We start from the raw sequence: 72,089 nt of genomic DNA on the forward strand, positions 1-72,089 counted from the left end.
TATGTTAACAAATTCCACGTCTCTGACCCATCAAGAATCTAAGGAACTTTAGGAATTTTATAGGTTAACAAATTCCATGTCTCTAGCCCATCAAGAATCCAAGGAACTTTAGAAAGGCTAGAGGCTAATTGACTTCTCTCCTCTATCCATTCTCTATAATAGTCATTACCAAAATGGAAAAATATAAAGAACAGATCCCAAATTTAAGCATTAGAAAATCGGACCCTTCTCTAGCCCTGGAATCTCACTTATATAATGTGAGATGCAACAAGCTACAGGCTAAGAGAAACTGATAGGTGTCCTTTTAGGGAGATAATTACATACACCTATCACAAAATTACAAAAATATGGATAACAGAAGATGCCTAGATCAAACATTCCTTTTAGTGGGTCTGCTTCTGTTACATTCTCTATTATTGTTGATTTGGTAACTATTCTAATCCCTGTTTGTATGCAACTGCCAAGCTAACTAATGATGAAGTTTGTTATGATGATTGCAAGTTAGTCTCCACCTATGGGCTTTCACCATCTTTATCCTACACGGTGGGAATAACTTCTACTTTTCCCTCTTCTTTGGTTGTATCCGTGTCCTATGGGCCTAGGTCTGCAACTAAAAGTGACTGATCATTCTTGTCTTATTCTCCCTTTTGGCCTTGTGTAGTGATGGTGTCAATGATTTGGATCTCATCACCCTGCACCTCATCACTATTAGTTTCTATTTCCTCAAATTGTTCACCAGGAGCTATTTCTACCATCCACTTGTCAAATAGTGTGTCATCTAGCCAATTGAATTGCAAAATATCACTCTGCCTCTTGAGCAAATACTTAGCCTCATTATCAATGGTAACAAAATTCTGTTTCAAAGAATCAAAGAATATTTGGGCTTTCACTATTTCTTCAGTTGTTGTGGCCCACCATGCATGCCCTATTTCATTGATAACTTGATTCATTCTTAAAAAAAATAAATCATCAAGCTCCTTAGCTCATTCATCTTTGCTTTTCAAATTATTTTTCTTATCTAGGGCACAAGGAAACAAACTAAACTTTTGGCTCTTGTACTTATCTAAGTAGCCAACTATTATTCTTTGCAAATGAATTCTCTTATTGTCAAAGTCAGTAAGATCAGAAACAATATCAAAAGTTTTCTTGATTTGATCACAATTTTTTTTTATAATAGAATAACACAAAAATGTCACCTCTTTCCTCCTTCTTACTCACTTATTTACAATAGGCTTCAAAGCCCCATCACTTTCTTTCATTTCGTCCTAGATACTGATCACCCTAGCCAACTGATCATAAACTAGTGGCCATTCAATTTTATCCCCCAAATATGTAAAGGCATTTCTTAATATTTCTTCATATTTCACATTAAATTCCACATGTAAGGCCCATAGTTTATTCTTTTATTCTTCAAAGTCCTCAGCAGTATAATATTCTTTCCTTTGGGGTGTATCTGGTACCTCTATGAAGGGAGTGGATTTAAAAGGTTCAACTGGGGGGTGAGGGTATGTTATTCTTGGTCTTGTGGACATCCCCATTAGCTTATTCTCAAGCTCAATTCTCCTTTTTACCTCTTTATTGTAGGCATCCACAACTGCCTCATACTTGCTCTATAGCTGAATCATTTCCTTTTCCTCCCTCTCTATAGTAGCCAAGGCAAATTGAGAGTAATCTACATTCATGTGAGCTACTTGGACATGTGAGGTATTGACAACTCTCCTCACAATAATACTCCCTATTAGTCTTGAATCATCATGCTATGATGGAGTAGCCCCAGATCCTCTTCTCAATGACCACATGACAAGAGCAACTTGGTCATTACTAAATGCAGTTCCCAAGAATTCTTTTTTATTTGGATCTTGCAATCCCAAATTATTTGACATAGAATTGAAAATCAAGGCATCAACAATGTCCCAATTGGGCAATAATAAAATATTTATAGCCTTTACCATCTGTCTCCCTTCTTCAAGGGTTATATTCTAGAGCTCTTGAATCATTTATTCCTTTATTTGATTTTGAATGGAGGCTTCATCCATTTCTGGATGGTCTATTTTCATATTCTTACATCTTTTCTCAAAATTGTGCATGTTTGCCCTCCAAGAAAACTGATGGAAAGCCCTAGACTTTACAAAACTATCATTAGACAAAAATTGTTGACTAGCTTGTTCCAAAATAGGATCCAATTCCATTCCCTTGAAATCTGCTACAGTCAACTCAAAACTTGGCATAGGAGGCTCCTAGGGGTTCCCTTCATCAATCTCTGCTTGGGTAACAAAAACTCCCACTTGTGATCCAATTTGTTCAATCTGCTCATTAGTGAGCCGCTCCTCCTCAATTCTCATAGGGGTTTGGGAAGGTGAGAAACCCTCATCTTGAGATTCCCGTTCCCTTATTATCCTTCTACTCTTAGGAGAAGGTTTAGGAGGCCTTTCCTCAAAAACAACACTAGTAGATGCAACTATCTATTTTCCTTTATTCACCATGAGCCTTTGATTATGAATGATAGTATATCTTGGCTTCCTTTGAACAATTAATGGACCTATCCCTATATTAGGAGTGAAGCCCAATCTCCTCATTATTTCCTTGGCTTTATCTGGAAAAGAATTAATGAAATATTTCTTTTTCTCATTCATTACCTCCATTATTTTAGGGAATGTATTCATAAGATTATTAACTTTATCTGTAGTAGTTACAACATTACTAAGAGGACTGTAATCTTCATCAAAACAATTAATAAAATTCAAAACTTTTGATTAGACTATCCATTTTTCTTTCTTTTTCTCTTGCTCTTGCAGAGAGTACTCATTCCTTATTACATCTTTAGGGAAATAAAACTCATGCTCAATTGGATGAAGCTTGATCCTATGCCTAAGTGCTAGATTAAAGAAACCCTTTGCATCACAAAAATGAGGGTGAGATACAACCATCTTATACTGGTCCAAAAATTTGTAAAGAGAAACCCATCCTTCCTTGGTTATCAAAAATTGGTGGACTACTATGCAAGTGGGAAAAATTGATCCCGTCCCTCTTTTGTGCAAAAAAGCTTCTTCTACTCCTCCCAACTTTCACAAGAATTCAGCTACTCCTACTTTTAAGGGTACCTGGTAAGGTAGTACATGGGGTGTCCCTTTGAATCCATAAATTCTGATAACAATTGAAACTAAATATGGGATGACATCTCCCCAATTATGTGAAACCTTCAAATTATGGGGTTTATCCATAGGCCTAACAAGATGCATTAGTGCCTTAGGGATCCTGGGATTGTTACTTAATATGAGGCTCCTCAATTTGGAGGAAAATTACCTGTCAAATCTAACAAAACTAGCATTTTCTGGTTCCCCAGTCATATTTGCACGCCATAACTAAACTGGCAATGCTTCTCCTTCTTGTTCTCTATTTGAAACCATTTCTTTACCAAAGCACGTAACCCCCTTAAATAGAAACATGTGCATTAGTAGAGAGAAATGGCCCCAAGCCTTTTCCACCTTTCCCTTAGCAATCCCAACCAATCCACTGTGAATCTCATCGGCCAAGTAAGAAGAAAAATAAAAAATTATTTCCATGCTGAAAGAGGATATTTAAGTAATCATATACATGAAACTCACAAGAATAAAATCTTCTTCACCCTCTCCAAAAACTCTGCACAGGGTCCTATATATCTCTACTGCCTTGGCATTGAAGCATGTTTTCTTGAAAGGTTCTTTAGAGGATGATGTTATTGCTGGTAGGGTTCCAATTTTGCCAATGTGGGCCTTCAGTGCACCTTGTCTAACTATATCCTTCTTAGACATATACTCTTTTTCTAAATCTGTCAAATTAATGGGCACATGATACCTAGTGAGAGGTCCCAAAAAAAAAACTTCCCTAATCTCTTCTAGACTGATGGTGATTAGAATTTCACCATATACTCTTCTCACTACCCTAGTGGCTTGATCAAAATTCTTTGCTAGGGCCTCAAGGAGATCATAATCCATAAAAACACTGGGGACTACTAGCTTTCCTAGATCGAAATTCCATATATTGGCATGTTGAGCAAACCGTTTTCTCTTTGCAAACCATTTCTTAAACAAATTTAAACCAGTTTGTGAGGTATGAACATCCCAAACCCAATTACCCTTATCAAACAATCCATTTTCTATCCTCAACTTAGGGTTTAATGAGGCCAACTTCTTAACTTGTACTGTTTCAACAATAGACTCAAGAAGTAACTCAAGCAGATCATCATGTACATTTCTATCCAAATAATTTTCCTAACCTAAAAATCCCTTCTTCGAAGGCATCTTGGATTATGCTTTGTAGTACTGAAAAAACTTACAGAGATGACAGTGTAACTACTTACTTGAATTCAACTCTCATTCTCTCTGTATTTCTGCAATTTCTACATGAACTAGTTGTTTGACAATCTTGCCAATTTCAACACGGTCTTCTTAGTAATTACTTCTACTAAGAAAGGCTCAAAATCTTTGTTCACGTAAGGTGGAAATGAGAAAATCTTTTGTATTATACTCTATTTTTCCTCACACACGAAGATTTCATGTCTAATTAATACACAGAGTGGCACCACCTTTTGTGTTTAAATCTGTGCCGTCAATCTTTGAAAATCTTATGATCAAGGGAAACAAAAAAAAGACAACTTGGCATTCCACTTGACAAGTTGGCCAGTCAATCCAATGAAAACTGACCACATACATAGCTCTGTCCTAGATGGAATTTTTGTCTGGACGCACTGGCAATTGAGGATACATGTCGACAGGTTGCTACTTCGCTATACATAAAGAACGAGCACCTTGCCATAGCGAAGTACTGACAGCCATTGATTTGATCTTTGATCTTGTGGATGACATATTACAACATTGCTTTGAAGAATAGTGGTGGGCCCTTATTCTCTACCTCGCTATACATATCCTCTGATCTATTCTTAATGGTGAGATAACGACGACCATTGATTTGAGACCAAACCAAAGGTAGAGAAATTGCATAAAGTACCTTGAAGAGGGGTGGGTCCCATACTCGCTATGTCACATTGAGTAAACAACTTGCAACTTTCCATAGAAAGATAGGGAGGTCTGTTGATTCTAGTTTGATTTGACAATCAGAATCCCTAATATGCTTTATGAATGGGGTGTGGGTCCGGGGCACTGGTGATGTAGGAAAATCTGCACAGCTGGAAACAAGCCAAACCTTTCTTAAATCTTAGTCACCTTTCCACATTTCTTGAGGTCCCACCATGTGTTCATTTCATGGCGTCTCACTATGTCGCTAATGACGAGATGCTAAATTTTTTTGATAGCGAGGTAGCGAGCTTTGATGATTTAAACAAAACTTGATGTCGGAAGAATAAAAACCAATCAATCACCATTGCCTTTATTAACTGCTTCTGACAATAGCAGTTATTAGTCATCATGCCACTTGGACAAAGTATGGTTATTGGGAAACTTTAAGGTCACCGTGCTCTTTGATTTCATGACTACTTGTTATTTCGCTAATGGTGGAATGCTTTTTTTTTTTTGATAGCAAGGTAGCAAGGCATCCAATTTTTTTTGTTCTTGTGTCGTTTGATGGCTATCTTTTACTGGGTCCCTTTTCCTGCCTAATAGTATTAACATGGTGCATGCAACTAAATTTTTGGTTGCAACACAAATTCTTGACCACCGTCCCTTTATTTTACAGTCCCGTTGTTTTAGAATTTTTGGTGCTTGCTACTTCACTATGCATAAAAAGTGCACATCTTTTTATAGCGAGATAGCGATAACTATGGATCTTTTCAAATGGAACGGTGGGGAACATGAGAGAAAAGGCTACCCGAGGGGTGCAAAATAAAAGGAAAATAGAATATTCACCCAAGTTCCCTTTTCAAAAGATTTTGTGCCCAAAATTTTTAAAAGGACTAAGACATAGGGTTTTAACAAAAATTTTCAAAGGCTAACAAATGGATGATTAAATCAAAAACCCTAGTCACCACTAATGGATTCCAACTTGCTTTTTATACCTGGACAAAGGAAATTTTGTCATGCAAAAAATCATATTAACACAAGTATAATGTTATTTTGTGTCTAGGCACAACATGCCCTTTTCCTTAAAGAGACTCATCCTCAAAGCTAGTAAAAGTCAAAATGCTGAGTAACACTTTTAATATACAACTTCACAAATGTATAAAATGGGGCTTTTTTCTTAAAATATTGGCTCACATGAATGTTTTGCCACAATTTTTGAAGTCTTTGCAAATACTTCATAATTGAGTACTAGATCATCTATTGCAATCACTTTTACTTCACCTTCCAAAATCAAATTGTTATCTTTAGCATCAATTTTGCCTCTTCGGTAGCAATCCTTCCAAGTTTTAATATTACTATACATTATACATTTGTTATTCAGTTTCGCTTCTAATTTACTATTTTCCAACCTCTTGCAGACTTGCCTAGGAAGACACCACAGATCCTTTGTACTACCCCACCAAGGAACACTCAAAACATAGGGTCAAACATGCATGAAAAACTGAAATGTCCCTTTTTTGATTTTACATGATATTTCCAACCTTTAATCAGATCTTTAAGATCAAACAACTAATATCACAAAGATCCTCCAAATTTCTCAAGAAACCCCAAATCGGGTATGCCAGAAATTGTGCCAAAAGCTTCACAGCTTCACCAATTATTAATAAATCTGAAAGTGGAAATTTTTACAAAAATTTCAGCAGCATAACAACCTACAAAATGAAATTTCTAGATCCGTATAACCTTTACACAACAGTTCTCAAATGTAGGACAAAAACTATGCTCATCGGGCTCCCGAAATTAACACAAAAATGCCCGGAAACACCACACAACACTAATAAACTATCTCAGAAGTTTAATCATGTCCCAATACATATATTCAGCTCTATTTAAATAGCTTAAAGTCTGAAATACAGCAGCAACCAAAACTGATATGAAATGCTCAACTGAAAACACCAAACTCATGCAAAAAACACACCCAAAAACCCACAAATCTACACTGTTCAGCACAAAGGCAAACTCTGTATGAGCATGCACATGGAATGGCTTCAAACTCCCATCCTTAGCCTTCCTGGAAACCTATAAACTCCCATTCTTGGGTCTCCCTGGAAACCTGCAAACTCCCGTTCTTGGGTCTCCTTCTCCACAGGTTTGGCAGCCTCTGAAGAATAACAAAGAATGAGCAAAAATCAAGTTCTCCCATCAGCCCAAAATGCCTCCAAACCCCTTAAAAGAGGGCATAACTGTAACTCATGTCCAAGAGAGGTTAATGAAACATATTTTAATAATAATTTTCATTTATTAGTCCAACGGTTTTCAAAGATTAACCCCCTTTTTCCGAAACTTCACTTTCTTGGGCCTGCCTGCCTTAGCAAAGATTATTATTTTTTAATTATTTGAAAAGGGGACATGACAAGTCCTCCCCTCCCAAAAATTGCTTGTCCTCAAGCAATGGTTGAACAATAAACCAATCAATCCACCTGGATCCCAAATGTAGTCATGAACTATACTACTACCAATTAACACAGGCTCCTGCAATATCCTCTGCAATATGACCAAGAGGAATCCATAATCAAACTGACAATTATAGCTCAACCAAACTCTGAAATCACCACTACCACAATCAAAAACCCATGAGGCACAAACTCTTAGAACATCAGAACCCAAGCAAAGTGGACAAATCAAACTACCAACACAGTAAATACCATCAACGCATCCCACTGGCCTATACGGAATGCACAATCCAACTCTGCAACAATGGTGAATGCTCTCGAATGAAACTATACCAAGTATGGAGAATCCACACACTGTACAACTCCTACAGTCAACACAACTTTGCAAATCACCGGCCACTATCTCATAACCATAACTACCATGCACCCCTGATGGTGAAAATCCATCACAAGATAAATAGCAAGAATTGGAACCCAAACCAAATCTTCCTGCCATCAACTCCTCAACACAAGGATCAAATGCTAACTAATGTACATACCTTGCAATATAATGTTGATAAAAAAAACCAACCTTAGTCAACAACTTACCATGAACAAGTGATACAACCCACTGTGACTGATCACTAGTTAAGTTAGGAGATGTCATAGCCAAAGGAGTAGAATCGATAACAACACCCGCTGAAGCATCACTCTGAAACTCCTGCTCTAAGTCATGTATTATCAAGCTGTCAACTGTAGAACCTATTGCCATGTCATGCCCATCACAACTCTCATCTTGAGGCATCAAATTGTCCCATAACTGATGATAAGCACTAGGAACCAAAGTACATCTCTGTATCATTATCTCATCAACATGGTCATCAAAGGTAAATTGATGAGCATACCTCACAGTATAATGCCGATAGAATGCACCAATCTTAGTCAGTGGCTCAGACTGTAATCTAGATGAAACTAACTGCAATTGATCATTAACCATGTTGGAACTAACTACTACCTCCGAAGATATCACCAAGGGAGTAGTGTTACTAGTAGGAACCATGCCAACTGCCGACTCACCAACATCACACATGATCTTTGATAAATCTCTAGTCTCTGTGCCATCAATACTAGAGGCCACCACCATGTCAGGCATACATCAATCTGCTACAACACCCAACTCAACTGAACCTAACTCTAGTGGGAATGAACCTGATATTCCAATGTTAGTATCAAGAATGGGTGCATCCCCATCTCCACTATCTCTGACAATCTCGGCCATGGACATCCTCGGATCACCAAACACCACTGCTTGTGACTGTATAGAATCAGGTGAAGACTGTAGTCGCTCTAACTCCATGGTCACCTTAGCCAAATGAAACTGTGACTCCTTGAAAGCCAACTGTGTACTCTCAAGAATCTCAAAAGTCACCACAAGCTACTCAGTAAGCTCACTCACCTCATCTTCCTTGGCCAACAATGCATCATATGCTGTACTGCCCCACTTCATAAGATAATCTCTGTCGGCTACCAACTGCATATAATCCTGTCTCAGAATCTGGATAGCCTCCCATAAAGAGTGGAACTCTGTCAAGGAAAGATAACTGCCTCCCTGCTCATCACTAGTAGGAGAACCCCATCCATAAACTGCTAACAACTGACGAGCAGCATCGAAATGCTGGCAAGTGATAGCAATGTCTTGGTCACTAACTCTCAACTGATTAGACACATGATGGCACTGGCTTGACTGTCTCCTACAAACCTCCTCTGATGCACTGTCTAAAGGAGTATCCTCAAAGTTACTAGTCTCTAGAGTATTACCATCCATATCCTGTGAATCAAATCTAAAACTCATATCAACATACGAAGTATCAAAAACATTAGCATTGCTGTCCAACTCCTCTATACCCAAGGAAACTAAGTCTTCAAAATTGCCCACTGCATCCTCCTGGATGTCATCAATGCCAATATGATCCTGGGACTCATCTATACACACTGCCAAATATGAAATATCATCAACACATTCTAGCAAGTATGGTCGATTGGATATATGAACAAAGCCCAACATCGGTGTATAAAAACTAATACCAACATTGGACAAGCTGCTAGCACAAGAAAAGACAACACTGTGCAATCTGCTAATCAAATCCATGATAGCACCCAAACAAACACTGCTACCAAAAAGTGTTAAAGATCTCCTGTCAACTGAATCCCAAATGCCAATATAACAATCTTGAGTCCATATCTGTAAACTAGAATCAGCTGGTAACTCAAGCAAAATCCTCACTTGAGTAATATGACCAATACCAACTAACTCCACATACCTATCATGATGAGATAATGAATTCAAAATACTATCTTCACTCACCTTCAGCTGGCGGGATAAATCATGTGAAGTACTACCTGCCTCAACCTCATGTGATGAAGCATCTAGCTGTGCCTGGTACTCTTTCTCAGAAAAGTCATGAATGCTCAATGTTTTCTCATCTCTACCAGGTATCTCACCATCCTGCACAACAACATCCTCATAATCATCATCTGAACCCACTACACTGTAGTCACTACCTGTTGTAACTATACCATCCTGAATACCTGTGGCATCACCCTTTGACAACCTGTAAACAATTGTCTCAATTTGAGTATCAAGTTGACTATTACTATCAATCTGTGTAATATCCTTTCCCACCACCTCCTATGGCAGAGTAGAATCTGAGACCTCTACCTGGCTATCAGCTAGTTTCTCAAACTTCTCATGCAAGTTCTTGGGAATTGTGTCATCTGTCCTGTGAGAAAATTTGCCAAATAGAAATCCAGTCAACTTATCCACCTTAGCTGGATCAGATAACATGTCATTCATTATATGATGGTGCTCAACCAACTGTTTAGACATGTCATGGCTTATTTTCATAAGTTTATCTCGAATGTCTAAATAACCATCCTTTCTACTATTTTGACTCTGGCTATCAATTGTCCAAGATTGTTCCCTCTGAGACTCTGTACTATACCTGTCCATTCTGGATAAAGTAGAGTGTAACCCCAATAGGATATAACTTCTTCAAACACCAAGAAATAACATGCAAATGATTAGAAGTAGCATGAAACCATAGATTTGGACATGCAACTGATTAGAAGCAACATGCAACCACCAAATTATGACATGCAAGATCTGGGTAGTTGTCAAAACTAACATGCAAGATCTGGGTACTTGTCAAAACTGAAGTGCAAACTTCTACAACCACCAAATTCACCAAGAACTAACATGAAAATGATTAGAAGTAGCATGCAACCATAAATTTTGACATGCATCTGATTAGAAGCAACGTGCAATCATAAATTATGACATGCAAGATTTGGGTAGTTCTCAAAACTGAAATGCAAGATCTGGGTAGTTGTCAAAACTGACCTGCAAACTTCTACAAACCCTCAGGCTGGCAAGATCATGGCTTTGATACCAATGAAATGTCCATTTTTTGATTTTACATGATATTTCCAACCTTTAATCAGATCTTTAAGATCAAACAACTAATATCACAAAGATCCTCCAAATTTCTCAAGAAACCCCAAATCGGGTATGCCAGAAATTGTGCCAAAAGCTTCACAGCTTCACCAATTATTAATAAATCTGAAAGTGGAAATTTTTACAGAAATTTCAGCAGCATAACAGCCTACAAAATGAAATTTCCATATCCGTATAACCTTTACACAACAGTTCTTAAATGTAGGACAAAAACTATGCTCATCGGGCTCCCGAAATTAACACAAAAATGCCCGGAAACACCACACAACACTAATAAACTATCTCAAAAGTTTAATCACGTCCCAATACATATATTCAGCTCTATTTTAACAGCTTAAAGTCTGAAATACAGCAGCAACCAAAACTGATATGAAATGCTCAACTGAAAACACCAAACTCATGCAAAAAACACACCCAAAAACCCACAAATCTACACTGTTCAGCACAAAGGCAAACTCTGTATGACCATGCACATGGAATGGCTTCAAACTCCCATCCTTAGCCTTCCTAGAAACCTGCAAACTCCCATTCTTGGGTCTCCCTGGAAACCTGCAAACTCCCGTTCTTGGGTCTCCTTCTCCACAGGTTTGGCAGCCTCTGAAGAATAACAAAGAATGAGCAAAAATCAAGTTCTCCCATCAGCCCAAAATGCCTCCAAACCCCTTAAAAGAGGGCATAACTGTAACTCATGTCCAAGAGAGGTTAATGAAACATATTTTAATAATAATTTTCATTTATTAGTCCAACGGTTTCCAAAGATTAACCCCCTTTTTCCGAAACTTCACTTTCTTGGGCCTGCCTGCCTTAGCAAAGATTATTATTTTTTAATTATTTGAAAAGGGGACATGACAAAAACTATTTTCTTTTCTTTTAAATGGGAGATTTTTTTTTTTCTTTAATTAGGATTGTTGTTTGGAGATTGCAGTGTGGAAGAGTGTGCTCATTACTTGGAGACAATCAAAACATAAAAGAACAAGCTAGCTGACAATATTCTGGAGCATACTGACAATGACTATCTATGATGAATATTCTTCATATCTCTGTTGAATAAAAGTTGTGCACTGTTCATGTAGATTCAAAACTTAGAAATATTCATTTCTTTTAGCTAGGAATAATAAAGATAAAATGATTGAAAGAAGAAATAGATTTTGAAGAACCTCTTTAAATGAATATAAGACATTTGTGTTAAATTGTTTTGTGTTTTGAATAATTTGTATTGTATTTTTGAATGATCAATGGAAAAGCTTTCTTATATCTGCATCCTTGAGTGAGGAGTGCCATTGTATGGGACATGTCTTGTGTCCCTTCATTTCCTTTGCTAATCACACCTTTCCGTTACAAGTCTTCTAACAATAAGATCAATTAGTATAAAATTTTTTAATAATGAAGATTGTATCCCTTCATGATCATTTCTAGATGCACCTTTTCCTTATTAGATTTGCATCCTTTCATTCAATAATTAATCAGCCTTTAGTTATTGATTATAATATTCTCCTTATTGGATGCCAATAGTAATAATCTCACTAGTCAGTGTGCATGAGCTAGTATAATAATATGGTTTATTGGTTCAATAAATCTCAAAGTTTGTCATTTTTTTACTTAATCATTATCATAACATATTGTTGTTCCTCCATATCAGTATCGGTTATGAGTGCTGTATGCTTATTATTGCTTAGTCATATGTTGATTGATGTCCTCTTGATTATTTATGTTTATTGATACAACTTCTCCTAATTTGTGTATCATCCTGTTACATAGTAATCATGGACCATCATTGGATATACATATGATCATTGATCAATTATCACTTGGTTTTTGGTCTTCATAGTAGCTATCATACTTATCGGCACTTGGGAACCAAAATACCCATTATAGATTCCTCATTTTCTATTCTGTATCACTCCATATTTATTTAGTAATCAGTTCATTAACCAAATCACTTCTTCTCATTATGTTGATGTGTATTGACTGCTCTTTAACTTCTTCCATGTATGATGCAAATTGATAGCTTAGCTACTAGTGAAAATGGTTCTAAATTATGATTTATCCATAGTTGTGATTCTCTAATATGATGATTTATCCATAGTTGTGATTTATTTTGATGGTATCCATAGACCATTCTGTTGGTTTGATTTTTTACATATTTATTTTTCTTAGAATCATGGTGAAAAAATTAGATGTGAGTTCTTTTGTTAGGTCCTAGGGTTTTAGATTTTGGTCTCGAATTTTTGATATCTTTTAAAATATATGTAAAACCCTAGGTCTTTCCTTTTAAATATTATTTTGGGAAAAATTCTTAACAACAACTAAATATTCTTTCCCACCTATGTCAAGGTCATTGTTGAGTCCTTTTGAAAAATCTTATCCCACCGTTGGATCTTGTTAGAATTAATAGATGTCGCGTACTTGTTATAAAAAGTTGCGAGGTTGATTCCTATAGCGATGTAGCGACCATCAGAGAACTATGTCCTGGTGCTAAAAAATGAAGTCTGGCGCTGAAAAAGGTGTGTTAATATCAAGACATTATGATCATGTGCTATGTCCCAGGATTGTCAGTATTAAAGAAGGCTTTAGTGAATTGGCCTAGGATTGTCAATATCAAAAAAGGATGCATGAGGAGGAATTTGCAAATGGTGTCACCAGAATTGAAGTTTCTCTAGTGACTCACTAAGTCACTATTGAAAAATCTATGTGACCTGCCGGTAGCGACATGGCGAGTGCTCAAATTTTAAAGGAAGCGGCAATTTGTTTTAAAAACTAATGTGATCATGAAAATTCCCATGCAAGTTCATAAATATGTGTGACCACCTTCTCTAACACTAGTATTAATTTATGAATTTTTAATCAATGTGTTTTTGTTCTCCATCACCAGAGTTTTGACACTGCTAGAAGTTGCTATCTCGCTTGCTGGGAAGTTCGTGTTTTCATCGATAGCAAGGTAGCAACTAGTCGCAGGGTTGTGATGTAATGGAAATTTTAAAAGAGATGGGCCCTGAAAAAGTGATTCATTAAAAATGAGTTGTGTAGATTAAATGACATGGTGGCATCCTACTTAGCATTTAGAGGCTAGAAGTTTTGACTCCGCCGGAGCTCGCTATGTCACTACCGAGAAGTTTATGTTTTTTGCCGGTATCGAGGTAGTGAAATGCCTAAAAATGAGAAACACAGTAGAGTCAAGGAAAAATGATGTCATTTGAAATTAAATAATATATATGTGTGCCAACATGTTAAGCTAGCTCAACAAAAAAAGTATCTTGGACCCACTCCCCATGCATAGAATATGTAAATGATTCTAAATCATCAGATCAAGCATAAATCGAAGATACTCACTAACTTTCTATGGAAAGATATGTAAAAGTTATGTATAGTGAGGTAGTGAGTGAGGGAGCCACCATTGTTCTCTTAAGGGTTGTATCAAATGTCTTCCACAGGATCAAAGTAAAATCAATAGTTATCACTAGCTCGCTGTAGAAAGGTGCTTGAAAGTTATGTATAGCGAGGTAGCGAGTTGATGACACGTGTCCTTAGTCATCCATGGGCCCATTTTGAAATGCCAGCATTAGAGGAAAGGTACAAATGGAGTTATTTTATTGGGTTGACCGCCAACGTGTTAAGAGGAAATGTGAGTAAGTCCAATTTTCATTTCGTGATTGTAGGAGTTTTCGAAGATCAACGACACAAATTTAAAAGGAAGTATGGTGCCACTCTATTTCTCTATTTTGTGCATTTATGATGAATGAAAGCTTCACATGTGAGAAAAATAGAGTACAATACATGAGATTTCATCACTTCCAGTTTCACTCAAACAAAGATTTCATATTTTCTGAGCACAAGATCCTGTTGATTGTATTGTGTTAAGCCTGGTAAAGATGTGAGGCAATTTCTTATCTGTTCAAAGAACAATTACAGAGGTTCAGAGAAGAAAAAGTCTGGCAAGTTAGGTAATTATTCACATACAATCTCTGTAGAATTCTAGTTCCTATTATTACGATCAAGATGCCTCCTAAGAAAGCATTTTCTGGGAAAATTAATTATATGGATAGAAATGTCCATGATGATTTGCTAGAATTACTCCCAGAATCCACCATCGAGCCTGCACAAATCAAAAGGTTAATTTCCTTAAACCTTAGGCTTAAGATTGCTGATGGCCTATATGACAAGGGGAACTGGGTTAGGGATGCAACAACTATGCAAACTGGTCTTGTCTTGTTTAAAAAGTGGTTTTTAGAGAGGAATTTGTTTGCCTCACATGTTAACGTCTATAATTTTGATTTGGGAGAGCTAGTAGTCCCAAGTGTTTTCATGGATTATGATTTTCTTGAAGCCATTGCCAAGAATTATGACCAAGCTGTTAGGGTGGTAAGAAGAAATGATGGTGTGCCTCTGATCTCGATTAGTCCTGAAGAAATTAGAGAGGTTTTTCACCTAGAACCATTGTCAGATTACCATGTGCCAATAAATTTTCCAGAACTAGAAAATGAATACAAAGCAAAGAAGGATGTGATTAGGGGAGGTGCACTAAGGGCACACATTGGTACAATAGGAAATCTATCGGTAATTACCGCAACCTCTATGGAACCTTTTAAGAAGAGTCTTTTCACTTCTCGGGCTGTAGAAATATACAGAACCCTGTGCCGTATTTTTGGTGAGGATGAGTAGGATTTCATGCCCATTGGCATTATGTGTATGATGGTTTAGATTGCTTCTTTCACTGTACATGTTATCTTTGATTTTTCCTCCTTTTTGGCTGAGGAAATTCATATTGGTTTAGTTGGAATTGCTAAGGGCAAAGTGGAGAAAACTTTTGGCCACTATTCTCTATTGATGCATATGTTCTTGTTCAAGGGGGTGACATATTTTGGTAATGAGATGGAATTGAACATATAAGAGAATGGGGAAGCACTGCCAGTCTAGTTCTAGAGTGCAAATATGACCTGGGATGCAAATAATGCCAATTTTGTTAGATTTGATAGGTATTTTGCTTCTATTTTGAGATGTCTCATATTAAGAGACAATCCCAGAATCCCTAAGGTATTAATGGACCTCCTTATACCTATGGAAAAACCCCATAACTTGAAAGTTTCACATAATTGGGGAGTTATCATTCCTTACCCAGTTTCTATAGTTTTTAGAATCTATGGTTTTAAAGGGAGTCCTCATGTCTTGCCTTACCAAGTACCTTTGGAGGTAGGAATGGCTGAAGTTTTGTGGTAGTTAGGAGGAGTAGAAGAAATGTTTCTATTGAAAAGGCAACTAGGGTCAATTTTCTCTACTTGTACAATGGCCCATCAGTTTGTGATTACTAAAGGGGGTTGGCTCTTTTTGCATAAAATTTTGGATCAGTATATGATGGTTGTCTCCCATCCCTATTTTTGTGATTCTGAGGAATTTTTTAATCAGAGCTTGAGGCATAGAATTAAGCTGGGATAGGTCAAGCATGATTCATATTATCCAGAGGACATTATAAGGAATGAATTCTCATTGCAGGAGTAGGAAACTAAAAAAGAAAAATGGAGAGTTTATTCCCGGGTCCTAGAATTCATTCATTATTTTGATTAGAGATATAGTCCTTTAGATAATGTTAATACAAAGGCTGACAGAATAAATAAGCTCATGAATAACTTCCCTGAAATAATGGAAGCTATGAATGAGAAGAATTTTTTTTTTATTGATTCTTATCCTGATAAGGCCAGAGAAGTCATGAGGTGGTTAGCTTTCACTCCTAATATAGGAGCTGGTCAAATAATTGTACAAAAGAAGCCTGGTTACACTATAATTCAAAATAAAAGGGCTCCTATAGATAAGGGCAAGCAGATAATGGGATCCACAAGTACAACCCAAGAGGAGAGACCTGATGAACCTAGTCCCAAGAGGTAGAAGGTAATGAAAGAAGAGAGGCCTAAAATTGAGGAATATTCACCCACTCAATCCCCTTTGAGGATTGGAGAAGAACAACTCACTGGTGAGCAGATTGAACAGATGGGATCACAGGGAGGTATTTTTATTACTCAAGTGGAATTAGATAAGGGCAACCCTCCAGAACCTCCCCTCCCAAGTTTGGATCTAATAGTAGTAGATTATAGAGGTAGGGAATTGGACCCTATGTTAGAATAGGCAAGTCATCAATTTTTGGTTGATGATAGTTTCGTGAGATCTCGGGCTTTACAACAGTTTGCATGGAGGGTAAACATGGATATTTTGGAAGAGAGATGCAAAAGATTAAAAATAGAGCATCCAAAAATTGATGAAGATTCCATCCAGAAACAAACTAAAGAAGAAATGATGAAAGAATTTCAAAAGATAAGCCCTGAGGAGGGGAGGAAAATGGTGAAGGAATCTAACATTTTATTGTTACCAAATTGGGATATTGTTGATGCCTTAGTTTTCAGTTTTGTTTCAAATAAATTGAATTTGCAAGATCACAATGAAAAGGATTTTAGGGGCATTGCATTTGTTGAGGATCAAGCTGCATTGGTCAGTTGGTCATTAACAAGAGGATCTAGAGCCACACCATCAAAATTAGATGAGTCTGGATTGATGGGAAACACAATTGTAAGGGTTGTTGATACTTCACATGTGCAGGCAGCACACTGGAATGTGGATTCATCCAAATTTCTTTTGGCTACTGCTAGGAAGGAGGAACAGGCTATGTTCAAATTATAGATATGAAACAATTCTTGAGGCCTATAATAAGGAGGTAAAAAGGAGAATTGAGCTTGAAGACAAGCTAATGAGGAAGTCTAACAAGCCAAGAATAACATACCCCCATCCTCCAGTGGAACCTTTTAAATCCACCCACCTTGTAGAAATACCAAACACACCTCAAAGGCCAGAATATTACACAGCTGAAGATTTTGAAGAAGAGAAAAGCAAGCTACGGGCCTTACATGTAGAGTTAAATATGCAATATGAGGATAAGCTTAGAAAGGCCCTAATGTATTTAGTAGATAAAATAGAATGGTCATTGTTTGATGATTAGTTGGCAAGAGTAACAAGTATATGGGAGGAACTAAAAACCCATGATGAAAACCTCAAGCCTATTGTTAATAAGTGGGGAAAAAGGGAGAAAGAAATCACCCTTTTATGTTATTCAATTATAAGGTCTTCTCACGACCATATTGAAAAAATGTATGATGTTGCTAATGACCTGTCAGATTTTGATAACAGGAGAACTACTCTGCAACTAAAAATTGTTTCTTATTTAAGCAAGTACAAGAATCAGAAATTTGATTTGTTTCCTTGTGCCTTGGATAGAAAAAGTAAATTGAAAAATAAAGATGCATGGAGTAAAGAACTAGATGTCCTATTCTGCATAAGGATAAATAAAGTTCTAAATGAAAAGGGACATGCCTGGTGGGCCATCACGATAGAGGAATTGGTTAAAGTCCAGTTATTTTTTGATTCTTTGAGACAAGAATTTATTGGTCTCGAAAATGAGGCTAACTATATATTAAAGAAGCAAGATGATATCCTACAATTTAGCTGGCCCGATGATGCACAGTTTAACATGTGGATGGCATATATTACTTCTGATGAGTAGTTAGAAGAAGGTGGTACAGATGATGATGAAGAACTAAAAGCTGAGGTGCAGATCATTGACACATCAACACTAGATCTAATAGAAGAAGGTGAAAAAGTAATATTTCCTGTTCAAGGTGAAAGCAGTGAAAATCCACAAGAAAAAAATGATTTGAGGCACCATAGGATAACCCTTTGTTGGATAGTTTGGTAGCCACGTATTCTAAAGATCCAGAATAGCAGGGGACAAATCAAAAGTTGACGATTTGCAATAGTAATAGAAACTGGCCTACCCAAAGAATTTTTGATGTGCTATGCATTCTGTTATGCTTGTTTTTGTCTCTTATGATGTTTTGTTTCTTGCTTGGAAGGACCTTTTGTCAATCACAATTTCCCTTTGCTTGTTGCAACTCATGTCTATAATTTTCAAGGCAATGTGATGGTCTGAAAACTTGTATAATTTTTGTGTTTCTCAAGAAAAGTACAGATAGTTGGTCCAATAGTATGTAATTGTTTTGAGTTTGCTTCCACTTGTACTCTCTGGTAATATTGAAATGATAGAATCAACAAGATATTTTGGGCTTTTCTTTGAATTCTATTGGTTATTGTATTAGTCATTTAAAAGGATAATACAAAGGGGTATTAACACTATATTTGTGTCACCAATTTTTGTCTCCATTTTATGAGTTTGTTTACTTTGAAGTCACTTAAATAAGGTTTAATTGGCTGAATGCAGTGTGGATGGGTTGTATGCTAGTTTTATTGTTGCTTATAATTCAAGGAATTATGGAAATGCTTCAGTGAATCAGTAGGGTTTGTGAGCTTATAAAAGGGATATTTCATAAGAAGGGAAATGGGTGATTACAATTGATTTATTCATTTGTAAGTTATTTGAATTAGATCTCTCGCTAATAGTCAATTTTCTGCCCAATGGATAAGGCACTGGTCACATGAGTTAGAAATGGGCAAGGGTGAATTTTACTGCTACATATCAAATCACTTTTAAAAAATTCAAAATTATTTCATTCCATTTTGTTTAAAGTTACAAATGCTAGTTACCACTCATTTGCATATAGTTTTCAGAGTCTTAGATAGCCACTAATTCTAGGAATACTTGTAAACTAATAGGAGATTTATAACCAGATCTGCTTATAGGGGATGCATATAGATTTGAGAAGCTTTTAGTGAAAAATAATAAACTATGTATGTGCCTAAGGATAAAACATGAGAATCAGAATGAAACTAAGATAATTTCATACCACAGTTTGCATTAGAATCATCCCTAGGTATACCCACCTTGGTTTAGCAGAGCCTAAAGAGTAGAAAACCATTTTTGGTTTTGCTGAAGTTGGGTCAAAGTGGTTTATTCATGTAATTGCTACTAGGAATTGGCTAATCCTTAGATTGTGTGAGTAATTTCACTGTGATATTGAGCATTTTGTTGCTCAGTAGTTTCAAACACCAACACATTCAATTGAACTATGTATTTGTTGTAGCCTTCCTCTAGGAGGAGGATTCAATTGAACTATTCATCTAGGATTCCACATTTTGCATGCATGTCTACTAGGGTAGTTGCAACTTAAAATTTTTTTTTATCTCAATATATCTATTTTGTGAATATCCAACAACCATGGCTTTTGATGACCACATTATTGTCAGGCATCGTGTCAAACAGTTCACATGAATTATCTATGCTTCCATTTTGTAAGCATGTCTCCCAAGGAAAATGCTACTACTTCATCTACACTGTCTGACAAAATCTTGTATGCTTTGATGGATGCCTATAGCTTATCCCAAAGCTCTCATTCAATAGTTATGAGATGATCAATCAAGAGGAAACAGTTGAGAGCTTAGAGTGACACAATTTTTAGATGATCATATGAAATGAAATGGGCATGCGAGTAGAAAGAAACTAGAAAGACATTATGTATAGATGAAGGCATGAAATGGTTGGTTTTGGAGCACTCAACATAGACACTCAACATTCAGTACATCATCATTCAAGATCAAATGGGTGTGTGGGATTATATGCATAGTGAATAATAAAGGAGGGAATTGAACCCTCCTTGAGGCTCACACTTGTGGAGGTCCACTTCAGCAATGACCCTTCCTATGAAATTGCTGTTTAAAACCTTTCTAATGAGATAATGTGTTATGAGCTCTTCATCAGTGGGATGGAACATGAATCTAGGAGGTAGTTGTGCATGACCCATATCATGACTGTAACTAAAGTTAAGAGCCTCTATTATTGGATTCTCTTCCTTATTTTCCATAGCAAAGAAAATGAATATGGGTGATAGGGAAGAGAATTCAATAATAGAGGCTCTTAACTTTATTTACAGTCATGATATGGGTGATGTACAATTGCCTCCTAGATTCATGTTCCATCCCACTAATGAAGAGCTTAGAACACATTTTCTCATTAGAAAGGTTTTAGAAAACAATTTCATAGGAAGGGCCATTGCTAAAGTGGACCTCAACAAGTGTGAGCCTAAATTTTTTTTTGACCAATGCTTGGTAGAATTTGGGCCAACATGTTTGATAGTTCTCGACCAATGTTTGGTCGAGAACTACCAAGTATTGGTCAAAATTTTGACCAATGTTTGGTCGAGAACTACCAAGTGTTGGTCAAAATTTTGACCAATGTTTGGTCGAGAACTACCAAGTGTTGGTCAAAATTTTGACCAATGCTTGGCAGAACTTGGGCCAACATGTTTGATAGTTTTCGACCAATGTATTGGTCAAAATTTTGACCAACTAGTAGGTTGGTCAAAATTTTTATGAGAAAAACTTTGACCAATGGGTTGGTCAAATTTGGTCAAAAATTGGGTCAAAATTTTGAACAATTTTAGTGAAAAAATGGCCTCAAATGTACTAGTGCAAAGATAGTATTGAGACTATAGATCACTTATTTCTTCTTTACCATTTTGCATATTCTACTTGGACATATTTTATTTCTAAATTTAATGATGCAATGAAGGATAGGGAAAACTAGGGCCAATGGCACACCCAACTCTCTGAACCACCCTGCAAGAGTTAACACAATGAGAATCTAACACATAGAATCAACAACCAAAGGAGGAAGAGAAAATAATTTCATTGATTCTTCAAATATTCAACATAAATGCCTAGCTATAAGGCCTTTTGGGTTACAGCTAGATACAAAATACATTCAAATCTAAGATCCAGCTTCAAATTCACACTTTCCAGATCTACTCTCTATTCCTCTCTTAAAATTTTTCCTAGCTCTAAGCCTAAACACTCTATTTATACTAGCCAAAATGGCTTATAGATCATTCTAAAAAATAGAGAATCCACAAGTTGGCTCTTAGAAAATATTAAATAAAAATATACCTAACATTAAATTCTTGAAGAGCCACAAGTCAACTTGCATCAACAATTAAATGTCCAGAAATTGATGTCCAAGCAAAATCACAATATCTCCTAGCTCTGATTGAAATAGAACTCATGCTTCAAAATATGGGTATTATTTTAGGTCCTCTACAACTCCTTAAGTGTGAAAAGGATTATTCACCAAGAAAAAGTGTGCATCCATCCTGAAAGTCAAGCATAGAAAACTGTCATGCAAAACTGCTAGAAATCGATACTCTAGGAGAATTTCCTTATCTCCCAAATTACAAGGAATTCTAACTTGCACCTTGAATAATAGATATTAATCTAGGCCCTCTTAAATCCTTGAAGTGTGTAACATTTCATTCATTATGAAAAATTAGTTACATGTTCTGCAACAGGCACCCAAAAGCAAAAAAATGCAGTTTCAACAGAACCCAGTTTCAGTAGCAAGATAAGAACTGGAAACATGTAGGATAGCAATGCAACCCAAGATGCTCCTGCATCAGACAACTAGGGTTGGAATAAATTATTCTCTTGAATCTTTGATATGTCACAACATGAGTTGAATCCAACTCAAATTAAGAAATTCATGAAGCATCTTCCATAGGTTTGTTCTTCTACTTCACTAGATATTCATAATAATCTTTTCCCCTTGTGCTCTTACCAATTCTCTGATCTAATGCCTGTTCAACTTTTTCAATCTACTTCTTAGGATAGTCCTCTAATACAATCACTTCATCAACTAACTCATGATACTTTTATAGATCAACAACATTGAATATAGGAGATATCTCCATGTCATCAGGTAACTCAATTTCACAAGAATTTCCATTGTCAAACTTTTTCAAGATCTTACAAGGTCCAAACTACTTCATCTTTAGCTTACTGTATGTTCCAACCAAAAATATGCCTTTCTTTAGATGAACCATCACCTCCTCACCAACTTGAAAATCATGATATCTTCTAGACTGATCAACATTCTCCTTATAATTATGCTTACTTTGTTCTATCCTCAACTTCACTTCCTTATGTAAAGACTCCATAAATTCCCATGCAAGTATTGGTCAAAATTTTGACCAATGTTTGGTTGAGAACTACGAAGTATTGGTCAAAATTTTGACTAATGTTTGGTGGAGAACTACCAAGTGTTGGTCAAAATTTTGACCAATGTTTGGTCGAGAACTACCAAGCATTGGTCAAAATTTTGACCAATGCTTGGTAGAACTTGGGACAGCATGTTTGACAGTTTTCGACCAATGCATTGGTCAAAATTTTGACCAACTAGTAGGTTGGTCAAAATTTTGATGAATGGGTTGGTCAAATTTGGTAAAAAATTGGGTCAAAATTTTGACCAATTTTGGTCAAAAAATGCCCTCAAATGTACTAGTGAGAAGAGCATAAAGCTTTGATTGGTCATTGTTACCATGAATCCTCTACTTAATCCACATACTCATAACCAATTGAAGAGGGGAGAAGGTTTTCCATCTTTTGGTGTGATTTATTTGGCTGTAATTCATGCATTTTGAGCTCAAAAAGAAAAAATAGTAAGAACAGTTTATCCCACATTCTTGCCATTGGGAGATTTTATGTTTTTTAGATACCCCAAGCTTCATATGCTAATTGTCTAAAAAGCTCACCTTGTTGGACAAATGAGACAACTCACATGGGGCCTATGACCAGTCAAAGGAAGAAATTATTTGAACAAACACACCAACCAAGGAGATGACATTAGTATGATTGGACTTTAACCGAATGAATTAGAACATGACACATAGATGCAAGTGATGATGTGGTGAACAATGACATGTGGCACAATGTCGCTATGTTGCTAGTGACATGGCAGACTCAAGATCCCATAGCGACATAATGACAAACTAGCATGTGGTGGAGGTGATGATATGACATCAATGACATGTCACAGATTATGAGGTGATGATAGAGCAGTGATGTGGATAGGAGGTGCCATGTGTCATGAAATTGCTATGACATGGCAAAGTGCTGACAAGGATAGTGACATGGTGACCCGATTAGAGGTTTCCATGTGGTAGTAAGTCCAAGAAAACATGTCAAAATGAGGACCAATTTGGTGGTGTGATGTGGCACCTGGGTGGTAGAAGTACCAAAAAATTAGATGATAGGGCAGTAATCAAGCGAATCAGAATGTGACACATGTCATAGGAAAGTTAAAGCTTGTTTGACCCAGATTGGAAAGTTGGAGGGAAAAATTACAAAGGGAAAAGAAATTATTTTTTAGCTATTTCTCCTCTAAATCACATGTAGGTCATTTTAAATTATGAAAGTTATATCATATAGTTTTGACCTTAGGAAATTTTTATATATTTGCTAAAATGCAGTCTTGAAGGTGATAATAGGAACCTGGTTTTCAATTTGATCTTGTGGGCACTTATGGTAAGAAAAAATAGGACTATTATATATCATCAAAACTAGGAGAGAACAAACCTTCCATATTTGAAGTTTATTTCTACATAGGAAGCCACCTGCTTGAGCTATTCAAGGTTTTGTACCAGGTACCCATTTTTCAGTCCCATTCAGGTATTATCAATTCAGTTTTGTTTTCTGATGAAATGATGAAGTGGGTGAATGCCAGAGGCAATAAAAATTTTGTTAGGGAGTAATTTTCTCACCTTTAAGTCAATTTAGTGAATGTTTTATTAGCATTTCAGATGCATATCTGATGGTTTTTGTTAGGATAGGGTTTCTCATCAATTAGAGGAGATATTTTTAGTTTGTTACAGAATGATGATGAGATTTTTTTCTCATTTCAGTTGTAGAAAGATGAGAGATGCTTTGCAACAACAGGGAATGAAGGTTCAAATGGACACATGTTGTTTCCATATCAGATCCAGAATTTCATTCTTTTCTTATATCTTTCTCTTTCTCCTTCATTGTAAGGGCTCTAGTTTTTACTGTGAGACTAGTTGGTTGTAGTCAGTCTGTGATACCACAAGGTTGGATCCAGAACTGTATTTCAACCATTCTTCAATATTTTCTCTCATAATGAAAAAAAAGTAATAAGAATACAGATAGTTTTGATCTATTAGAAAATTTTATGATTCAATTTCATGCATCTTATTGTATTTGTTTCAAGGAAATAAAATAAAAGTGCAGTAGCAAGTTAATTTTCTATTTGAGTTTTTTCTCCTGTTCAGGCTATTTGTGATCTTTTGTGATATATGTACAAGGTGCATATTGTCTAATTTTAATATGTTTCAGATCATATATGTTGATATTGTTTTCTTCTGATTCAAGGATTCATGTAAATGCTTATTTTATCATCATAGGGTTGCAAATCTCATGAAGGGATAGGTCAAGTATGAGATTTAGAAAGATACAGATGTCTGATTCACAAGGTGAATGAATAGATTAGGAACTCTTGATGTATGGGATATGTTAATGAATTTTAGGGATGTGTATTAGGGGTTTGTGGGATTTTCCAATAGATAAGGCATTGATAAGCTATAGGATCAAAGTGTTATGCTGTTCATGTCTTGGTTTTGCTGAAATCAACATCATTAATCAAATATCAATTTCCCTTTAATGTTGAAGGAACTGAAAAATGTTGCCCTCACTTAGCTTATCAAATTTTTAGGTCATGTTATTAGCTATCTCATGTGTATGATATTTGTATAAGTACAAAATATTTAAGGGTTTTATTTACTTTATTTTAGATTTGGTGTATGCTTTGAATACCGGTACCATATGAAGAATCTATAGGTCCACCTACCTAGGTTTTGCAGAGCCTGAAGTAGATGAAGGGTCTAGCCTTATAGTTGGCTTGGTGTTTGAAAGGATATGTTGTAGATGGGAAGTAGCTGCCCCTAGATGTATTTTTTTCTCATTGGGGTAATTTGAAGCGTAACATTTCAAAACACCAATAGTAAGAATGGTATGCAAACTTATAAACCAAAGTTTATTGGCAATTTCTTCAATAGCAAGAAGGTAGGACACCAAGCACATGAATGTAGATCAAAGAAAAGTGATTCACCACAACACCTAGTTTTGAAGGACATTTCTATAATTGTCAAAAATATGGACATAAAGTTCATGAGTGCAGATTCAAGATAAAATCTAACTATACATCAAAGAAACAAACACATGTACCTAAGAAAGGCAACTCTAACAATTGGGATTACAATACATGGTATAATTATTATTATTATGAAGAATATTGATACATTGCAAAGAATTGCATTAGGACACATTTTAGAGGGAATTACAAGAAATGACTGAATGAAGAACTAATTTTTTATAGATGTCTCAAAGTTTGACATGTTAGTAGAAACTATAGAACTAGAGCTCTTGCACCAGATAATGGAAATGACAAAGGTAATGGAAAGGTTGAGGAAAAGAAAACATGGAAAGAAATAGTGGAAGCTGGAAGAAATGTATCAAGAAAAGATGAGATCACCCAATCCAATGGATTAGGTGATCACACCACAACTAAGTAAGTGAAGAGGGTATGTAGGAATTATAAATTCAATGATATATCTTACATCAGTTCCTAGCATAAATGTGCCAAATTTTATATATGCATAAGAAAATATGCATCAAGAACAAATCTATAGAGAGAAAAAGTGAGAGAGAATCAATTACAACATGAAGTATTGAGCATTAGTAATACAATATGTATTGACCAAGCATTGTAGTATAGACCAAGAACTTATGTAAATTAAGGTGATGTGTTGACTGAATGATTTGGTATTGGCCAAGAAAGGTAACAATAACTAAGTGTTTGTAGGTAAGAATGAAGACTAAGACAACTAACATACACCTACAAAATATGAACACACTGATTGCAAACTTAAATGAAAAATTGAAGGTATTTTATCAAATTTGAGCATTTATTTTTATTCACCAAGAGATTTTAGAGTTGACAAGTGATTCAAAGGTGAATACAAAAAATTTAGCGATAAAGCAAGTGAATTACAGTGAAGCATTGGCAAACTTGATAAAATCAGTAAGTGCTACTTTCAGTGCCAAGTTAATTATTTTTAGCAGTTATCAAAGAAAGTTTTTTTTTATAAACCCTAGATTGAAATGGCACCTACAAGTGAAATTTTGAAAGAGAGAAATGCTCAAATCACGAGGAAAGACCAGTGTCCTCCACCATATTTTAGAAACAATGTGAATTTTGAGGAGACTAAAGATGATTTTTGTGCGCTATCATCAATTCTACCTAGAGTTTTGGCTATTTGGGATGTGAGATCCTATTACATGTGCAAAGTAGGAGAAATTGGAGATTTTGAGATTTTGAGATCCTGTTACTTGTGCCCTAGATTTTCCTAAAGTTTTCAAAGTCGAGTGGATAAAGATTGTCCTAAGTTGTGTTCATGATACCAAGGTATAGTAGAAGGAGGACCAATCAAAATTAACAAGGCCATAATATGCCGTGTTACTGGATACTATACCTTGGATAGACCAAAGACCATAAGGAGTGCAACACAAAATGATATTGAGAAATCAACCAAAGAAAAGTGGAATGATCAAGGAATGCCAATTGATGATCCTATGACTGAATTTTCAATACAAGTGATAGCACACAAATTCTTCTAGTCTAGCAGATTGAATAGTGTGTCATGCATTGCAGTAGACCTAAGCTACAAAATTGTCAAAAAGGATCATACTTGTGATCTTGCTGAGCTGCAACTACAATAATTGACAAAAAATCTATGAGCAATAAGAAAAGCAAAGAGCACATCATGTAAGTTTGGATCTTTGTTAGTTTGTATGTTTTTCTATGTAAATAACTTTTTTCCTACAGTTGGTACATTAGTGTGGGATAGGAACAAGCTAGCTATGGAGTAGATAATTGACTTGATAAGTCAATTGGGAGATAATTTTGAAGCAATTATGGATAACTATTTTGAGGAATTCAAAAATAAAATGAGGATTCCCAAATCTATTATAGATAAATATTTTGTTGAGATATGTTTCATCGTAGAGATATATTTTTCTTATGCATAAGAAGTATGACCTAGAATTGCATGGATAAGACCAATGTATTATGAGATTAATGTTGATGAAGTCATAGCAGTAGTGAGTGCACTTTTTTCAGACGATGTTGATGCAAATGCCGAGCCATTCGACATGTATGACACAGTTAAGGATCAAATGAATGTAGAGTCAAGTGAATCCAAGGTAGACAAGAAAAGGAAGAAGAAAAGTCTCAAGGGCAAGGATGGTGAAGAAGGGGAAATATTAGAAAAAATAGCTAAAGCCGAGGAAGGAAAAGGAAAAGAGATAGTTGTTGTCGAGCCTAAGGAAACCAAGAAAAAGAAAGTGATAATTATTGATTCCAAAGTAAAAGATGATCTCAGGAAAGGCGTTTAGAAGGTTGCTACATCTTAGGAGCCTAAAAGAAGAATATTAATGAGATCATAGACAACCCAACCCTCAGCTATCAAAACAAAAGAAAATCCAACAAAGAGGAAACTTTCCATTTCACCTTAGGAGAACATTCCTTAGTGGTCAAAGATATAATTAGTTGTAGTAGAGGAGGAAGAAGATGATGAAGAAGCTGAGTTTGAGAATCTAAACAAATTTTAGATTGTGCTGAGACCAGCTCCAACAATTTTAGATAAGGTATGTCAAGAAATTATTGAACTAGTAAGCTTGACAAGATTCAAAGACATCAACTTTGATTCCTTAAATAAAGAAGATCAGAAAAAACTTGAGAAAAATCTTATAGAAATGATGATAAAATTTAAAACTACACCTATAGATTTAGGAAAAGGCATTCCAAATTTTTTTTACAATAAGGTTGATACTAAGTGAAAGTGGGCATTATCCATTGAAAGATAGATCAGGGAGACTACTTTACCATAAACAATGCTAGATTTAGGGAAGAGACATATATCTATTAACCGAAAATATGTTGTGAAGAAATTCATTTCAAAAGAAAGGGCATACAAAATTTAATGAATAAAGCTCATGAAGTTGAGCAAGAGAGCATAAATATATGGAAGGAAGCATTTGAGTTTCTTAATCCATCATCTAATAAAGGAGATAAGGAGGAAGACAAAAGAGATGGAGAAATCAAAGAAGAAGAGGATGATGCAACAAAAGTTTCAAAACTCCTGAGGAAATTAGGCAACTAGTAGAAGGATGTGAACACCAAGATGTTATCACCATTGAAGACATTCCTATTTCATCACTGCATGATCATAATTTTTTAATAGAAGAAGACCCAAAAAATGCTAAATCTGATACATCTCTACCTAGCACCAATCAAGTCTTTTTACAAATCATAGATTGTCCAAGGATTGAAAGTGCAAAGACTGATACTCTTAAGGTTACATTAGTAATTGATGATACAAGTGCTGATAAAAAAGGCAAGGCTATAATTATGTTTTCACAATTCACTTGTATGCCTATATTTGAGACTAAGGTGAAGATAACAGAAGTCAAGGGAGAAGAGTCAGAAGAAGAGGCTAACAAACCAAAAGAGAAAGAAGATACACACGCTCTTATATAGTTTCTTGTTGGAAATCTTTTAGAATAACTGGGGGGGAGGGGGGTACATCAATTATCCAAGGTCCAAATGTACAATTAAAACTTTTCATAGCTTAGTGAACCCATATCCATAAAACATTTTCATCATGCATGTATCCATTAGATTATGCAATCACTTAAACTTGTAGGTTACTATCAAATCAAATTGCAGAAATATAAACATGAAACATAATAGATTCAATGACACATTTGACACAATGATTTAATGTGGAATCCCAATTTGGGAAAAACCACTAGTAACATGCTACTCATTCTCACTCTTTTGAAGTACTGCCCTATGAAATGCCAACCCTGTTAAAGGTTTTAATACACACTGTTAAATGTGACCTGGTTAAAGGATTTCAATCATCCTATTAGGAGTGAGCTCTGTTAGAGGACTTTAGATCATTCACTTGGAATGTCACTCAGTTAAAAGATCTACAAATGATTGTTAGGTCAACCTTAATCTAAAAGATTTACCCTAGATTGATACAATGATTAGATGGTAACAATAAGGCTTGATCTGATAATAACTTACAACTCCATTTGCAGATTAGGTAGGATTCAATTAATCTACCCATCATTTCAATTCATTCCCTTCTAGAAACTTCTCCTTTCAATCCTATTTGAATTCACCTCAAAATGGTTTATCTTGAATTGTATGCTACTAGCTCATCAAGCTTATCTTCCACATGGTTCACACAATCCAAGAAATTAAACTTGTCAGCTTAGATTCATCGAATTCTCAAGCTTTCTCATAATGTTGACACTCAACATTAACTAGCTTCTGATCCTTGACACATATTGCATTTCTTGACATCTATTGTCAAAACACTTAGCATGAACTAAAGTTTACTAGTGCTTAGAATCAAATAAACTTTATTCAACTTACATTGTTTCAGTCAGCTTAAACTGAAATTGACTTTGCTCAGCTCCAATTGATTTTCTGCTTAGCTTACACTAACTTTTCTCATCACCTACTATGCAGAATGTGAAGCTTGGCAGACATACTTCATTTAACTTGTTCTTTTAAACTTATTCAATGTAACCATCCCTTGCAACCTTAAGTAGATTATCAATGCACTATAATATCACTATTTTGACTGATTCTTATACTTCTTTTCCATATCATAACTCAACCTTTCCTCTAGGTGCTATTGTTACCTCATTTGATGAAATCCTGTTCATCAATCAAATAATAAATGATAGTACTCAAATCATATAAGAAATTGTCTTATCAACAAGTAGCAGGTTTGACATCAATGACAAAACAATGATTGAAACACATTTTCATACTTGTATCAATCTATTTTCAACATTGCCAATTGCAAAACTATCAGAACTATTGACTAGAACACTTGAATAGAAGGTGACACCTACTCAAGAGGAGCAACATCATGTTTCTAGATAAATTGAGACAGGTAAATAATTACAAATATCAATCCCAAGTGACACAACCCCAAGATCTCAGATTATGACTCAATCAAAAGAGATGACAGATGAATCAGTTTAGATGAGGTAATCACTTTACCCATGTATGACTTTAATAACTTGACATTGGAGCAAATGTAGGAATTGTAAACTTTGTTGAGCCGCAAGGTAAAGCAAGAACAAATAAGGAGAGAACACAAAAAAGAAATAGGTATTACATATTGTTAAAGATATTTTTGTTGATGCATTTGGAATCACTAAATTGAATAATCAACATCAAATTTTGGATAAGTTAGTTTATATAATTGATAAGGTTCAATCAAAAGATATTGAGACCAATGAAAAATTGATGCAATGGTTTGAGAGAAAATTTAAGCACAAAGTTTTGGAGATAGTCTCCAGAGAACTTGTAAATAGACAAGTAGAGCTTTCTAATTTAGTCATGCAGTTAGAAGAAATTTTGAAGGCTATTTATTCTTTGTATATGAAGCTTTGTGATGTTGAGTTCTTCACATTGGAGAATCAATAATCTATTGATTTAATATACACTGACATGAGGGGTTTTACTGTATCATTGGGAAGAATGCAAGTTCAAGCTTATTCTCATACAATAATTTAAAATTTGGTCAGCAGAGGATAGCTGAGCTCATGATTCGAGAAAAAAAAATGAGGAGAAAAATAATCTTAATTCAATTCATGTTGCTACCATATTTGGAGATTATTTAGAAGGAAGTGTCTGTAGTGCAAAATATCTTGAAAAGAGTAACACATTTCTCAACTATTGAAAGCCTAATTGATCTAGTTGCCAAGCTAGATATTCAAATTCAAGTTTTTGAAAAAGTAAAGGAGCAATGAAATAAAGGATTTGCAGAAATTTTGGCAAGTCATCAAAAGTTTTTTGATAAGTATAAGATAGTCCTAGAAAACCCCAATCCATAAGTTATAAAAACAAGGGGAAATACTATTAAAGGGGAAAGCAAGTATAGCATAACAAGGGGAAATATAATATAACTTAGAGATAGATTCATCAGATGGAACAACACTAACAAATTTAGATTGTAGATTTGAATCATGGTCTCAGGTAGAGTATTATAGCATGGAATGATATTTCATGAAAAAAAGTTTTTGCCACTAATGTCAAAGGGGGAGGTTGTTGATCTCTACGCATAAGTTTCCTATTAGTGTCCATACACTTAGTTATTTTCTAGGAAAGGTTGGACAATAATCACTATGACTAAGTCATCTAGTAAAGGCTAAATACATAAGGACTTGTTTATTTTTTTGAGCAAGTCAATGATTGCTGAGAACCCCAGTTGAGACCGAGCATATATATAAGCCAAGCTTACATAGTTGATATTGAGTAAACTGTAAGATAATTTTTCTGAGTGAACAAAAAAGATCAAGTGTATAGAAGTCCAGTGCTAACATGAATGTTAGTTATGACCGAGCATTAGAACATTCAGATGCTGATAAAACCAATTTTGTTATACGAGTTTGTAATCACATAGACGCCTATGTAAATTATTTTGGCTGACTTCTATACAAATTTTAATGATTGTAGAGATAGTTAAGATGGAGTTTATGCCTCTTTATAGAAGGTATTGATCCCAAGGAAAAAATATCAACCAATCATAAAATCATAAGGGAAACAAAAAAAAGGGATGAATTGTGAATCATTGATTATGATCCAGAACTTTTGAATATTTTCTATTTAATGAGGGTTCTAACCCTAGGATCATAAACATGTGAAGGAATGATGAATGAATGATTAGTAATGAATGGGTGAATGCACAAGTGAAGGAGTGAACAAGGACATAATAAAGCAAGAAAGAATAAGTCTGAAAGGAGATCAAATAGAGTGATCTAAGCAGTGAAGGACAAAACATAGATATCAAATTAAGAGATTAGATTGAGACATTGAGCAAAGGAGATCCAAAATCAACTTTTAGAGGAAACTGAGGGTTAGGTACTGAATCATTTTTAACAAATTGAGTAAGGGAAAATCTCTTAATAGAGTGATCCTAACAGATCTATTTAGAATCTCCTATTCAGAGTCCTTACTTGATTATAAGTGTAAAACCCTTTAATAGGGTAAGACCTAATAGTCTTAAATATTTTAACATGGAAGACCCTTCATCGGGTAGATCATCTATTATGATCAACATTGTTACCCTAACATGTTAACTTCATTCTTGCAATAATAAATATTTGTGGGTTTTATCCCCACCCCAATTTTACCTTCACATTGAAGTGTTTTTGGGTCACCAAATCATTTTTGTTATGTGTTGAAACTTTCCATGGATGCTATGTTCTAATTTTATTTCAGCATTACAACTTTGATGTTAGATGTGAGATGAATTAGGTGTGAAATCAATAATTTGTTTTTGCAAGTAAAAGTTGAAGATTTTGATTCACCCCCTATCTCAGTATCTTTTTCCCCAATAAATCCTTCAAACATGATTCAGCTAAAAAACATTAACTCTTGATCTTCTACCAGTACTAATCATCTTACCATCTTTATCGTTGATAATACATGTCTTCTTTGTGAGCTGCACTTGATATCCCTCATCAAATAACTGTCCAACACTCAGAAGATTATGTTTAAGACCATCAACAAAATAAAAATCATCAGTGTTAGTTTTACACTCAAGAGAAATAGATCCCATTCCCTTTATGTCATGATAAGCTACATTGTTTCCAACTCTGAAAATTCCTCCATCACAATTATTGAACTTAATAAATTTATTTAAATCACTAGTCATATGATGTAAAAAACCACTATTTGTGATCAAATCAGATTTCTTATTTTTAACTTGAGATGCTAATTCTTTTTATACTCTAACTTATTTATTTTTAGGATTTTTTCCCTTAATTGTAACAAAATCTAGTTCATCACTCTCATTATCACTTTCACTCAAAAAACTTTCCACACTAGCTTTCAGATCTTCACCATATGCATAAAGACATTATCTTGGTTTCCTATGCTTGAAATTCCTCTTATAGTTCTTTACTCTCTTAGGAAACTTAGAAGCACAATGAACATATTCATTAAAAGTCCAACATTTAAAGATTTCCTTACCTTCAGGTTCTCTTCTCACAAATAGGGTAATTCTTTCTACAACTTCTATGTATTCCTTTGATCTTCCTATACTACTAGAATAATCTCTACTAGTACTCACACTCCTTGATAATGTAGGTTGAAAAATCATTGTGCTGAATGCAGTTTCAACTCAAGGTAAGTCTCCACTTTGTCTCAAACTTATCTCAGCTGATTCCAATCTTCCAAGCAGAGTTTCTCTTGTGAAATTTTTTGTGAAAGGCATAATTTGTTCAATCATCTATTGTGTGCATGGTAATCCATAAATTGTACCAAGCTAGTGCACCTAAATAATCATTCAAGACATAGAATAATGGAAATGTACCAAAGAACCTCGTGATGCACCTTTTTTGTTATTTGATTTGATCGATATCTACTAATATGAAAATCAAACATACTATTACAAATTCATATTGTTTATGATATAGAATGTGATCGCTGGGATATGCATGTATTGTTTGATACTTCATTCCAATTTGATTCATAATGGTAGATAATTCTTTGTATGAATGAGGCAGAATGTTTGATGGTCATAACAAAAAATCACCTATCAACCTAAAACAAAAAATATGAATTGTTAATATAATGAATAATAATGCTATGCTAACATTGAAGATGATAAAAATGGCATACCTTAGCATAAATGACAATTCTATATTGAATAAACCATTCATCACCTTCAAGCTCACCAACAACACTACAGTAGAGAGAAGAGTTGTTTTGGAGCCTTGGTATAGGGGCTCATGTGCCTTCTCAAGTATAGGTATATCAAGACCATCATCATCATCATTATTGGATGCACTAGTACCATGATCATGAGCATCTTCATCAGCTATGCCATTACCATCTTCTTCAATCATGTCCTTTGGCACATTATCATCTTCTTCCATGGGAGTGTTATCCTCAACTTGGATATTCACACCTCCATGTTCCTCCAGTTGGAAATCCATATTCGCCAATCAATGAAAATTATGGCCCCCTTCAACGTGACCATGTTGCCTACAATGACTCTAGGCTATTGTGATTAGAATTCCTTGATTCTTTAAGCCCTTAAATTTATGCAAGGACAATTAAATTTATCAAATTTTCTTCAAAACTAAGATCACAATCTAGCAATTGTCTCATTATTTTGTTCAGGGTTCATATTGGTAGGCATGGTCTTTCTTCATAGGAAAATATATCTGAAAAATTATTGGGCATGTTGTACTTAATGTTTATATCTGCACCTATGTTTTTGAAAGAAAAATTTGTTCACCTCACTCAAGTTCACCCATATTATGTGTCGAGAGAAATTATTCTTAGAGATGTGACCTAGGTATTAGAGGTTATTGATGATGATAAATTGATCAAACTAAAAGATAATCCTTAGCAATATTGCATTTATCTATATTTCTTGAACTCATCTCTTAGTTATGCAAGAGTAAGCAAATCTTAGTTTATTTAAAATATTAAATTCTTTCAACTTCTCTCCTATCAATTGGTGAATGTAGTTATTCATTGAGTAGTAGCAGATTATAGAATTTAGAATTTGTTTATGTGCAACCTTTCATTCTTCATCATTCTCCCAATGGAATTTGTATATTCAATGATAACATCATGCTTCAAATTAACATTATGTCCAGACTCCAGAGACTAGATCTTCATGATGCTTAGGTTGCCAATATTAAGCATGGGAAAGGATCTACACAGTTTTAGTGAGAGGATTTTATCACATCATACCTAGGTTCACCATGCTTTAACAGCTGAAGAGGCTGGCAATTTTCTTATTCTCTTCAACAATTCTAAAATGTATGTTAAATATCATAGTAACAAGTAGATACCTTCTAAACCATTAAACATGATAATATTATACATTAAGGCATGTGAAATCTATGAAAAACATATACACAATACAGTGATACCGTGACGAAGAGTTGTGCACACCTAAAGAGCACAAATTATGATGCACAAGCCTAGATCTATGACAAGTTTCAATGAAATGATTTAATCATGTAATGCCTAAGTTTACCATGTTCCAAAGAATGAAGAGGAGCACATTTTTCTTATTCTCTTTAGTAATTCTAAAATATATGTTAGGTATCATAGTTACAAGTAGATACCTACTAAACTCAAAAACATGAAAATATCATACATTATAGGCATTTTGAATCTACTGAAAGCATATACTCAATACACTAACAAATGAGCCCTGCACACCTAAAGAGCATAAGTTATAGTGTGTAAGCCTACAAAAAAGGTTAGCAAGTCCAAATACATGATTGGTTACATGGACACAACATAGCCAATATGGAACCTCTTGTGGCTGTAGCAATTGTACCAAATATCCCAATCCAAAAAAACTCTAATTTAAATCTCATACTCACCATGGGGAAAAATAATTGCTTTAACCCTAAATATTTTTGCATAGAATTTTTCTATGCAAAATTTATGTAGTTCTGCAAAACAAAAATGCTACATATATATCATTCCAACCTATAAAAATTCGTAAGCTTTGAGCAATAGGAATTTACCTCAGGTTCTTTTGATGCTAAGAAATTGTTCCTATACAGTCCAAGCATAGTCCGAACAACAAACTCCAACCGCTAAACAAACCCGCCAAACAAACTTGCCAAATGAAAAAATGATGAATACAATTTTCTTTCTTTTTCATTATGAACCCAATTTGGTCAAAATTTTGACCAACTCAAGCATAAAAAAGCCTAATTTGGTCAAAATTTTGACCAACGTGCACATAAAAACATAAAAAAGAAGAAATCATAGGCCAATATGGCCTTTGGTCAAAAAATTTGTTCAAAAAACAATGAGAAATGTACTAGTGTCAATTGGGGCCTTGGGAGTAGTTCTTGGCATCAAACTACCCCAAGTACACCCAAAATGCACCCAAGTTTGCATAGGGCACACTTGGCATAACCAAGTTCGCCCTAAGATGAACAAGTGTGCCCTCCGATGACCAAGTGTGCCCCAAGATGCTTCAGAGGCTGGAAACTCTGTGTGCATGCCCAAAACCCTAGAATGAGGTCAAAACATAGGTCAAATCAGTCCAATATGGTCAAATTTTGCCAAATTTGGTCAAACCTAGGTCAAACTTGGTAGAAAGTTGACAGATAGTTAGGCAGATGGTAAAAAACAATGTAAATGAACTTAGAATGACCCAAAATTTGGTGTGTATGTTCAAAACCTTATAAATAGATCAAAACATAGGTTGACCTAGTAAAAAATGGTCAAATGTGGTCAAAATTGGTCAAACCTAAGTCAAAATTAGTCAAACTAGGTAGAAAGCCACATAAGGTTGATAGATAGTGTATGATTATGTAGGAATGCACAATGAGATACTTTTGGTGTATCAAAGTACATGACTATGGTGGTGGTGAATGAGATGGATGTTAGAAGATAACAAAGACAAAATGAGGACTAGTTAGTATGAGGTGAGGACTTTTTCTTTCATAAAGTGCACTATATGTCAAAGGAGATTTATTTTGATAAGGCAAAGAGAATGCAACACATTGTGGCATAAAGGGCTAGAGTGTCGATGCAAGCCTTTTGTGTAAACAAGCATGATGCAGACAAATTAAATGAACTTTTCCTTCTTGAGGCATATATACATGCTCAAGATTCTCAAAGGTACATTCAATAGACAAAAAAACAAAAGATGATCTTGAAGCATCACAACCACTCTCATAGATTAGTTTATATCATTGAGTGGTATAGGAACATGATCAAAGAAAAAAAAGCAAAAATAAATCACCCATTAAACAAAATGATCCAACTGCTATTCTCATCCATTATTACTTGATTTTTAGTGTCTTTGGTTTGTTTAGACTAGTGATGTGATATATTTTATTGTTGGCTTAGTTGATAGGATCATTGTGACAAGCTAGATTGATTTGTTTGTTCATGTTGCTCAGATAATAGGTCAAGCGATGAGTGTCATTGAAGCACAGTTCTTTTAGTTTTGGCCTATGAATGTGCAAATGCTTAGGTAAAATGGGTCATTATCCAAAGTGATTATTTACAATGTTTATTGCAAATTTTTGGTGGGTTTTAGTTCAATCCTTTAACATAGTATGCATTGTAACATGAAATATTCTCTGTAAGTTTAATAGATCCCTTTCCTTTGATTTGCATGGAGCATCATTTCCAAATCTAACACTATTTCCATCATATTGAGTAAAGGAAATAAACTTACTTTACCTTTTGTCATGTGATGTGAACATCCACTGTCTATGATCCACTTGTCATTTTTGGTCATACAGGTTATTGGTGCTATTGCTTCATCTTCATCTGATTCATCTTTCATGGTTACATAGACTACATCATCATTTGCATCAAAATCTTCTTCAACAATGTAGCATCTTTTACCTTTGTCCTTGTAGTCTTTGCTATCATATTCTTTCTTGTTCTTGTACTTGTTTCCTTCTTTGAAGTTCTTCTTTTGTGTACACATTGTAGCAATATGACCTACTTCATTGTAATTAAAACAAATAATAGGTAGCTTAGCTTTGAATTTACCTTTGCCTCTATGGAATCTTCTTGCTAATAATGCTTTCAACTATTCCACATCTTCCTCATCTATGCTACTATCACTGGATGCATGTTTTCCTTTTCTACTCTTTTTCTTTGGTTTCACCTCCTCAGTGTCTTTCAACATTAGCTTGGCCTTGAAAGTAGATTCAAGGTTCTTAGGTCTGTAGTTATCAAAGTTGGACAGTTCAAATGGAGTAAGTCTTCCCACTATTCCTTCAAAGATTAGTGTTTTTCCTTGTACACACCTTAGCTCTTGGATGGTTGAAACTCTAATAGCATAGATAGGGAGTAGGGTTCTCAAGTATTTACTATTGATAGTCTCTTCTTCCAATTGACCACCCAAACTTCTTATTGCACTTACCACTTCTTTCATTCTGGAGCCATATTGAGCAGCATTTTCTCCTTCCTCCATTTTCATGTCATCAAACTTTCCTCTAAGGCTTTCTCTTTTTTCTCTTTGAACATTTTGATCTCCTCCATAGATATCTATTTAGGCTTTCTACATCTTGAATGCAGTGTCACATCCCTTGATGTCATCAAATTCAACATAGCTAAGTGCAGAGTCAATCTCCAACATTGCTTGATTGTGCTCATTCCTTTTGTTCAAATCATCTATAGAGAGGGGTCTAGTTGGATCTACATGTTCCACTCCAATTGAGGTTTTTTCATAGTCACCTATTGATCCAAGGTATAATTTCATCAAACTCTATCATGCAACAAAGTTGTCTTTGTTGAGCTTGGGAACTTCTCTCTTAGACATCTTGATCTTTTTGCTTCCAATTCCTTTAAACTAAAACAATAGATGGCTCTCATACAAATTTTTAGAAATGCTTTAGAAAAAATGAGAGGGGTTAATTAGTTATAAGGTCCAAATGTCCAATTTAAACTTTTTCAACAAGTGTAGCAAGCCCATAAAACTGTTCATTCATCCAGGCTTAAAACATTCATATTCAAAAAGTTACTATAAATCAACATGCAAGGATAACACATGAAAAGATCAACACATGACATAGTGATTTATGTGGAAACCCAATTTGGGAGAAAGCACAAGTAACATGCTACTCAATTCTCACTCTTCTGAAGTGATGCCCTATGAAAGGCCTACCCTGTTAAAGGCTACACCACATTGTTAAATGTGACCTGGTTAAAGGATTTATCCACCCTATTAGAAGTGGCCCTAGTTAGAGGACTTTAGAACATTCACTTGGAATACCATCTTGTTAAAGGATTTACAAATGGCTATTAAACCAACCTAAGTCCATAGGATTTAACCCTAATTGATACAATTGCTAGAGAGTAACAATAAGGGATTTTGACCTGACTACAATTCACAACTTATCTTGTAGATCTTAGATCACTCTTCAGCTCATAACATTGCTTGGCTTTTAGTCTCTTCAACTTTGATAGCTTGTCCTCCTCTCAAGCTTGTTCTTCTTGAGTCTTCATGCTCAATGTACCAATACACTATTCTCTCTTTGACAACTTATCGAAGCAAAGTCTCTGTGCTCTGTTCTTCCTTCTCCTAGATGCCTTCTCCTTGACACCCTTCAACCACTTCACAATTTGGCACACCAACAACTCTTGCTTCTTGGCCTATGACTCCTTAAATAGAAGTCTAGAGATCTCTTTCCTGCTTGATTATTCCATCGTTTAATTTTGGTTTTAATGGATTAGGTAGGATGCATTGAATCTAACCCAGATCTTGTTCCTTCTAGAAACATCTTGAAGATCCTCTTGAATTTGCTCAAAAATGGTTTACATAGAATTTTTTTCCACTAGCTCATCATCCTTATCCTTTAACTAGTTCACAAAATTCAAGGTAACAACTTTTTTGGCTTAGATTTGGCGAATCTTTGACATTTCTAATAATGCAGTAGCTCAATGCTATTGAAATTTTGGTTCTCGACACATACTGTGTTACTTGGCATCAACTACATTTTACTCAAGCTTGACACCTACAATGGATTCACTCGACATCCACTAAGTTTTATGTTTTCTTGGCTCCTTCTATATCACTCAACACTTGAACTTCACTCGGTACCTAAAGTTCACTCGACACACACTAGATTTTGCATTTGCTCGACTCCAATTGAAAATTTTCTTGGCTTGAACTAAGTTGCTTGGCACTCATTGATGAACTTAGTTAAGTGTTGCAATCAACCTTGCTACAACTTATATCTCCAATGTTTCTAAGTGTAACCAACCTCTATATCTTCAACTATTTTATCAATACATCATTTAACCAATGTCTTAATTGATCCTTGTACTTCATTACAAAATCATAACTCAACCTTTCCCTTAGGTGTTCTTGTTACATCTTGTTGATTAAATCCTCTTCATCAATCAACTAAGTTAGAGTACTTGGATCTTATAAATAATTGTCATTCCTACAAATAGCAGGTTTGACATCAATGACAAAACAATGATTGAAAACATTCTTTATCAACCAACTTCCTTCTTTGCAATAATATCCCTCTTTGATCTTCAACAAGAACTCTTTTCAATTAGATTTCCAACAATCTCCCTCTTTGGCATTGATGGAAAACCAAATTTATTAACCATCAGACCAAACTTATTCAACCAAGTTCTCAAAATGCTAACTAGGTTAAAATAGTAAGTCAAATGCCAAAAAGAAAATGTTAACATCAGTTTTCACTTCTCCTTCTTTGATCTATATCTAGATTACTTTTTACTTTTTCTTCTCCCTCTTGGCTACTGTATCCTTTCTTCTTTTCTCCTCAAATGGTATAGATCGGTTTTCTTTTTATTTGTTGATCAATTTTTTGCTATTTCTCGCTTTATCCAATTGATAGTTGTAGATCAACTTTTGCTCACTTCTCCCTCTACTTCTTTATTCTTTGTCCAACTGAACATTATTGATCAATGCTATATATTTCTCTCTCTTTTTTTGTTGATTAGTTTCTATACATTTCTTCCTCTTTGACAACAATGCCAAAGACACATTACTTGAGCATCTTATAATGCAAGTATATCATTTTCTAGAACTTTCACTTTCTCCCTGTCACCTTCCTTGTGACTAATTTGGAATTTTAGTATTTTAATTACTTTAGGAAAAATCCTAAAGTAAGTATCCTCTGCATCAATTTACAATATTTCAACAATAATTTTGTTTGATGCAGGGCAGTCTTGTCACTGATTAAGTAGCCTTGGCTAGGGGTATTACCCCTAACTTACCTCTAAGATATTCAAATGCATCTTTAGGTAATGTTTTTGTGAAGATGTCAGTAATTTTTTCTTTTAAGCTAACATATTCCATCCTCACTTGCTTGTCTTCCACCAATTCTCTTGCATAGTGATACTTAATTGCAATATGCTTGGTTTTGGCATGCATTACAAGATTCTTTGATATGTTGATGGTACTTGTGTTATCAAAATAGAGTATCACAAGTTTAGTTACTTCTTCATTTATACCTTGCAACATATGTTTGATCCATACAATATTGGTGCAACTGATAGTAGCTGCAACATATTTAGCTTCTATTGTGGACTGTAAGGTGCAACTTTGCTTTTTGCTGGTCCAGGTGATTAACTTTTACCTAAGAAAAGTGATCCTCCACTAGTGCTCTTTCAATTATCAATGTTACCTCCCCAATCTACATCAGTGTAGGCTCTCAACTCAAACTTTTCACTTTTCTTGTAGTATAAACCAAAGTCATCAATTCCTTTTAGATACCTCAGTATTCTTTTTACTGCCATTAGATGATTTTCTCTTGGATTTTCAAAAATTCTTGCCACTATTCCAACTACTAATGCAATTTCTAGTCTACTATGTACAACATATTGTAATTTTCAAATCATTGATCTATAAAATGTCTGATTTACTTTAGTAGATTCATCATTCTTGGATAGCTTATGTCCTGTTACCATTGGTGTGCTGACTAGTTTTGAGTCTTCTAGACCAAATGTCTTGAGTATCTCTTTGATGTATTTGGATTGGGTCAAAAATATGCCATGCTTTAGTTTTTGTACTTACAATCCAACAAAGAATTTGATTTCTCCAAACATTGACATCTCAAACTCATGTTTCATTTGATTAGCAAAATCTTTGCATAAAGTATCTTTTCCTCCAAATATTATATCATCAACAAAGATTTCAGATATCAAAATATCTTTACCTTTTTCTTCTTTGATATGCAAGTTACTATTGTCATCTATTCTCTCAAATCCTATCTTCACAAGATATTTGTGCAGTCTCTCATACCATGCTCTAGGTGCTTGCTTTAAACCATAGAGTGCCTTATGTAGTTTGCAAACCATATCATTGTTCTTGTCATTAAAAAATCCCTCAGGTTGTTCTATGTAGACTTCCTCTTCTAGTATACCATTCAAAAAAGTAGATCTTACATCCATTTGGTAGACTTTGAAACCTTTATATGCAGCATATGCAAGTAGTGTTCTGAATCCTTCCATTCTTACAACAGGGGCAAATGTTTCCCCATAATCCAATCCTTCTTCTTGTGCATAACCTTTGCAAACTAGTCTAGCCTTGTTTCTTGTTATCTCACCATTCTCATCAAGTTTTTTTCTGAAAACCCATTTGGTACCAATTACATTCTTGTTAGCTCGTCTAGGAACTAGGGTCTAGGATTTGTTCTTTTCAAATTGGTCTATTTATTCTTTCATAGCTTTATACTAGTCATCATCTTGTAATGCATGTTTCACTATTTTGGGTTCAATCTTGCTCATTAGACATGATTCATTTCTTATTCTGTTCCTTGTCATTGGTGTGGCATCCTTGTCACCAATGATTTATTTTGGAGGGTGATGTCTCCTCACATACTTGGTTAATCTTGGCTCTATCCTTCTTTCTATGTTTGGTCCTTCAATTTTAGAGTCATTTTTCTCTTCTCCATCTAGTATTTCATCATCTATTTCATGTGTACTATTTTCAGAGTAAGACTGTACATTATTTTCATTTTGCATCTTGGCTTTTGAATGCAGCTCAACATTCACTAGTTGTGCCTCAGTTGATATTGAGATTTGTTGCTGGTTTCCAACTTGATTGGCAACATTATCTTCAGAAGTCATTCCTTCATAGAGGTTTACAACAGATCTATAATCTTTTGATTTTCTTGATTCATCAGCTTGGACTTCTGCATGCTCATCAAAATTTACATTTGCACTCTCCACAATCTTGTTAGTGTTAGTATTCAAACAGGTATATGCCTTACTTCTAGTGGAGTATCCAAGGAATATGCCTTCATCACTCTTTGCCTCAAAATTGCCATTTCTAGTATCTTTAAGAATATAACATTTACAACCTCATAATTTGAAATGTTTTACATTAGGTGAGTGACCATACCATAATTCAAAAGGTGTTGCATTCATACCTTTCTTGACTTGGACTCTATTTAGGGTGTAAATATCCACACTTACAACTTCTCTCTAGTACTTTATAGCAACATTTTTCTCCATCATCAACGTTCTGGCATAGTCTATCACTGATCTATTCCTTCTTTCAGCAATTCCATTCTGTGGTGGAGTTCTTGGTGCTGATGTTTGCCTTTTGATACCTTTGTCATTGCAAAATATCTCAAATTCTTTCAATGTAAACTCACTTCCTCTGTCTGACCTTAGGCACTTCAGACTTTTTCCTATTTCTTTCTCAACTCTAGCCAAATACCACTTAAATAGTTGAAAAGCATCAGATTTTTGCTTCAAGAACATGCTAGTTATCATCCTAGAGTAATCATCCATAAATAACATTATATATATGTCTCCTAGGTAGCTTTGTACTTCTATTGGTCCACATAAATCAGTATGGACTAGCTCTAGTACTTCTTTAGAAGTGTATGTTTTGCTTTTGAAACTAGATTTAGTCATCTTTCCTAGTTGACATTGTCTTCACATTGTGTTTTTAGGTCTTTTTAGTTTGGGCAAACCTCTTACTTTCTTCTTTTTGCTGATGCTAATCAAATTGTGAAAGTTAACATGACACAGTCTTTTATGCCATAGCCACATGTCATCAAGTCTAACAAAAAGATAGGTTGCATCATCCATATCTAGGTGAAACAAGTTACTCCTAGTTTTTTCACCTTTTCCTATCAGATCTCCATCATTGTCATAGATTTTGGCAACTTTGTTTCCAAATTATACTTTGCAACCTACATTGCCTAACTGTGATACACTCATCAGATTGTAGTTCAATCCTTCAACATAATATGCATTGTCACATGAAATATTCTCTATAAGTTTAATAGATCCCTTTCCTTTGATTTTTGCATGGAATATCATTTTCAAGTTTAACACTATTTCCATCACATTGAGTAAAAGAAATATACTTACTTTTATCTCCTATCATGTGATGTGAACATCCACTGTCTATGATCCACTTGTCATTTTTGTTCACATAGGTTACTATTGATGTTGCTTCATCTTCATTTGATTCATCCTTCATGGCTACATAAACTACTTCATCATTATTTTCATCAGAATCCCTTTCAACAATGTAGCATCTTTTACCTCTGTCCTTGTAGTCTGTACTACCATATTCTCTCTTGTTCTTGTACTTGTTTCCATCTTTTTAGTTCTTCTTTTGTGTACACCTTGTAGCAATATGACCTACTTCATTGCAATCTTTTTTCCAATAATGCTTCCAACTATTCGACATCTTCCTCATCTGTGTTGTTCTCATTGGATGCATGTTTTCCTTTTCTAGTCTCTTTTTTTCTTTAATTTCACCAACTTAGTGTCTTTCAACGTCAGCTTGGCCTTGAAAGAAGATTCAAGGTTCTCAGGTCTGTAGTTATCAAATTTGGATAGTTCAAATGTAGTAAGTCTTCCCACTATTCCTTCAAAGGTTAGTGTGTTTCCTTGTACACACCTTATCTCTTGGATGGTTGAAACTCTAATAGTGTAGATAGGGAACATGGTTCTCAAGTATTTTCTATTGAAAGTTTCTTCTTCCAATTGACCACCCAAACTTCTTATTGCACTTACCACTTCTTTTATTTTGGAGCCATATTGAGTAGCATTTTCTTCTTCCTCCATTTTCATGTCATCAAACTTTCCTCTGAGGCTTTCTCTTTTTTCTCTTTGAACATTCTAATCTCCTCCATAGATATCTGTTAAGGCTTTCCACATCTCGAATGTAGTGTCACATCCTTTGATGTCATCAAATTTAGTATAGTTGAGTGTAGAGGCAATCTCCAACATTGCTTGATTTTGCTCCTTGCTTTTGTTCAAATCATCTATAGAGAGGGGTCTAGTTGGATCTACATGTTCCACTCCAATTGAGGTTTTTTCATAGTCACCTATTGATCCAAGGTGCAATTTCATCAAACTCTACCATAGAAATCCTTGTCCCAATTTAGATATGCCAAAATGGGCGTACACACTAGCCTTGTTTGACTCCTTGAAGGCCTCTCCTTGTGTAATCTCCTAGGCATATGGCTTTCCATTTTGAGTCAACTTATCCAAACAATAGGATCTTTATGCAAAGTTCTTAATGAACTTCTAGAAGCACCCAATGTGTCCAAGAAGGAGTTAAGTCTGATGACATTTGTAGGGGGCTCCATATCAAGGATAAATCTCACTTTTTCTAGAATCATCTTCAATCCAATAATCTTACACAAAATAATTCTGTCACTTGGGCAATTATAATGCCAACTCTAGTTTTAGATGTTTAAGCCAAATTCGCAATATTGTGAGAGTTAGTTAGTTTTCACTGGTTATATGTTAATTTCTTTTCATATATTCCGTATTTATTCTGCACATACTTGCATGATATCAATATAGCATTGTGTCTTCTGTAGCTTTGAAACACTATCCAGATCATCATAATTAAGAGTTTCAATGTCTACCATCTCATCATCAACATCTTCTACCTCCTCCCCTCCATCATCATTCTCATGGTCCTACAAATACATAGCTTAAGTAAGAACATTTGAAACTTCATATCAAGCACTGAAATAATTTCAAGCTTTCATGAAAGAAATGAAAATAAATCATGACCTTGTGTTGATGTCTAGAAAATAAGTAGACATTTAGTATTTACTAGTTTATCTTAAAAAAACTTATAAATGTTGAACTAGACTTACACTAACTGGCATATCATTGTCGGGCAAGTTGTATTGTAAAGTAATATCTTGAAGTCCTCTTCCTATTGTGAGTGCTAATTATGGGCCTCTAAATCCACACATACTTCAACATGATTTTTACATGTTAGGAACATCCCAAAATGAACATGGGATTGTCTATTTAGTATGACCCAACAAAGTGATTTGCTGCCTTCTAACTAGATGAGGTTCTACTTTTCACTCACAAAATTGAGAGATCAACAACCAGACCAAACTAGTATGAAGGATTTGAAAAAAATGCAAATGCAATCTAATCTATATTTTTTGATGTTTTCCAAATGAAAAGATACATAGATTAATCTAAATGGAAATGAAACTAATCTAAGAAAAATTGAAAGTAAGAACTAGATGAATGAATTTTAATCTAAATAATGAAAATATGAGAAGAACTAGATGAATGAATTTTAATTTGATACTATTCATGTGCATTCATTAAAATGAGAAGAAGAAAGTTTCTTATATAGAATCTTGGAATTCGATCAACCGTTGAGATCAAACTGAATGAATGTTTGAGATTTGAAGAAGATTTAGTTAGAATAGAAAGTTTCTTTATGAAAAGGAAGTTAATTGATTGCTTATGAGTGGAATAAGGAGTTAACTAGTTTAATTCCTTTTCTAATTTTAGTCCACTCAATATTTCCAATTTTGAACTTAAGAGAGAATATTGGAGAAGATACTTGATTTAAGAAAATTAAATATGACCTCATAATTGAATAGTCTAATTAATTGAATAATTAGAATGAGGGTGTTTAATTAAATCAAATATAATTAATTCCTAATGTGTATTAGCTAAAGAGGTGAATTTAATTTAATGAAAGTACTAGGACTTGTAATTAAATTAATAGGTTTAATTTAGCTAATTCAATTAATATTTAGGAATTAAGTAAAGCAAGTGATTAATACAGATTAATGATTTTTTGCATTTGACACTTAGGTTGAGTAGAGGTTATCAAAATCAGAATTTCCTAGTACAATAGGACTTTAACTAAGATTGATAAACCAAAATTGGTTCAACATACCAATGTGATAATTTAGGGGTATTACATTTGCCCTTCTTTGAATGAATATGTGAGTAGCACATTGATTCAATGAAATCAGAAGTCTAAGAATATAGACCAAGAGCTGATATTGGCTCTGAGATTGATGACATAGAGACCAATTGATGATATTTTAAAGGTTATCTCCAGGATGAAGCTTAGACTTAAGGAATCTAGATAGAACACCTAGATATCGATATGAAAGAGCAAAGATTATCAAACTTCATAGAATTGTTCCCATAGCAAGACTCAATTCTCAAGAGTTAGGGTTAGATTACCCTGATACCTTTCATTAGAAGAGGATAGGATTAATCACGATTCATAGAATTATCCCCAAAATGAGGCTTAATCCGTAGGAGTCAAGGTTAGATTACCTCGATACATATCCATTAAATAGTGATTGAAAGTGAGAGTTTAGAATTATCTCCAGAATAGAGCTTAATCCTATAGAGTCCAGATAGAACACTTGGATACTAGTCCTTAAAAAGATAATAATAGCTAATCATGAGTCATAGAATCATTCCCATAACGAGGCTTAATCCTCAGGAGTGAGGGTTAGAATGTCCCAATACTTGTCCATTGAACTATGACAAGGATTGTTATAAGGTTGATCAATTGAATAGAATATGATGCAAGATTAGGAGGAACAAATATGCCCCAAGTGATGAGATGCCCCTAGCAATTAGGACATAATGTTCGGATTAAGTTGAAGCCATTTTTGAAAGATTCAATGATGTAATCATCGTACCCCCTCAGGAAGGAAATTGAAAGATGACACACCAGAATATTGATCCAGAGTAGTAGATTGGAAGATATTGAAATGATCAAAAATTTAGAAGAATGTAGAATAGATTAGAAGAGCATGAAGAAAATTTTGACTTGATTTAGAGTGATTTTGAGGTTCATTTGACTAAGTTTGACCTTGGTTGACCAAAGTTGACTTTTGATGAAAAAGTTGAGAATTTTGAGAAAATATTGATATGATAAGATGTTGAGATGCATATTGCATCAAAAAGATGGATTGTATAAGCATTCGATTCTGTCGGTCCCAAAAGTTTAAAGTGTGTGTTTCACTTGTTTAGGTCTGTCAGATTTTGATTTTGATCCCAAAAATGAGTTCAAAGCAGCCAAATTAGCTATTGAGACAATTTTTTATGTCAATCAGAGCACTTTTAAAAATTAGGTCAAAACCTATATAAGGGCCCAAAAGTTTATTTTCAATTCATTTGTGAATTTTGTCTTTTGTGAAGAAAAGAGCTCTAAGGCAAAAATGGTCATCCCAGCGTAGAGTCATCATTTTGAGCTTTCCAGGCGACAGAGCCGACCGATGAACTATGGACCTCTAGTGAGTAATCAAATATCTTCCTTTGTATCAAAGATTTTACACATTTTGACCATTTTTATTATTTTTTGAGTTTTCTAAAATTTTGCTGTCGACGTCCTCACATAAGAACCTGATTTCTAGTGCAACCTGCTAGGTAACCTCACAGGAGGAAGTGCCACTAGGGAATTTTTTTGTGTGGTGTGCATGGTTTCCTCACATGGGAGGTACCCATCTCTCATTTGAGGGACCCTAAATGAGTCAATTTTTTCTCTTAACATTTAAAGTTTACCCACATAAAGTTGCTTTCTCACTTGGCTTACTAGGTTTTCTTGAGTGAGGAAGTCCTTCCTTCGCGTGAGAATCTGCATCTGCATGCGAGATTGTGAAATCTTGTGGGAGATTTTGGCTTTTTTAAATTTTTAATTTAACAAAAAAATATTAATTTTTCCATTGTTTCACATTTTCATCAATCATTGTTGCATATATTTAGTATGTTGTAGCCCATTTATGGATAGTACAATTTTTTAGATAGCAAATATTGATCATATTTGGTATTTGCATGTTTACAGCTTGTGTTTCCAGATGTTTCCTTTAGATCACATTATCTAGCCATAGGAGCACTAATTAGACAACTAGATACTAGTGTGCAGGCACATATTGGCACTCTTAGATTATCACATCTATGTGATATCCCCAATTTGTGGTAAATCATAGACTATGAACAAAATTTGTTGAGAATTTCCATTCGGAGATGAACACATTCCATTTTCTACTGGGAGAGATGAGCATCACATTGAAGGATATCTACAAGATACTTTGGATCCTATTTTACAGACATCAAATAGAGTATGATATTTAGCTGAGACTGGGTACATTAGCAGTGAGGGCCATTTTTTAGGATGAGATCATTATGGGTTGAGTCATTCCTTGGGAGGAGTTGATTCATCTCTATGGTGATAGACATAGATTGAGAATAGTTCTTGGAGTATTCTTGAGTTGTTTCCTGATGCCTGCTAGAGGCCAACACATATTAGAGTGTGGTTGGGGGTAGATGTTGTAGAGGATGCTGGAGTAGCCAACACATTTTAGATGGGGCTAGTGTATGCTGGCCCACATTTATCATGAGATGCATGAGGTGGTTTATTGAGAGAAGAAGAGCATGGCGACAAGTATTTATGGTATAGGTCTAGGCATGGGAGCACTTGTCAATTACTAGAGCCATCTGTACAGATATGAGATAGCTTGAGGAGCCTTACATTTGTAGGTATTGAGGCCAGATGACCCATACTACTTTGCGTAAGAGTGAGATGTGGAGATCTCATCTAGATGACATGGGGTCATTGATATGACAACCATGGAGAGAGATAAAGGATTGGGATGACATGTGAGCATAGCTTATATACATATTTGCCTCTCAGCTATTGATTGGTTGCTTGATCCAGGTGATTGGGAGATTTCCACTGACACACATTTAGTAACAGTATGGTAGGCCAGAAGACATCTCATAGGAGTATTTCACATACACCCTCTTTACGGAGGTGGAGAAGGGGTGGTTAGTTAGACTAGACCCTGGGAGGTCTATGATTGGTGTGCACTCTATTACTATGACTCAGTGGGATTACATTCGATAGTTTCAGATGGGGGGATGACTTTGAAATATAAGGAGCATTTTGTGAGTCATGCATTTCCTTGACTTACAGACCTAGTGGGGATGATAGTACCTATACAACCAGTGCAGGAATCTCAGTAGCCACAATAACAGGGACCTAGAAAATGTACCTCATAGGTACATATCCCTCTACATTATATGAGAGCAGATCCAGGTCCTAGTGGGAGTGGGATGGGGAAGAGATGTCCTCGAGGTGAGATGGGGACTTTAGGTGCTATTGGAGGAGATGCATAGAGACTGTGTGTTGATAACAAGCCTCCACATTAGCTAGAGTAGGATATGGATGATGAGGAGATGTAAGACCAGCCTACCCCAAAGCCACCAAGAAGAGAGGCTCAGACACAGACCCAAAATGCTCTGAGGAGAGATAGGGAGAGATTGAGGGCAAAACAATAACAACTAAGTGAGATGCAGATCCAGTTGAAAGTTCATGATATGTGATTAGGTGACTAAGAGTGAGAGATCCATGAGTTGTGGGAGTAGTTAGAGTAGCAAGAAGATGAGGCTTGACTACAAGGTGCCAGAGCAACCTACTACTATGCATGATATATCATAGTAGTACTTGAGGTTGTAGAGAAGATGCCTATATTTTTAGAGTATGCTAGAGCATCAGATAGAGTATGTCGACTAGTGACAGAAGATGCTCCTCCTCCTCCTTCACCTGAGGATGAGGGAGAAGGAAACAATTAGCTTTCTCTCTTCCATATTACCTTTTGAGGATGTATGTTTGATGTCTCAACATCATTTTTTATCATTTTGAGATCGACACTGCTCAAGTAGCATGTATTTTTATATTGATGTACACTTGATTCCATTGGAGAGATTTGTATATATGAGATTTTTTGATTTGAGTACCTTTGCATGTGTGACTTTTTCTCTTATACTTTGTCATACATGAGATATTAATGCTATGATTGTGATAAATGCAAATTAATATGAAGTATGAATGTAGTGTAGATGAGATGAATATGGAAATATGTATATGAAATACAAAATATGAATGAACTAACATCTCATGTGGGTTTCAAGTTTGTTGTTAATGAAAGGCATCCCATGAAAGTCAAAAGGACAAACCAAGGAGATAAATGCTTGTATAGTCATGAAGAAACATGATACTTTTGAATTAAACAAGAACCTCTCATGTTGAAAGATGCAAGTAAAGTAGTGATCAAAATGTGCTCTTATGCAAGTGGAGTATGAAATGCAACCCTATGCTAGATGTATCCCTAGGTTTGGTTATTGAACTCATAAAATTATCATCATGAAGTGTTTAGTTAGACCCATAAATGTCATACAATTCACATTGACATTGCAATCATGAGAATATGAATATGACATGTGTCTTAGTCTTGTCAGGATTAAGGCACACGAAGCTAGAATGACTAGAAATTTTGTCCCTTTTAATGTAACAAGCTATCATAAGCATTAAAGAATAAACACTAGGATGACCAAGATTTTTCTTGTGTGAAAACACGCTAGACACACTAGAGATCCTTCTTATGCTAAGTATTTAGTAAAGATTCTATCCGCAATGACCCTTGCATTCGTAACCTGAGACAAAACTCTATTAAGTATACTCACAGTGACCCACATGTTCACTTAGAAGGATGAGTATTAGTATGTACTATAACATAGATAATTCACTCAAACAAGCAAGGAGAAGAACCAACCTCACTGAAGTATCCATATAAAATGAGTAAAGGTACACAAAACCATCCAATACAAGATAGAGGCTCTTATAGTGGACACCCCTTTTATATGGATGCTTTAGATCATTGGAACTAAACCAACAGATAGAAAGAAAAGAAAAGATCCTACCCCCAGTCCTCACTTCTCTAGTCAAAATAGACATCCTCAAGTTGCTCAAAGGGAAATGATATAGCAAAAAAAATCTTAACATAACACAAACCATGTCAATGTTTCCATTTCAATGTCAGTGTTATAGGATTGACATCAAGTGTCGATGTTCAGAACATATGTTAAATAAATCTCTTTAGTAGGAGGATGAAAATAGAAAGACTCAGTTAGGACAACTAGTGATTGACATTAGAGAGAAGTTTTCATTGAGAAGAATCTCAGTAGGAAACTAAGCGATAGTAGACAGATGTAGTTAGAACAATTGGTGACTGACATGAAAGAGATCTTCCTTGAGATCAATCTCGATGGTAAAGCAAGAAAAAGTAGATAGACACTATTAGAACAACTGGTGACTGAAGCTTAAGAGATCTTCTTCTAGAGGAATCTCTGTAGTGAAGCAAGCAACAATAGATAGAAGCAATTAGAATAATTAGTGACTAAAGCTTAAGAGATCTTGTTCGAGAGGAATCTCTATAGTGAAGAAAGAAAAAGTGAATAGATATAGTTAGAACAACTAGTAACTAAATCTTAAGAGATCTTGTTCAACACTACATGGTGTTGCCCCAAGACTATGACTAGATTCAATCTATGGATGCATGAGCGAAAGTAGTGAACTAAAACAAGAAATAAACTATACAAGAGCTAGAAGATGTGCCACAAGATGTAGCATTTGAAACAAGAGGCACCTATTTACCAATTTTTCACATTCTTGGAAGAGATTTTATTTTTGCTACCATCATGCTTGTTTTCTAGGTTTTCATCAATGACACATTTCTTGTTTTTCAATTTTTTTTATATTTTTGAACTTTTCACTTTTTTTGTATTACCAAGGTGCCTATTTCTAGGTTTTCACCAAGATAATTGTTTTTTCAAGACATTTAAGTATGTACAAAGAGCTTTTGAAAGAATTTCAATTCTAGAATTGCTTCATATGGAGAGTGTTGATCGACTCTTTGAGTAATTCTCCCTGAGTTGTTGAAAGTTGATAAACACCAGATCCAAACACTATAGTAACTATGTATAGACCAAGCCAGTTAGGTTGAAACTTCCATTTCTATATTCATTGTTGTTGATTATTAGGGTTTTCCCTTAGAACAAGGTCACCCACTTGGAATTCACCTGGTTTGACTTTCTTGTTGTAGCTTTTGATAAGCTAGAGATGATCACACACCACTTGTCGACATTCATCTAGCAATTCTAGCTCTTGAAGCTAAGATATTTTTTATTCATCATCATTAATGATGCCTTTCATAGAGATTCTCAAAGTAGGAATCTCAACCTCAATAGGAAGCACAACATCCACTCCATATACCAAAGCAAAGGGTGTTGTTCCTGTTGGAATTCTGATGCTAGTTCTGTACGACCGTAAAGATGGATTAAGTTAAAGGTGCTAGTCCCTTCTAGATTTTTTGAATGTGTGATGTAAGATCTTAAGGATTACCTTGTTGGATGCTTCTGCTTGGCCATTACCTTATGGGTAATAAATAGAAGACCAATGCTGCATGATTCTAAACTTTGAGTACAACTCTTTAAGATACTTGTTTTTAAACTGTGCCCCATTGTTAGTAATGATGGAGGATGGTACACCACACTTGCATATGATATAATTTAGAATGAAAAATGCAACAGTTTTTCCATTTTCCTCAGAAAGAGAGACTGCTTCCACCCATTTGGTAAAGTAGTATGTAGCTATGATAATGAACTTGCATCCATTGGAAGAAGACAAATGAATTTGACCCACTAGATCAAAGACCCACTGTTGGAATGTCCAAAGTGTGATAAATGTAATTAGCTCCCTAGCTAGAGCATGAATTAGATTCCCATGGAGTTGGAATTATTTGTAGAAATTGACATATTTAATTTCCTCTTGCTCCATAGTTGGCCAATAGTAACCAACTCTTATAAGTTTATGTACTAGTATCAAGCCATTAGAGAGAGATCTACAAATACCTTCGTGTACATCAATTAATGCATGTTTGGACTCATTAGATTCTAGACACCCAAGTAGTGTTCCATAAAGACCTCTCCTAAAAAATTCATTAGCAATAATAACATAGCATGATGCACTATGGATTAGGTGACATTTTTCATTCCAGATTAGATTGCTTAGAATTATTTCATCACATAGTTAAGAGTAGATATGATGGTAGCAAGACAAGTCATGTCCTACAATAGAAAAAATCATTTTAGATTCAAGTAAATTATAAGAAGGTTAGAGTAACATCTCCACAAGGAATTTGTGTCAAAAATCATTCTTAGGCATCTGTAGTATGGAAGTGAGAGTAGCCATTGCATCGACCACCTTGTTGTCTGCCTAAGGAATTTGTTGAAAAGTGACACGAGCAAAGTATTTTTTTTAAAATCATCCACCATTCATTTATAAGGTATCAAATTCTCATCCTTTATTTGATAAACATCATTGACCTGATTGATTACCAACTATGAATTATCAAAGATATTCAATTCATCTACCCTCTATTCAATTACAATCTTCATTCGTTGATTAAGGCTTCATATTCTACAATATTATTTGTACAAGGAAATATAATCTTGTACACCTTAGGAAATGAATACTTCTATGGTGTTATGAATAAGAGCAAAGCATTGGATCCTTGTTGTGTGAAGGAACCATCAAAGAACATCACCCAGGTTTGATGTGTTAACATTAAGATAGATTTATTAGGGAATTCAATATTTAGTGGTAGAAGACTATGCATTGGTGCTTTTGCTAATTGATAAACAATTGCCTATCCTTTGATAGCCTCTCTTTCAACATATGTCATATCAAACTCACTTAATATCATGACCCATTTAGTGGATCAATATTGGCAACCAGTCATGTAATGTGAGCAAGCATGTAATGTCTCAACTTTTGAGAAACAAAGATGACCGCCAAGCAAGCTTTTTCAATAATGCTATAGTTCATTTCATAAGAAATCAATTTGTAATTGAGATAATAGATATCTACTCCTTGTTATCATTTTCCTCCTCAGCTAGAAATATACCAAGAGATGACTCTATTTCTGAGATATACAAAATGAGAGGCTTCCCATAAATAGGACGCATCATGATCGATTGGTTAGCAAGATATTGTTTTATCTAGTGTTAAACCTTGATCACAATATTTTCTCTAGTCATATTTTACACCTTTATGTAGAGTCTTAGTAAAAGGCTATGACCTATCAACCAACTATGAAATGAATCTACAAATGGATTGAAGTCTTCCTTGCAACCCCCTCATTTGACTTATATTACAAGGTGGAGGCATTTCCATGATTGCTTGAACTTTTTCTGGGTCCACCTCGATTCCTTTTGTAGAGACAATATAGCCAAGTAACTTCCCAGAGGTTACACCAAATGCACATTTCTTGGGATTTAACCTGAGACTGAATTTCTCCATATGATCTAGGATTGGTCCCAAATCTTGAAGATGAGTGTTGTGCTATGTACTCTTGACCAAGGTGTCATCGACATAGTCCTCCATCATCTTATGCATCATATCATGGAATATTTTTGTAACTACCCTTTAATAAGTATCAACAATTTTTTTAAGACCAAATTGCATGACATTCCAACAAAAGGCACCCCATGCACAAGTGAAAGCAATTTTCTCATGGTCTTTCGGTGCAATTTTAATTTGATTATAACTAGAAAAACTATCCATGAGTGAGTACATTTCATATCCCGCTATCATGTCCACTATCATATCAATATTGGGGAGTGGAAAGTCATCCTTTGGACATGCTAAGTTTAGATCTTGAAAATGTGTACAAACTTGGATAGACTTGTCATGTTTGGAGACTGGAACAATGTTTGAGATCCATTCAGCATAATCAGTTGTATGAATGAAACCAACTTTTAGAAGCTTTTCGAGTTCAACTTTAACAAGTAGTACCACATGAGGATGCATTTTCCTGAGGTTCTGTTTGACCATTTTTACCTCTAGTGCAATTGATAAATGATGCATTATGAGGTTAGGATCTAAGTCTAGCATATCTAAGTAGGTCCATGCAAAATTAATATTTTTTTCTTGAAAGGAGGCAATAAATTCATATTTTTCTTCTACAAATAAAGATTATGCAATGCGTATAATGTGAGGATATTCTATTGTTCCCAAGTTGATTAGCTGTGTTGGCTCTATCAACACTAATGATCTCTCTTGAAAATGACTATGTAGTGCATCGAATATCTCATCCTTAGGTGCCCCAAAGAGGTTTTTACATTTGGATACATCTTTTTTTTTACCATTTTGGGTTTTGATACTGCCACAATGTGGTTTTCACCATTGGACCTTTTATTTCTTTTTCTTTTAATTGTGTAACTTAGATATTTTATATCAATTTCAGTCATATTGATACTCCTATTCACTGGTGGAGGATGTTATTGGTTCAACAATTTTTAAATAGAAGGCAAGAGCATAATCATTGTAGAATATAGGGACTTCACTGGATGTATTGGAATTCCAGTCTATGAGCTTAGGATAAGTGAGTGAGAGAGATGTGGAGGGTTCAATGGTGTTCATGGTATATTCATCAAATTCTTGGACAAGTAATTTGAGACCTAAAGTAATTTCATTCAAAGGTGTTTTCAAATGCCTTTGAGTTCTAACAATATTAATTAAAGACTCACTGACACTAGTATGATGGGACTTATCTGAATGAACCCTAGATTGTTCACCTATTTCAAGCTGATTTTCATATACATGAACTTGATCTACATCCTTGTCTTAAGTTTCCTTTGAGAGAGAATCAAATTTGTACTCTTGAGAATCTGTGCAATGATGATGGTCCGCCTCACAATAGGTGTGTGATGATAATGCTCAAGGCCTTACTTAGGAATAGTATATTCAATCTAAGGATTATTCTCCCTCCATGAGGTGCATTTAATTTTTCAACCTAGAGACATACTTGAAATGGTTGGCACAATATGTGCACTAGGCTTCTTCAAGAGTCATTACACTTAGGCTACAGGAAAGTAAAATGCAAGGAAAGATCCTACACTAGTGCTGCAGGAAACTAACACATTTAACTCTTCACTAAAATAAATGATGGAAATGCAATTAAATACTAACCTATATTCCAACTTAGACTGTTCACTTTAACTATTCTTACGGATACGATAGGAACACTCATAAAGTATGATTCTGTAGGAAGAAACTTACAACTTCTACTTGAAATACTGAAAATGTTGAAAGTAAATCTACACTACTCTAATCTAATCCACCTCCCAAGTGGGTCCCCTTGGTCAGCTTCTACTAATATACTAACATAGAATGTAAACCAAGGATTATTTCATTATGTTTCAAAATTCCTTACATGAGAACAATACAAAAAAATTGTGAAAACAATTCACCACGAGAGTCAACAATTTCTTTTCATAAACTTTTTCCAACCACTAAAACTATTGATCCAATCCCTATAAATAGAGGATCGACACTTATTCTAAAATAGGAAAGAAAATAAGCTAACTACAAATATACCAAAGAAAAATAAGGAAATATAATAGTCCATGTTACGAAAAATAAAGTTTGAATAACCAAGTCAACACAATAGTAAATGTAGAGGGAATATAGAAACTTTCATCCATGCATTCATGAAATAATGGCTCCTCCTTTGTAGCAACCGTGTCTTTTGATATTGTTATGGTTCTTCCATCATGACTAGACTTTAATGTTCCTCCTTGAATGCTGTTGACCATCTCCAACTCCTTCCCTATCAAGTTAGTTATGATGCATAAATATTTGTAAACAAGCATAATCAAATTAAATCCAAATATTAGAACACACATTCTAATGGTTATATGAAATACTGCATTGTATGTATAATATTGGAAAAATATGACATACTATCTACCCATAGGTTAATGGTTCTATTTGGAATTAATAATAGGTTTAGCTAAACATGGGTTCACAAATATCTTGGCAATATTAAAATAGAGTATTTTAAAATTATCATAAAATAGAGGCAATAATTAGCCTCATCATCTGCCCCATGATAATTTTGATGCTTGTCCTCAAGCATTGCACCTTCTAGTCATTGATCTAAAATCTCTGTAATGCCCCATCAAGGGATCCAAAGAATCAACCTAGTATTTCACTAAGTTTGGTAGCATTTTAAAAAAAAAAGTAATTACCACTTACAACTTATGCACAATAACAGAAGCAATAGAAATGTCCCTCTAAAGAGTAAACTTAACATATACAACAGATTACATTCTTTAAGATCCCCTTAACGTGAATTACTTACATGAATCCATCTAGTACAACATCCACATGAAATAATATGATAAGTCCAATGTTCAATTATTACATATCCAACTGCTCATTCATCCACTGTACATGTCACAGGGTATGAAGGCTTAAAAGAATATACACATGCAGAATAAAGTACATCATCCTATTCTAACCATGATACATCACATGATACATCATCATAAAAGCTGTCTACATCTATCAGAAAGATCAAATAAATAAACTAAGTGCATGGTTCCTCCCAACTGTTAATAGCATCATTAGACCATCGTGGATCCTAGCCATCCCTCCGTGCGTAACATTCCAAGCATCGAAGAGATCATCGATATTATCATAGTAGGAATGTCACTCCTAAACATCTTACTAACATAAAAAGTAAAGCATAAGATATCATCATCTAAGATATGCTAATCATCAATGAAAGGATACATATCCACCATCACAAAGGATGCATTATCCACAAAGTCTCAACGAATCTCAAATGATAAGAGTGGAAAATACACTACCACCCGACTGCATGGTACCTAAGTGGTCCACTCCCACCGTGCTGAGGAGATAATCTCAAGTCCCAAAATAGATTATCAAAACCACATAGCACATGACTCTAAAGTCCAGGAATCCTAAAAGTATACTAACTCAAAGGTTCCAAACACAAAATAGACATCTACTTCCCAGAGGCACACAATGACATGTAGGAACCTACTATGCAAGCGGGAAAGTGTCATCGCATTTATCTCGTACAAGTTACCCTGGTAGTTAGCTAAACTCCATGGGTCCATATAGATCTCATGCGGCCACTACTATCCTTTCATACTGACAAGGCATACTATGGAATGCAAGGTCGCAACCATGCGTTCTCTCTACTCCCATCCTAGCCTATACAAGCACTCAAGGCATGGGCAAGAACCAAAACTCTTATCTTTTTAGGTTCATTCAGTTAGTATTAAGTGTGTGAATGTTATCACTTATTAACCAACTTACAATGAGTTACCTTGGCAGCCTCTTAGGGCCTCGGCCCCCATTGCAAGCCACTTCCCGACACTACATGCAGATATCCTACCCTAATGCTCATGGTATCATAATCATAAAGAAAGTCCACAAAATCACCATAATAAGGAATCAACAAATATCCATGATTAAAAATCATTAAATATGCATAAAAGCATCAAATCACCATGAGCAACATCCATAGAAAATCATGAACACAACAACTCTCTATTGGCAACTGAAGTATCACTGATAATCAAAATATCCATTGGTTCTCAATAACCAAAATATATCTCAAAATCATACTGATCGAAGACTCCAAAATGGTTGAGTCAAAACATGTCACATCATGACATCATCAATAATAAATCCACATATTAGTCCCATCATGGTGACTAGAATATATCCAAGGATAACTGATCGATGACCAGAATAATGGTTAAGTCAAGGGTTCCAGACATAAGAAATCTCAACTATAACAATCAGTATTCACAACCAATTCATAGAGCATTCCATCACATAATCATGGTTGGGTTTATAAAGATCGAGATTAAAACATCATCAAGACATCACATTCACATAACCCCCAAGCCTCTAGTAGACATCCTATACCGGTCAACACTAGTCAACCCATAACCCCAAACATTAGCATGATGAATACACAATGTAAACACATGTTTTTGGTTTGCTAAGTTTTCAAAATTGAATTCATATGCATAATCTCAATTTTTGTATACCAAGAACATTTTCCTACGTTTTTCCATGTATTATTTTTTTTTGGATGGATTAAAAGTTCCCTCTAAACTTTAGTTTCCCAATTATAACATTTAAAAGATGTTTCCACTAACTAAACTTTCATATGCTTCATTTATCTTATGATCTTAAACTATTAATTCCTTAACTATAAAATTACAAAACTATTCATCATTAAAAAGAGATGAATTTATAAATCTTTTATTAACAACTTTAAATCTTTTAATATATATATATATTACATATATACATATATATATTTATATTTAAACATATACATACGTACATATATAATATAATAATATATATTTTTTGCATTTTATAAAATACGAAACCGAATTTTATTAAATCCGATTCATAAAGGAAATCGAATTAACAAGGTTTCCTTAGACCAGAGCCGAATCGATGTACCGTCGGCTGTCACTATGGCGACCATTGCCGCGGGTACCCTGCGACCAATGCAGTCGCGGGTACATTGCGCAGAAGGTACCGTGCGCCCCATAAATACATGGGTACAGGGTGCAACTTTCACCCCCACCCAATATGCATAAGTTTTTATGAAATCAAACAATCACAGCGCGATTCAACAAGTTGTGATTCTGCCATAATAAGGATACCATTATATAAATACATATCATATATATATATATATGTATATATATATATATATGTATATATATATATATATATGTAACAAGGTTTATGTATATATATGTATATATATATATATATATATATATATATATATATATATATATATATATATATATATATATATATATATATATATATATATAAAATATACAGAATCTCAGATTGTTTATAAAATTACAAGCTTTCATTATCAGAACCTCTCTATGAACTTGTTCTCTTAAGAATTTCTCTGATGACTAATTCTAATGGATTTGTCCATGAATTTGCAACCCTAGTCCATATTATTTTCATATCTAAACATATAGAATTCTTAAATAAAACTTAATTGCCCCAAATTGAAAATGCACAATGAAGACATATGGAAAATACGAAGAAGACAGGGAAAAGCAAGATGCAGAAGTATCATAATGAAATCACAAGAATCTACCCGGATTCTGATGCTAAACTCGCTTATCCTCAGACAACCCGTAGAGCAAGCTTCCCTTCTTCAGAATTTTCCCGAATCCTCCAATGCCTCAACTATTCTCCATGCTAACCATACTATCCACGCTATGTCCCCGCTCTCTCTCCAAGCTATTAAGGAATGCTCGAATATAAAGAGCTTTCGGATAACCCTAGAATGCTTCTAGAATCAGCTGGAAGATATCGCCAACTAAGCATGGACCTATTTCCAGCCTTTTAGATAAGCCCTAGGGTTGTAGACACCATGTGCTTAATTGATGCACTAACCCCCGTGTTGATGTCACATGAAAAATAGGGAACTGCATTATTTCCCATGCAAACTTATAACTCCAATAACTTTTAAATTAATTTTCATTTAAATATTTATAACTCCCACTTTAATCTTCATACTTTTATTTAAATAATTTTTTAATTTTTTAAAATTTTTTTTTATAACTTTTATTATTAATATTTGTTTATTAATTAATTAATATTTTATAATTTATTATTTATTTTAATTTCTAATTTTCTTTTAATTTAATTCTCCTTTAATTAATAATAAAAATATCAAAATCATGATATTTAATCTCTCAAATAATTAATTTGGTTAATTAAATCTATTTATTAAAACTTAGTTAATAGAAAATTCACCATGGACCTTCATGATAAAATATGAAAACCCATCATAGAACAATTCATACCAAATCAGTCTAAAAGATTAAAAATCACAAAATATGTCATCCAACACATTCAGTGGGTACTCAACTCAGATACTTGTCCTAACTCACTAGGACAAATGGTTTTAGGGTTTGGGATTTGGACTTGAGAATTTATCTCCCCTCTCTTATCATTGAGATAGTATAATAGGGTACGCTCATCCTGGCAATTCAGGGAAGTCGATACCCGGTACCTGCAACCTGCAAAAAAAGCCATGCATGTACATACAAAATATATATAGTGCTAAGCTAAACAGGCAATGGCAGGAAGTGGTGCATCGTGTAGATCCCGACTAAGCAGGTGACTACGACTCCCTTCCTTAACCACATCAGAAATGCCATACAATAAGAAAACACGCACACCATACACATGCAAGTATGGGGTAAGTATCCATAATAAAGCACATAAGATAAACAACCATCTAACTAATCATCAGTAGTAACTGAAAACAATATAGTGATCATCATACATACATCAAATATATAGTCTAAATGATCTCATCACATGATAACTGAATCCATAATATAATGTCTGATAGTGTCAAAACAATACCACTAATCCATCTATATAAACTAGTCCACCAAAGTCTGATAACAATAGCAATAATATGTCTAGAGAAGATGTGAACGAGGGTAGGCACTACAATCTCCACTTTCAGTCCTCCCTCTCTTGCTACTTTTGAAGGTGTAGTAGAATCCTCATGTTCTCTCCATGATTGTTCTAAGAATTTTGTAAACCATGTTCGCTTGTAGGGAACTAGGCCATTTTTCAAACAAGTCAACTGATGCATTATTGGGGTTTTTTCATCTTTATAGCCTAGAGTATCTTGTTGGCCTACTGGGGAATAATTTTGGCTTTCATTCACCTCAACCCTACATTCCTCTTTAGGGCTTTGAGGAATGTCCAAAACTTTTGGTTGATTGGGGGAATCATTTGGGACAACTTGTACTAGAGATTCTTCATTGGATGATTTGGGAAGAGTAGACTGAGTTTCTACTGATACTTTAGAAGTTTGTTCTTTCATTTCAAAAATTCTTCACATAGGGGTCTCCTTAAGTACCAAAACTTTCTTCCTACCACCTCTTTTCAGTGTCTTTTCTATAGGAGTGACTGTTGCAAGACCCATCTTTGTTTTCTTTAGCTTTGAGATTGTGGGGTTTTGTTTTTCTACTACTAAAGCTGAGGTTTCTTCTTGCACTTTCCTTTTCCTCTTTGCTCAGGTAGAGGTAGGTACATTTCTCTTTTGAGTAGGTAAATGCACATTTTCTTTCACATTTTCAGTTTCAACATCTTGGGTGCTTTCATCAATAGTTGCATCAATATTGATTGCATTTTCTTCACTGGGCTGCTCATTAGGGGTAGCTAGAGGTTGCAAGGTTTTACACTAGAAAAATTTGGCCCATGACATGGGAGAGGCATCCCTAAGAGATCTCTCTATAAGAAATTTGATTAGGGCATGATGAGTAACAGAGTTGTCCTTCCCTTTTTGGGTTTCCTTAGCACTGATACATAACATATTGTACAAGAAATTGGGAACATTCACTAGAAAATTATGCCTTATATAACTAAGCAACTTAAAATGATGTGCATGCAAACATGAAAATCTTCCTTCATAGGTAAAATACCTAATAATGTGTATGACCAACTCATTGTATGGTGGCAAAAGAGACATTCTTTTGCAACCCTACTTGGTTATATCCAATGGAGGGTTAGTTGATATGAAAAACTAGACCCTAGCTGGTGTTGCATCATGTGCATTAGGGTAGTGTTCTCCTACAGTTGGTAACCCAGTTACTTCTACTATCCATTCTTCTTTGGTAACAACTATAAACCCCCATACCATTCTCCTTCCTCAAATGTACATATAAATTCAGTGGTTGCTTCATCATCAAACTCTGTTAGTTTTAGAAAATACCCTAACCAACCACATGAATTAAATCTTCTCATTGCCTCCACATTTGAAAGTAAAACACTATGCTCTACTAGTTCTCATCATTGCAATTTTCCTCCCATTTATGCTTTGTCAATTTTAGACTCTACTCTACTTGCACTATTACCTTCTTCCCTCTATAAATTTAGGCTTTCTTTTGAAAATCACAAACCTTTTCACATTTCACATTCTTTTATGCTAATTTCCATCATGAACAATATGTCATGAGTAATAATAATGTGGGTTTAATGAAAATAAATCATAGATACATGAAAATCTTCCCAAAATTGAATTCATGTCACATCATAATTGAATTGGGGTCATAACATAGCCTGGCAGTAAGGAATTATTCAGGAATAAGAGTACAACACATTACACTTATATACTATGGTGATAGGGTTTTAAAGAGGATCTATAGATTTGAAGATCTATAATAAATAAATAAATATGTCATTGGGAATTAGTAACCTTCCTTTCCCCCTATGAAACATGGACAAGTGTCCTCACTTGTCATAATCGACATAGGGTATGGAACTGGTATAATGCTGCAATAATATATATAAGGCAGTAATAGATATAACCAACAAAATCTATGTTCTAGAAATGAATAAAATTTGGAAATGCTTATACCTTCTTAATTGATCATTGTATGTGTCAAAAGGTGGCAAGAGTTGGAGGTCAACAGTGACAACATATGTTAGTGAATGCATTGTGTTATTGAAAATATTGCAAAATGATGGCATGGAAGATGGGTGGATGGAAGAAAGAAATGAGATGGGTTGAAAAAGAAGAAATTAGAATGTGAACTTTATGTGGACATAAAGTGTTGATTATGGGCATGCTTGAAGGAGTTATTAATGAAGAGTTGTAGGTAGGAGGTCAACACCTTCTACTGTAGGAAGTGTGTCAGTTGGGAAATTTTGAAGTTGGAACTGCTGGCGAAACTCCTCTTTGGTCTATGGTTTGTGATAGAGGCATGACCTATGACTGTTTACAAGAAATTTGAAGTGGACAAGATCAATAGTTATCAGTTGGATTGCTCCATTGTCAAAAACATACTGAATTTCATAAGGCCCTAGCCATTGAGTTTGCAACTTCCTTGGATTCTCTTTGAAATGAGAATCGTATAGAAGGGCCCAATCTCCCACTTGGAATTGTTTATTATTGATATACACATAATGCCACTTCTTTCCTGACTACTGAATGATCTTCATTCTTTCTAATGTTGTCTTTCTCATTTCATCTAGCGAGTTCAAGTGGAGAAGTCTCTCTTGTTGTGTAGCAAGAAGACTTATGTTCAATTCCAAAGCAATGCATAGGGTTTTATGTTCAAATTCAATAGGAAACATTTTTTCTTTACCATAGACAAGTTCAAATGGAGTGAATCTAGTTATTGTCTTCCATGTGGTCTAGTATGCCCAAACCGCTTCAGTTAATTTGATGTTCCAATCTTTCTTGTGTATGTGCACTGTCTTAGTCAAAATGGCTTTAGTTTCTCTATTGGTGACCTCTGCTTGTCCATTTTCTTGAGGGTGATAGGGACTGGATTTATGGTGCCTTATGCTATATTCTTTCATAACCTCGGTGATCAAATTTGATGTAAATTGGGCTCCTTGCTCTGTGACAAGTTCTCTAGAAACTACATAATGGGTGAATATTTCTTCATATAAGAATTTAGCTACTTTCTCATCTCTTGCATTTTTCATTTCCTGAACTTCCATCCACTTGGTTACATAATCTGTGCATACTAAGATGTAGGATTTGCCACTTGATGGTGGGTTAATTGGACCTACGAAGTCCATACCCCATTTATTAAAAAGTGTTACTACAATCTGTGGATTGAGTGGCATCTCATCGGTTTTAGTTGGGTGGCCCATCCTTTAGCATTTGTCACAATTTTTTGTACAAGTTACTGCATCCTTATGTAATGTTGGCCAATAATATTTAGTAGTAAGTACCTTTTGTGATGTCCTCTTTCCTACAAAACGGCCTCCACATGGTTTATCATGACAAACATGTAGTATGTCATATATTTCATCCTCTCTAATACATCTCCTCATGATTTGATCTGGTTCAATATAGAAGAGATTGTTATCTATCCATGAATAATGAAAACTCTTCTATGCTAACTTCCTTTTATCTTTGTGAGAAAAGTGTGGGGGTATTTTATTTGAAGCTAGATAGTTTGCTATGTCTACATACCATGGTGTATGAGTTGCTATGTGGAATAGGTGCTCATCTAGAAAGGTATCTTCAATGGGAGTTGGATCTCCATCAACAATGTGCAGTCCAAAAAAAAATCAACAGCTATGTTAGACTTGCCTAGCTTATCAATAATGGTAATATCAAACTCCTATAACAACAAGAGCCTTCTTACCAATCTACCAGTTACAATAGGTTTTTTCATCAAGTACCTTATAGCTGAGTGGTTAGTATGAACAAAAATAGGATATCTAGTTACATAATGTCTAAATGTGTTCAATGCATAGACTACAACTAAAAGTTCTTTTTTAGTTAATTTTTAATTCAATTCAGGTCCATGAAGGCTTTTGCTAATATAGTAGATGGCATTTTCAAGATTAGTAGGCTTTTGTCCTAATACATCACCTACAACATAGTCTGATGCATCCGTATGAATACGAAATGGAATTGACCAATTAGGTCCTTTTAAAACTAGTGCTGTAGTGAGGAGTTTCTTAAGTTGTAGGAAGGCTTCATTACATTTGGGTGTCCAAATGAATTCAACTTCCTTAGTCAACAATGTCTACAAAGGACTAGCTATTTTACTGAAATCTTTTATGAAATACCTATAATAGCTAGCATGACCTAAAAAGGATCTTATGTCCTTTGATTTTGTAGGTATGGGCAATGTTAGGATTACCTCCATCTTAGCCAGATCCACTTGTATTCATGCAGCTGATATGAAATGACCAAGTACCACTCCTTCCTGCATGAGCATGTAACATTTCTCACTATTAAGTGATAGATTATGTTCTTTGCATCAGACAAGAACTTTTTCAAGATTCATGAAGGCTTCTTTAAAGGTGACTCCAAATATTGTGAAATAATCCATATATATTTCCATGCAATCATGTGATAAATGAACAAAATGCTGATGACATCTCTTTGAAAGGTTGCTAGGGCATTACACAGGCCAAATGGTAGGACATAATATGGAAAAGTACCCCATGGGCATGCAAATGTGGTTTTATCTTGATCTTCAGGAGCTACACTTATCTGATTATGAAAATTGTACCCATCTAGGAAAGAAAAATATTTCTTACCAGCCAGAGTGTCTAGAACTTGATCAATGAAGGGTAAAGGAAAGTGATCCTTTTTGGTTTCCTTATTCAACTCTTTATAATCTACACAAATTCACCATTTCTCTCCCTTTTTAGGCACTATGACCATAGGAAAAACCCATCTACTATCAGATATAGGGTATATAAAACCAACATCAAGCAACTTTTGCAGTTCAATTTTAACTATTTCTCTGAGGCCTGGATTAATCCTTCTTTGGGATTGACGGAGTGGAAAATACCCTTCATTGATGTATATTCTATGAGTGCATAATGTAGGACTTAATCCTTTCATATCCCAGCCCATAGTCCCATGCAAAATCCTTTTCATGATTTTGAAGAAGATTTGTTAACTATTTCATCTATGTGGAAGGCAATTTGGGATTGACATGGAGATTATGACTCTTTGACAACTCAACGGTAGTTGTGAGATCAACTATAGCAGCTTCAGAGATTGGACTTGTATCTAGTTCACATGGTAAAAGCTGATGGATAACATTTGGCTCCATGGGCAAAAAAAAAATCTGATTACATTCCTCATATGTAGTTAATTCTAACATAGAACTGTCAGATACATCTTTTTCTACCACACAAGTATTATTAAGAATACTTTGAATTACTGAATCCTCTTCCTATAGCTTCAGAAAAGACTATCTATGTAACATCATGAGCTATTATATAGAGTTTAACTCTTCTTCTCCATCCCCTAAATTTGGCCATACATATGTACTTAAATCTGGCTGTGGTTGTGCTAGAGGATATAAATCAAATTTCTTTGTTTCCTGTGCATCTGATATGGTCATACTTCCTGATCTACAACTTATATTTGCATCAGTTGTAGCTAGCCATGGTCATCCTGAGATGATAGGGTAACCAAATAAATTAACTTTTGGGGATAGACTCATGAAATTTGTAGGGTACTCTAGAGAGTCTAGGGTTACTACTATATCTTCTATCATCCCATTAGGAGTGATAATAGAACTATCTGTAAGCTACCAAATTGTTGGGGTAGCTCTTAGCCCTTCTATATTCAACTTTTTCACAGTATCTTTAGTCATAATATTTATAGCAGCATCAAGATCAATCAAAGCATTTGTAAAAAACTGACCATTTATAATCACATTCACAACTGGACTTCCTAGATCAAAATATTTAAGAATGACCAATTTTCCTAACATAATATCAACCAATTGTCCTACAACATGGACTGTGGTTGGGTCCTTTCTCTTTCTCCTAGGTTTTTTTTAAATAGGCTTCTCTAATGACTTTTCCATAAATAGGAACATCTTTAATAGCTTAGAATAAAGGAATTTGGACATGCATGTTCTTTAGCTAATAAATGGTATCAAAGGATTGTTCCTCTATTTGTGTAGGTTTGTGTGGTATGAGTTTAGCTAGTTCAATTGGTTGGGTCAACCATTTGTGGTTGAGAAGTTACAAATTTTGATGCTATAGTAGTATCTAGTATTTCAATTATGAAAGGTGGTTTAGGTGTTGTTAGGGTTGTACTAGATCTCAAATGTATATATGCAACTTTTAGAGCATAAATAGGTATTGCTAAACATTAGCAGAGTACATGGTTTGTTGTGGTTTCTGGTTATTTTGTTTTGTCTAAGGTTGTGTAGGTAATTGAGTCTACTTTTGAGGTCTAGAACTTTTAGGTGGTGGCATTGGTGCAACTTGTTGGGCTGGAGGTGGTAATTGTGGATTACTAGTATTTTGGTTAGGCCATTGCTGAGGTCCTCTCCATTGGTTTGTAGACTACCAATTCCCTTAGGGTGGTTGCCATTTGTTTTGTTGATTTTTCTATTGATTATTTTGTTGGTTAGACGAGTGATTGTTTTGCTGGTTTGGCTAGGAAGGTTGGGAATTTTGAGGCCATTGAGACTATTGTGGATTATTTTTCCAAGAATTATTCCAATTGGGTTGACTATATTGTGGAGGACCTTGGGTACTATGATTTTTCCATTGATTACCATATAGATTTGAATTTTGTAAAGGGTCTTGAGGCATACCTTGATGTTGGGCACATGGATGGTGTTGAGCAATGAAGAATACTTTCTCATCCTCTCCATCTATCTTGATGTACTTAGTTGGAAGATGCTGATTCTCCACACTAGTGACTAATTTGCATTGGCAATCTTTCTTCTACTTTCAGCAGTGTGGACAATACTCATCTAGTTTCACCTCAGCTTTTGCATGCTTCTTCTTTGCAATCATTGTGTTGAGATGTGTAGCAACATCATTTATGATGTCCTACTTAAAATTTGAGAGTAGATTAGATATCTCAAGCTTTGAAATACCCTGACTGATTCCTTTAGTGAGTGTTGTTCGGTGTCCTCTTCCTTTATTTATAGTTGATCTTGAGTAGTTAAGACAACTTTTCTTGAGGCCATCCCAAGAATATTGATATACACCACCACCAGCCATTAGGTGTAGTGCTTCTAGACAATTATCATTCACTCCTCTCAAGAAGACTAGACTTTGTGAATCCTCCACCAATACATATTGAGGGTTCTTCTACAATGTATACAAGAAATATGAAACATAGTCTTCCAATGTTTCATCCTCCTTTTGTGATCTTCTAAAGATATCATTTCCTCTTGAATCATTTTCCTTCCAATACTCTTTGTATTTATCTAGAAATAGAGTTATCATTTAATCCCAAGTACCTGTTACATTGGCTCTTAAACCCATGAACCATCGTAAAGCTTATTCTTTCAGTGTTGCTAGAGACAACTTGAGCTTATGGGCATCAGTGTTATAGTCAAAGCTATGACAGAGTATGTCAAACTCAAATAAGAAATTATTAGGATCTTCAGTTGCAAGGCCTTATAACTTCAAAAGAGTAGCTACAGGTATATTTTTGAGATTAACATTGGTTATGAGGCTTGGGAGAGGAAATGGAAAAGTAGGTTGTGCCATTATTAGAGGTATTTGATTATGGGGTTGCTGCTAAAAAGGAACAGTTGGTATTGGATTATTAACAACAGGTGGATTTGGAGTAGAACTTCCAAGAAAATTGGCCAAAATTTCAGCAAAAGGTTGAATACCACTGGTGTTCAAGTGTGACGCTCTAGAGGAAGATTTTGTAGGAAAAATAGGGCTTGCATCCTCAAAAGCCAACTCAACGTCTTCTTCAATTTCTTCCTTCAAATTAATAGACTCCCATGGAAGAAATATATCATATTCATCTCATTATCTTCCTCTTTGATGCATGCAATTGAATTCTTCACACTTGTGAAGAAACTTTTAGGATGACAACTCTCTAAAGAAAAAAACTTAACTAAAAAACTATGACCCAAAAATGTTCCTAGCTTGACACCATCCCCGAAAGTGGCACCAAAAATGATGATGGTCCACCTTAGAATAGGTGTATGATAATCATGCTCAAGGCCTTACTTAGGAATAGTATATTCAATCTAAGGATTATTCTCCCTACCATGAGGTGGATTTAATTTGTCAACTCAGGGATGTATACTTGAAATGGTCAACACAATATGTGCACTAGGCTTCTTAAAGTGTCATTACACTTATGCTATAGGAAAGTAAAATGCAAGGAAAGAACCTACACTAGTGCTGTAGGAAACTAACACATTTAACTCTTCATTGAAATAAATGCTAGAAATGCAATTAAATGCTAACCTATATGCCAACTTAGACCATTCACTATAACTAGTCTTACAGATACTATAGGAACACTCATAAAGTATGATGTTGTAGGAAGAAACTTACAACTTCTACTTGAAATATTAAAATTTTTGGAAGTAAATCTACACTACTCTAATCTAATCCACCTTCCAAGTGGCCCCCCTTGGTCAACTTCTACTAATCTACCAACACAGAATGTAAACCAAGGATCATTTCATTATGTTTCGAAATTCCTTACATGAGAACAATACATAAAAATTGTGAAAAAAATTCACAGCGAGAGTCAATAGTTTCTTTTCATAAACTTTTTCCAACCACTAAAACTATCGATGAAATCTCTATAAATAGAGGATTGACACTTATTCTAAAACAAGAAAGAAAAAAAACTAACTACAAATCTACCAAAGAAAAGGAAGGAAACATAATAGTTCATGGTACAAACAATAAAGTTTGAATAACCAAGTCAAGACAATAGTAAACATAGAGAGAATATAGCAAATTTCATCCCTGTATTCATGAAATAATGGCTCCTCCTTTTTTTTGGCCGTGTCTTTTGATACTGTTATGGTTCTTCCATCATGACTAGAATTTAGTGTTCCTCCTTGAATTTTGTCGACCATGTCCAGCTCCTTCCCTATCAAGTTAGTTATGATGCATAAATATTTGCAAACAAGCATAATCAAATTAAATCCAAATATTAGAACACACATTCTAATGGTTATATGAAATACTGCATTATATGTATAATATTTGCAAAATGTGACATACTATTTACCCATAGGTTAATGGTTCTATTTGGACTTAATCATAGGTTTAGCTAAACATAGGTTCAAAAATGTCTTGGCAATATTAAAATAGAGTATTTTAAAATTATCATAAAATAGAGGCAATAATTAGCCTCATCATGCTACATGGAGTTAGACTATAGAATTCTCCAATAGTGATTGGATCCCATTCTCCACTTTCATTATCATCTTGATTTTTATAAAGTTATTCAACAACTACAATATGACTTGAATCTCCTTATTCCTATTGAATACGAGGA

Source organism: Cupressus sempervirens, chromosome 8 (assembly GCF_028749045.1).
Source record: "Cupressus sempervirens isolate cs-2001-9-10 chromosome 8, ASM2874904v1, whole genome shotgun sequence".
NCBI lineage: Eukaryota > Viridiplantae > Streptophyta > Pinopsida > Cupressales > Cupressaceae > Cupressus > Cupressus sempervirens.